Consider the following 60,948-nt stretch of genomic DNA (forward strand, 5'->3'; position numbering starts at 1 on the left):
TAAAAATGTGTGTTGGTGGGGCAGAGAATTCTTCTCATTCTACAAGCTCATTTACGATACTGTTTGTTACTACTATCCCTTCTAAATTACCATCAAAGTGACTAAATAAAAATACAAAATTTTGGGGAGAAATCTATAGATTCACCAGAAATCGGCAAAGTACTCTGCTGGTTATTATCTATTTGCCCCATACTCTCATCCTCTGACTTTATTTCCCTTAATCTGCACCCAAAAGTTTATATCCCAAGGATAACATGACAAGACTTTCCGATCAGCTGGCTTCTAGAAGTTCAAGCAGTGGGATATACCTGCAGGTTATGGGAGGTACAGAGAAGAGAGAGATTTTTTAAAAAATTTCGTTTGTATATGGGTTTTTCTTTTTTGTTCCCTTCCTATTTGCACACAGCGTCTAAAGCAATTACTGCTTCCCGCCTAGACTGCAGCTCCTCCTCCACAGTTCCGGATCTCACTCATCTCCAGTAACCCTAGTTCTTCCTTGTGTCCATTCAACCTTGGGATAATTTTGGATTTTGCTATTGTTAATTATTTATTACCTCACAATCCCTTGCTTATTTCTTTGTCTGCCTATGCCTGTGAAAGGGATGCCTGTATTAGAATCTTTTTGTTTGAATCACTTGAAGTGAATTATGGTTTCTCCTGGGATTCAGAACATCCCTTGTTTATGTATATGAATATTTGTTGATTTTTATGGTTATAATGTAAGCACTTTTTTTTTTTTGAGGTACGCGGGCCTCTCACTGCTGTAGCCTCTCCCGTTGAGGAGCACAGGCTCCGGATGCGCAGGCTCAGAGGCCATGGCTCACCCAGCCACTCCGCGGCATGTGGTATCTTCCTGGACCAGGGCACGAACCCGTGTCCCCTGTATCGGCAGGCGGACTCTCAACCACTGCGCCACCAGGGAAGCCCGAATAAACTACTTTTTAAGCTTCACTTAAGTTAAAAAAGTTTATACATAACAAATCTCTTTCTAAAAATAATAACCAAATATGTCACTAATTCAAAAGCCAAAAAATAACAGAATTTACACTGACTTTCAAAGTGTTCTTTTATTTGCCTGAGAAATCTTGAGTCAAAGTAGTTTTAATTTCCTAGATAGGAACAGAGTTGGCTAGTGATTATAATCCATATTATTTTCTTAAAGAATTCTAATCTGCTTTATATGTTCAAATCTAGACAAATTCTAAAATTAACTGTCTATAATTGTAAGATGGTAACAGTGATTTATTACGCATTTACCATTGCTTCTGAAAATTTTTGTAACTTTATTACTTGGTAATGATTCATAAGAAAAACCACTATGGTGATTCAGGCTAGAGAAACAAAGACACTAGATGCTAAAAATCATACAATTTCTTACACCATTTAAAATTAAAAACACACCAAAGAAAACAACTTGCAGACTCTTACATTCTTATTGGATTAAATATTTTTATCCAACTTAAATTCCTTATTGGATAGGTCTTAAAATCCAATTCAGTGAAAGGTATTCACCAAATTTGATATTCACTGAGTGGAAATCATAGAGCACCTCATTGATATTAAACAGGAACCCAAGAATAGTTATTCCTTTATTATCATTTCTGTTTAAATAATAATATTTTAAATGATGGAAAAATTAAAACATGCAAAGGAGTACAACCATTAGATAGTTCAAAACAGGAAAATGGTAAAATGAAGTTTTGGGGAAGACAATAATGGATAAGTTTTAAAAGAGGTGAGAATCTTATTCAAGAGTATGAAATGTGGAAGAGAGTAGTATGATGTATTGATCTGCCTCCCAGTAAAAATCAGAATCCAATTCAGATGACTTTAAAAAGTTTAATAAAGGAATCCTTTGATGAGGTATATGATTTTTCTTCCCAGGGGATATTTTTCAATGAGTACATACATTTTTGTCTGTCCTGATGGAGTACAGGGGTGCTACTGACATCTAGTGAGAGGTCAGGCATGTGGCTACACATCTTACAAGGCATAAAACAGCTCCACACAAAAATTAACCACCTGGCATAAAAGGCTAATAGTGCTGATATTGATATACCCTGGATTAAGGGAGCAAACTACAGGATACTGAGAATCCAGAGAAAGGCAACAGTGAAACGTCCTTACCACTCAGACCTCAGAGGGCAATGGGAAGAATAAGTGTTACCAGAGCCCAGGAGCTGCAGCCCAGAAAGAAATAACCAAGGCCAGGAAATGTTCCCCTAATCAGGGAGGCAACCACTCTTTCATTCTGCCCTCCAGTCTTCTATCATTATATCTCACTGCCAAACCCAGACAGAAGCCAACTGGCAAAGAATGTGGTCCTGGAAAGTCAGGGTCCTAGGGCACAGAGGAGGACAAAAAGTGGAAACTAGATTATGGGTGAGGTGGGGAGAAAAATCATTTTATAATCATTTTATAATAGGCAATGTTACTCTCTGTAGCTCGATTTTAAGGAAACAGGAGTTGATGGGTAAAAGTGGAAACAAACAATAGAAGGCTATTTCCAACCAAAGACTCCATTAATAAACACAGCCCAGCTTGGTTATATATTGTGCCCTATTATCCCCTTTTATTACACATCCATTCATTTTATCTTTTATAAACTATAGTTTGAGCCCCTTTTTGATTAGAAGAGTTCCTAGCATACTGAATTTACCATACCAATATTAATTATTTATCATTATTATTATCATGATTGTGGTATATTATTGTTTAGCTGAATTAGGACCTATTCCATCTAGTTTTATGAATTGGGGGCTAGTTTTTATTTCAGAGGGCACATATGTGAATTAAAAAATAGTGTCACAAATTCATATTTATGTATTTGTTTACTATAAAAACAATACCAAATTATTCTTGTATATAATCAATATTCATATAAGTAATCAATTATATTTTAGTTGGGCCTCTATGAGAAATATTTACTGATTCATTTAGAATGCATAACTCGTTAAATAATTTCACTGAAATATAAAAGTAGTTTCATTGAAATATAAAGTAATTAGGAAAATTTGACCAGATTTCAAATCTGATGAATATACAACCACAAATTTCATGTTGTGCAAACTTCTGCCAAGTGGAATAACTAAATTGAAATTATGGAATTTCTAATATGATTGATTCCTTACTAACATTTCCTTTAATAACAAAAAGAATATGTTTTAAAAAATCTCTGTTACATTACAAGTATTTGCCAGATAATATAGCTATATAAATTCATAAATTCTATGAAAAGCTTTATGGGAATCTCTGTAACTTATTATAACTCATAAGACATTGCCTGTTTCTTCATTTTCAGAAGATCAGATAGAGGTAACAGTCTGAGTTTGTCTTTAGTTGAGGTCAGCAGTGGACATCTTTACATTGATGGAGCCAGAGATCAGAGAAGTGAGTTGAGGGTGAGTGCTGACAGGAAATCTTGGGATAGCAGAGGCCAGGAAGAGGTGAAATGGAAAAAAAATAGAAGCAACTGAGGCCAGCAATTACCCAGACAGAAGCCAAGTTTCTTAAGATCATATTAGACTCTCTTTAAGCATTCCCAGTTATGTATTGAAGAATTCTTAGTAGGGGTTAACACTGGAGCTCAGATGTCATTTGATTTAAGTTTTATCCACACACTGATGAGAAATTCGGGTATTTTCAATATTGAAATGTTTAATTATCATTCTTGTCTGGTTGCCTAAGGTATAAGAATTAAAATATAGGTATTTGTATCTAAAATTTTCTCCAAGTATTAGAATTTATAAACATCAACCTTGATGGAATTTTGTAAATGGTGTAGAGACACAAAAACTGGGCTCTATATGCTTCTATTTCACCAGCAAATTTCTATGATGTGTATCAAATATTTTACATAGATGTATATCAGATATTTTATTATCAGTTAATAACAAATATTCCTTTCATAAAAGAGAAGCACTCCTTTTACTTTTAAACTGAGTAACCGCTGATATTTTCATCATCTGAAAATGAAAATTCTTACCAAAAAACAGTAACTATGTTCTATTTTTTGAAAAACTGATAGGTGATTAACTATGGTTTATATGACTCAGAGAAAATTATGAATTTAAGAAGTAGCACAATTTTAAATTTTATTTTACAGATCATTTAAGATATGCATAATAAAGTCTCTGCTATATTATGCTTAGCCTCTCAGATTATTTTTTTATTTATATTTTGTTCTTTGAACAAAAATGATATTTTTCTTTACCTCTCCCTCTAATCAATGAAAACTGTGTACCTCTCTTATCATGTTTATCTAAACATTATATAAATCATCTTTACCTAATAAATATTAGCAAAATTCTATTTGATGATAATTTCAGTGTTTAAAAAAAGATCATCTTTACATAACACAGGGAAGTAACTGCATATGTGTTACTCCATACATTTCTCATTGGAATCAAAATAGAAATTTATTGACACTAATAAAAGAGATAACTTGGGGATTGAAATTCAGGACGTAGAAGTAGAATCAGAGATTTTATTGGCTGTGGTGGCTTTTTAATGTGTCAATTTGGCTATGCAAATCTACATTTCCCAGCTTTCCTCTCTCTGAGTGATTCCTTTTAAGATGGGCCACATAAGAGGTTCTTGTGCAAGTTTTGGAGGGCTAACATGAAGCAGCAGCTATGTGGTAGTTCACACATGCTGTCGCTTATCTGCTGGCTCATCTCCCTAGCATGAGGCTACAGTCAGGACTGCAAATGCTTCACTGGCCCCTGAATAGTCCTTCAGTTTTTTCATCTTCTGGGCCAGGCATTTAGCTCCCTGCGGAATGGTATCAGCTTCTCCCGCAGGACAAACCATACCATCAATATCAGAAGCAACAAAAGCTGACACAGGCTTCAGCCCATTCTCACGGGGTCCTGTTTGTCTTTGTTCTCCACGCTCCCACAATTGTGTAAGGTTAAACCCCTGCAACAAATTCCATTTTACATCTATAAATACCTCCAAGTGATTTAGCTCCACTGATTGAACTCTAATGCACTGGTTCTTAAAGTAAGCCCTCAGAATGTTTACGTATTTTAAAGATTCAGTGATAAAACATTTATTATTTGTGAATAATTTCAAATTAAATTATTTGAAATAATTTAATTTCAAGTAAATATATTGGAATATATTACTTGACTATGTATTGAAATTGTATGTGTGAATGAACTGTAAAAGCCACTTTAAGTCAGATGTTGCACGTAAAACTCCATGAAAATAAGTTTCCCTTCTGCTGACCTTACTTCCAGATCTATTCCTGATACATTTAGCTAAGAATCCAGTTTTAATTTTCAATATGTAATTTGCTTTTTGCTATGTAACGATAAGTTCTAGAATTATATTTTCTTGATTTTAAAGGTCTTTAAAGTTACTTGAATTATAGATACGTTTTCTCTGTTGAGAGCTTTGAGTGCATAATTAGTGGACTAAGCCAAAGCAGAAAAGTGACATAGCTTTGTTTTAAAGGAATACATGTTGGATAAATTAAGCCAAAAGGTACAGTTATTCACAAAATGACCTTGATACGGTTTTATTTTGAGTTATTCATAAAATATTAAATTTACAGAAATTTTAAGCCGTTGTCAAAGATATATGTGAGAAACCTAAAGAGAATCAGATATCTCTTTTTCACCCATTTTAAAGACTGTGGATTATAATCAGTAGGTGGAGCTACATGTGTGGATTTGGAAATCCATCAACCTAGTGGGGGAATTTTAGAGAACAAAATAGTTCAAGAAACAAGTTTCATGAACTAAAAAGAATCATTTAACTTTTTATTCTTTCTGAACTTCCAAGTTTCAAATGCTAATTAGAAAATGTGGGAGGAAAACGTTCCTGCCTTGTTGTGATAGCGGTAATTCCTTAGAGAATAAATATTTTTTTTCTGTATTCAAAGTTTGTATTAGAATCCTGGACAAGCAATGTAATTGCACTCTAAAATCAAAAGAAAAATTGGGACTAAGTTCAGCAATATCAATATAAACACAGCATCTATTTCCCAAATGTCTGTTTGGTACATATAGGCAGACGCAACTCCAAAGACCCAGCTCATTTCCTTCAGTGTGGTCAAGTTCGCATTTTACCCATTTCCCTGGCCCTCAGACAATTTGTTATATCACTCATCCCTTATGAAAAAATATAAAGATATATCCTTACTAGTCACATTCATTCAGTAATTATTTCACTTCTCTTGTTTACCTTGCTAGGACAGAGTAACAGAGATAAGATTTCTGTGATGAATTGATGAAGATCAAAGTTCTGAATAAACAAACATTGCTAACCATGATTTTGTTAACAAACTTTTGTCCTTAGATGATTGTCTATGAGTTAAAGACTCTTCATCTTGTCAAAGGCTTTCAGATACTGCAGGTGTCCTGCTTACACCCTCTGAAGTCCTTATATGTAGAAGAACTCTGATCACAGAGACATCAGAGCATACTGGAATTTGATGGCAAGAATATGCACGTGAGTAATAGCTTTGAAAAATAAATTAAATATAGACATAGAGAAGGAATGTGATTATTCAAAGAGAACATTTTGACAAAATACAAATTTAAATACACTTTAAAAATTGCAATATGCAATTAGAAGAGCCTTATTTATTTTAATAGATCTTTATTGGAGTATAATTTCTTCACAATACTGTGTTAGTTTCTGTTGTACACAAAAGTGAATCAGCCATATGCATACATGTTTCCCCATATCCCTTCCCTCTTGAGCCTCCCTCCAATCCTCCCTATCCCACCCCTCTAGATCATCACAAAGCACTGAGCTGACCTCCCTGTGCTATGCTGCTGCTTCCCACCAGCCAACTATTTTACATTCGGTAGTGTATATATATATATATATATATGTTGATGCTACTCTCACTTCGCCTCAGCTTCCCCCTCCCACCCCGTGTCCTCAAGTCCATTCTCTATGTCTACATCTTTATCCCTGCCCTGCAACTAGGTTCATCAGTACCATTTTGGGGTTTTTTATATTCCATATATATGAGTTAGCATACAGTATTTGTTTTTCTCTTTCTGACTTACTTTACTCTGTATAACAGACTCTAGGTCCATCCACCTCACTACAAATAACTCAATTTTGTTTCTTTTCATGGCTGAGTAACATTCCATTGTGTATATGTGTCACATCTTCTTTATCCATTCATCTGTCGATGGACATTTAGGTTGGTTCCATGTCCTGGCTATTGTAAATAGTGCTGCAATGAACATTGTGGTACATGTCTCTTTCTGAATTATGGCTTTCTCAGGGTATATGTCCAGTAGTGGGATTACTGGGTTATATGGTAGTTTTATTTTTAGTTTTTTAAGGAACTCCATACTGTTTTCCATAGTGGTTGTATCAACTTACACTCCCACCAACAGTGCAGGAGGGTTCCCTTTCACCACACCCTTTCCAGCATGTATAGTTTCTAGAGTTTTTGATAATGGCCATTCTGATCGGCGAGAAGTGATACCTCATTGTAGTTTTGACTTGCATTTCTCTAATAATTAGTGACGTTGAGCATCTTTTCATGTGCCTCTTGGCCATCTGTATGTCTTCCTTGGTGAAATGTCTATTTAGGTCTTCCACCCACTTTCTACTTGGATTATTTGTTTTTTTGATATTGAGCCCATTGGTTGTTTGTATATTTTGGAGATTAATCCTTTGTCTGTTGGTTCATTTGCAAATATTTTCTCCCATTCTGAGGGTTGTCTTTTGGTCTTATTTATGGCTTCCTTTGCTGTGCAAAAGCTTTTTAAGTTCAGTTAGGTCCCATTTCTTTATTTTTGTTTTCATTTCCATTATTCTAGGAGGTGGGTCAAAAAAGATCTTGCTGTCGTTTATGTCAAAGTGTTTTTCCTATGTTTTCCTCTAAGAGTTTTATAGTCTCTGGCCTTACATTTAGGTCTTTTTTCCACTTGGAGTTTATTTATGTGTATGTTGTTAGGTAGTGTTCTAATTTCATTCTTTTACATGTAGCTCTCCAGTTTTCCCAGCACCACTTATTGAAAAGACTGTTTTTTCTCCATTGTATATGCTTGTCTCCTTTGTTGTAAATTAGGTGACCATACGTGTGTGGGTTTATCGCTGAGCATTCTATCCTGTTCCATTGATCTATATTTCTGTTTTTGTGCCAGTACCATAGTGTCCTCCTTACTATAGCTTTGTGGTATAGTTTAAAGTCAGGAAGCCTGATTCCTCCAGCTCCCTTTTTCTTTCTCAAGATTGCTTTGCTATTTGGGGTCTTTTGTGTTTCCATAAAAATTGTAAGTTTTTTTGTTCTAATTCTGTAAAGGATGTAATTGGTAGTTTGATAGGGATTGCATTGAATCTGTAGACTGCTTTGGGTAGTATAGTCATTTTCACAATGTTGATTCTTCCAATCCAAGAACATGTTATATTTCTTCATCTGTTTATGTCAGCCTTGATTTCTTTAATCAGTGTTTTATAGTTTTCTGAGTACAAGTCTTTCACCTCCTTAGGCAGGTTTATTCCTAGGTATTTTACTCTTTTTGTTGCGATGGTAAATGGGATTGTTCCCTTAATTTCTCTTTCTGATTTTTCATTGTTGGTGTATAGGAATGCCAGAGATTTCTGTGCATTAATTTTGTATCCTGAAACATTACCAAATTCATTGATAAGTTCTATTAGTTTTCTGGTGGCATCTTTAGGATTGTCTATGTATAGTATCATGTCATCTGCAAACAGTGACAGTTTTACTTCTTCTTTTCCAATTTGCATTCCTTTTATTTCTCTTTCTTCTTTGATTACTGTGGCTAGGACTTCCAAAACTATGTTGAATAAGAGTGGTGAGAGTTCACATCCTTGTCTTGTTCCTGATCTTGGTGGAAATGCTTTCAGTTTTCACCACTGAGTATGACACTTGCTGTGGGCTTGTTATATATGGCTTTTAATATGTTGAGATAGGTTGCCTCTATGCACATTTTCTAGACAGTTTTTATCATAAATCGGTGTTGAATTTTGTCAAAAGTTTTTTCTGCATCTATTGAGATGATCATTGGGTTTTATTCCTTAATTTGTTAATGTGGTGTATCATATTGATTGATTTGCATATATTGAAGAATACTTGCAACCCTGGGATAAATCCCACTTGATCACAGTGTATGATCCTTTTAATGTGTTGTTGGATTCTGTTTGCTAGTATTTTGTTCAGGACTTTTGCATCTATGTTCATCAGTGATATTGGTCTGTAATTTTCTTTTTTGTGTGATATATTTTTCTGGTTTTGGATCAGGGTAATGGTGACTTCATAGAATGAATTTGGGAGTGTTTCTCCTTCTTCAATTTTTTGGAAGAGTTTGAGAAGGGTCACTGTTAGCTCTTCTCTAAATGTTTGATATAATTCACCCGTGCAACCATCTGGTCTTGGACTTCTGTGTGTTGGAAGATTTTTAATTATGGTTTCAATTTCATTACTTGTGATAAGTCTGTTTATAATTTCTAATTCTTCCTAGTTCAGTTTTGGAAAATTGTACCATTCCAAGAATTTGTCCATTTCTTTGTGGTTGTCCATTTTATTGGCATATAGTTGTTTTTGTAGTCTCTCATATTCCTTTGTATTTCTGCTGTGTCAGTTGTGATTTCTCCTTTGTCATTTCTAATTTTATTGATTTGCATCCTCTCCTCTTTTTTCTTGATGAGTCTGGCTAGGGGTTTTTCAATTTTATCTTCTTAAAGAACCAGCTTTTAGTTTTATTGATCTTTGTAATTGTTTTCTTCATTTCTATTTCATTTATTTCTGCTCTGATCTTTATGATTTCTTTCCTTCTACTGACTTTGGGTTTTCTTTGTTCTTCTTTCTCTAGTTGTTTTAAGTATAGGGTTAGATTATTTATCTGAGATTTTTTCTTGTTTCTTGAGGTGAGATTGAATTGCTATAAACTTCCCTCTTAGAACTGCTCTGGTCTATTGTGTCATTTAAAGCTTTTATTTCCTTATTTGTTTTCTGTTTGGATGATCTGTCCATTGGTGAAAGTGGGGTTTTAAAGTCTCCTACTATTATTGTGTTACTGTTGATTTCTCCTTTCATGCATGTTAACATTGGCCTTACGCATTGAGGTGCTCCTATGCTGGGTGCATAAACATTCATAAGTGTTATATCTTCTTCCTGAATTGATCCTTTGATCATTAGGTAGTATCCCTCCTTATCTCTTGTAACAGTCTTTATTTTAAGGTCTATTTTATCTGATATGAGTATTGCTACTCCAGCTTTATTTTGACTTCCATTTTCAAAGAATATCTTTTTCCATCCCTTCACTTTCAGTCTGTATGTGTCCCTAGGTCTGAAGTGAGTCTCTTGTAGACAGCATATATATGGGTCTTCTTTTTGTATCCATTCAGCCAGTCTTTGTCTTTTGGCTGGGGCATTTAATCCATTTACATTCAAGGTAATTATTGATATGTATGTTCCTAATACCATTCTCTTAATTGTTCTGAGTTTGTTTTTGTGGGCCTCTTTCTTCTCTTGTGTTTCCCACCTAGAGAAGTTTCTTTAACATTTGTTGTAAAGCTGGTTTGGTGGTGCTGAATTCTCTTAGCTTTTGCTTGTCTGAAAAGCTTTTGATTTCTCTATCGAATCTGAATGAGATCCTTGCTGGGTAGAGTAACCTTGGTTGTAGGTTTTTCTCTTTCATCACTTTAAGTATATCCTGCCACTCTCTTCTGGCCTGCAGTGTTCTGCTGAAAAATCAGCTGATGACCTTATGGGGATTCTTTTGTATGCTTTTTTTATTTTCCCTTGATGCTTTTAATATTTTTTCTTTGAATTTAATTTTTGTTAGTTTAATTAATATATGTCTTGGTGTATTTTTCCTAGGGTTTATCTTCTATGTGACTCTTGTGCTTCCTGGACTTGGGTGACTATTTCTTTTCCCATGTTAGGGAAGTTTTCAACTGTAATCTCTTCAAATATTTTCTCAGACCGTTTCTTTTTCTCTTCTTCTTCTGGGACCCCTAAAATTTGAATGCTGGTGCATTTTGTGTTGTCCCAGAGGTCTCTGATATTGTCTTCAATTCTTTTCATTCTTTTTTCTTTATTCTGCTCCTCAGCAGTAATTTCCACCATTTTGTCTTCCAGCTCACTTATTTGCTCTTCTGCCTCTGTTATTCTGTTATTGACTCCTCCTAGTATATTTTTCATTTCCGTTATTGTGTTGTTCATCTCTGTTTGTTTGTTCTTAGTTCTTCTAGATCTTTGTTAAACATTTCTTGTATTTTCTCACTCCATGCCTCCATTCTATTTCTGAGATTCTGGATCATCTTTACTATCATTACTCTGAATTCTTTTTCATGTAGATTGCCTATTTCCTCTTCATTTATTTGGTCTTGTAGGTTTTTACCTTGCCTCCTTCCTATGTCCCCAGGAACAATGCAGCCAGGCAGAGTGGGGTGTCTTGGAGGTCAGGGGACCAGCCTGGGAGCTCAGCAGGCTCCCCTGGTTGAGTGTGTGGGTTAAATGCCCTCTGCTCTTCTCCTGCTCCTCCTGGATGGCTCCTCCAAACTGCCTCCCCTTATCTCCCTGGCCTCCTTCCTATGCCCTCAAGGACCCACACAGCCTGGAGGGGCTTTGGAGGGAAGGTACCAGCCTGGGAGCTCAGCAGCCTCCCTGGGCAGGAGTGGGCGAGGTGATGGTACTCTGCTCCTCTTCCTCTCCTCCTGGAGGACCCCTCCCACTTGCCTTTTCTGATCTTCCTGGCTTCAGGGGTGCCAATCCTGTCTGACCTCCACTTCTCCTCTCTCCTCAGTCCCCCCATGTCCTACCATTTCACTTGTGTTTCTTCCCATCTCCTTGGGCCTCAGGGTCTCCCACTAGCAGCTGGCAGGCTCCCTAGTTGTGGGGAGACACTAACTCAGTGTCTTCCCACACTGCCATTTTGACTCCACCCCTCATCTCTTATTTTAGCATTTAATCCTTCACTCATTAAAATAACTGCTTGAAGATGGTATTTCTTTTTGGAAAGTTATAGATATGCTAAGTGTATTGTGACAAATGAATTCTATAATTTGAAAACTGACTAGCTATCAGGTGGTAAGCAATGACTCTTGCTGGTTTTATTGACTATTAAGGAGACATTTTATAGCACATGCTGCATCAAATACTCTATTTCCTAGTTAAAGCTTGATGTGGTAAATTCTATGTTGTGTCCTTTAATACTATCATTCGAGAGCCAGGTCTTACATAAGTGGATAAAATAAAAGGATTTCTCCAGGAAAGAACACACTTCCTATTGTTAAATTATATACATCAGTACCAAATCAGGGTATTGTAGAGATACCAATCTTGTTAGAATTTTTAAATTAGAGAATATAAACATAAATATGTGTTACAATTTATTTTCATAACTTGGTAAACTTGTATTTATTTTTCAATCTGTAAGCAGTGAGGTAGTTTCTCTCCAAGTTTGCTGATGAATTTCTCTTTAAAGCAGTTCCCATATTGCAATCCAGTTCTTTACATAGAGTTATGTGAAGCCTAATAACAAGTCTCAAAAAAAAATTGATAATTTGAGAATACATTATACAAAGGCCTTGGAGCTGGCAATTTAAAAGACTTTGTTATTTGCTAATTTTGTGTTCTCCATCTCAAAGTCTCAAATTTCTCACAAGTAATTTGTATGGTTGTGGTGAAAGTCACATTACATAAAGTACATCATTTATTTATTTATTTTTTTCTTTGTGATTCACAGGCCTCTCACTGTTGTGGCCTTTCCCATTGCAGAGCACAGGCTCTGGCCGCACAGGCCCAGTGGCCATGGCCCATGGGCCCAGCCACTCCGTGGCACGTGGGATCCTCCTGGACCAGGGCACGAACCCGCATCCCCTGCATTGGCAGGTGGACTCTCAACCACTTGCACCTCCAGTGAAGCCCTACACTGTATATTTTGAATGGTGTCTGACATATAATGATCCTTTCATAAAAATAATCACTTTCTACAAGTCCTTATATATCCAGATTTCTCAACCACACTTTAAAATGTGTCATCAAGGAACTAAGTACCTATTTTTATTTCAAATCCCTTTCTCTTACAATCTTTCCAAGAGATGTACTTACTCATAACATATTTTTTAAAATTATAACATGGCTGATTTAAATGCAAAAAGCTCTAAAATTATTTTTAAAGAATTATTGGTAAATGTTTAATTTCTTAATAGAATGTGATACTAGCATTAGTGTGAAATTTAGTTATGTCTTTCCCCCTCAAAATTATAAGTATATACTATCTGCTTTTCTCTTTTTCAGTTAAAGTATGAGACTTATTTTCAAGTTGTTATCTTTTAATTGCATTTAATGTAAATTATAGCTCTAATTACATGGCTTTCTTTTTGAATAAATAGCCAATATTTTAAAAATCATACTTGCACTTTTGAGGGAAAATTATAGTCACTATAATAATGTCAAGTGGATTCATCTAGTTATATTTAAAATGAAAATGAGCCAACAGCATTCATTAAGGCACATTAATTTTATAATATTTTCCAATAATTGTCGATTAGTACTAGTCATCTCATTAGAGACTCTTGTCATGTAAGACTTTCTAAGAAAAGAGATTGTGTAAAAGTTTATTGTCACCAAATAAAATTCCCCCTTAAACCCATGATATTCCTATGAGCATGATCAATGTATAGTATAGGACTGGAAAATATGGTAGAGTGTGGGAGTGAAAGAGGGAGTGTGATGTTTATATATAACCAAAAAGACTATTCCTGTCTCTACTGATAACTTTGAGTTGTTGAAAAAATAAATAGCATTTACAATGAAAGCATTTTCTTTAATAAAATTTTTTATAGCATTGGAAGTTCCATTTAGAATTACATTATTTCAAAGAGATCTTACTTAATCTACCTTATTTTTTAAAACAACTAGCACAATATTAATTTTAAATAATACATTTATTAATAACCTACCAGGAAATGATTAGTTCTAAATTTCAAAAAAACTACACAGTGATGTCAAAGTTTTTTATAGATATTTTTATCTTTCACTTCAGAGCACATGAATATCATTTCAAAAAAATATATTTATGCATATATATTCTGTCCAATAAACATTTAATCTAGTCTCTCAAAATTAAATTTGATAGCTTAAAAATAAAAATAAAACAATACTCAATTAAAACATACAAAACTATACTAAACAAGTATCTTGGAATTTATAAATATTTAGTTTTACCCATGTAGTTATATTTTTAAAATACAAACTTATTTACCAAATTCTCTGGTTCTCTGTAAAGAAATATACTTCCAGTGTGCCTCTCCTTATTTAGTAAGAGAATAGAAAAATCTCACAATGACTTATTAATTATAATTAATGTAATTACTTTTGCCATTTTGACAGTTATTTCCAGCTGAATTCCAAAGATATTTTTCCCTTGTAGGTATGCAGCCAATTCCTTTGAATGAATTTGAGTAAAATAATGAAAAATAAAAAATTCTGAAAGAGCCTGTTTATGAAATATAATGTGGATAAAATATTCTTAAGGTGCTATAAAAGAGTTCTAGGGCTTCCCTGGTGGCGCAGTGGTTGAGAGTACGCCCGCCGATGCAGGGGACGCAGGTTCGTGCCCCGGGCTGGGCAGATCCCACATGCCGCGGAGCGGCTGGGCCTGTGAGCCATGGCCGCTGGGCCTGCGCATCCAGAGCCTGTGCTCTGCAACAGGAGAGGCCACAACAGTGAGAGGCCCGCGTACCGCCAAAAAAAAAGAGTTCTAATGACTTAGACCTAAGTAGTTGAGTTCTTGACTCAGTAGTTGAGTTCTTAACGTTTGACTTAGAACTCAGCAGGCTCAGTAGTTGTGGCGCACAGGCTTATTTGCTCCGGGGCATGTGGGATCTTCACAGACCAGGGCTCGAACCCACGTCCACTGCATTGGCAGGCAGATTCTCAACCACTGCACCACCAGGGAAGCCCTGTATTTTTAATTTAATCCCCACACATTTATGTAGTGGATCCTATTACTGGGTGGGCCAAAATGTTCATTCTTTTTTTCCGTAAGATGGCTCTAGTAGCACTTAGTTGTCTTTAACTTCATTTGAAACAATTTTTTTAGATTGTATGTGACAGCTGTCATATCATCGTGCATTTAAAAAATGACTTATCAAAATTGGTGAATTTTTGTGTAGCCATTTTAATATTGAAGGCGGAAGAAAAAAAGGAACATTTTTGGAATATTATGTTTTATTTTTTCAAAAAAGGTAAAAACGTGGGCTTCCCTGGTGGCACAGTGGTTGAGAGTCCACCTGCCGATGCAGGGGACACGGGTTCGTGCCCCGGTCCAGGAGGATCCCACATGCCGTGGCGCCACTGGGCCCATGAGCCATGGCTGCTGAGCCTGCACGTCCAGAGCCTGTGCTCCTCAATGGGAGAAGCCACAACAGTGAGGGGCCCACATACCTCAAAAAAAAAAAAATAAGGTAAAAACGCAACTGAAACACACAAAAGGATTGTGTATGGAGAAGGTTCTATGACTGATGAAACATGTCAAAAGTGGTTTGTGAAGTTTCATGCTGAAGATTTCTTGCTGGACAATTTGTCCTTATGCTCATTGAGAAACACTTTACAGTAACATGCAAGGAAGCTGTGAATATTAGTGTCCATCACTCATGTCAACGTATGGGAGCTTCTTTAGGGCATATATCTGAGTGGAGCTAAGTCATAATTTGGGGGTATCTTCTACTCTATTGGATGATTCCCAATTAGTTATCAGTTACCTTACAAAAACTTACATTCTTAAAAAACTATATTATTTGGAGTCTAAAAAAAAAATGGTTCTGAAGAACCTGGATCAGGACAGGAATAAAGACACAGATGTAGAGAATGAGCTTGAGGACACGGGGAGGGGGAAGGGTAAGCTGGGACGAAATGAGATAGTGGCATGAACATATATACATTACCAAATGTAAAATAGATAGCTAGTGGGAAGCAGCCACATAGAACAGAGAGATCAGCTCGGTGCTTTGTGACCACCTAGAGGGGTGGTATAGGGAGGTTGGGAGGGAGACGCTAGAGGGAGGAGATATGGGGACATATGTGTATGTATAGCCGATTCACTTTGTTATGAAGCAGAAACTAACACACCATTGTAAAGCAATTATACTCCAATAAAGATGTTAAAAATAAATAAAAATCAAAAACACAAAAAACTATATTCTATTTCCTATTTCTCAACATTCCTACTAGCACTTAAGATTATAAATATTAATTTTTGGCAATTTTCTTGGTCTTAAATGGTATATAATTGTTTCTATAATTTGTATATCCTTGATAAGTAGTGATATTGAACATCTTTTCCTATATGTGTAGATCATACATGCCTCCTCTTTGAATTTCGTTTCTTATTTTTTAGTTCATTATTTTTTATTGATTACATATTGTTTTTCTTATATATAAGTAGCATTATTTTTCACATTTCATCTTGTATTTGATAAAGTTTTATGTGATATATCCATCTTATATTTATGTTATGTAATTTTTTGTCTCATTGCCATGGACTGTGAATATTATATTATCTGTTATGTTATAGCAACTTTTTTCACAATAACACACATGTAGTACAAGTTTGCAATATTTATTTGAAAATCTTTTCTATCTGAAATAAGAAAGTCAGTTTTTCATATAATCTATAAACTTAAGAATGCTTTTCACATCTAGGTTTTAACTAATATGAAATAATTTTTGTGTATATTGTTCAGTAGCTATCAACATTTTTCCTCAGAGAGTAACTAGTTATCTTAGCATTATTTATTACATAGCTATGCTCTACTCACTTCTCTGCAGTGCCTTTGCATCATGTACTATTACTATGTGTGGGTCTGCTCGACTCCATGCACTCTTTCACTAATCTGTTTATGTAATCTGGTGCTAATGGCATAGAGTTAATTACTACTGTTAATATACTGTAGTATATGGTAGGGCAGTTTTCCAGGCTTTTCATTTATCAGGAAATTCTTTCCTGCACTTAGACTTTTGCTTTTCTATGTAGATTTTAAATCAGCATTTTAGCTTGCATGTAAAATTTCTGTTGGGGTTTTTAATTGAAGTTGCATGGTTTTTATAGATGGGTTTTGGAAAAATCTACGTATTTATTGCATGGAATCTTCCTATCTATTAATATGTTTTAGCTGTTCATGTCTGTTTTCTTGAATGCCAGTCATTATTTTTTAGTAATTTTCTTCATGAGGTAAAGTAGATTTTAAAAAGTAAACATTTTTACCCATTGCTCTCAATATTATTTATGTTGTAGTCAGAAAACATCATGAGATGGTACTTATTCTTTGAAAATTTTGAAAACATGATTTGTATCCATAGCTTTTTTTAAAAAAATAAATCAACACTTTTTCCAAATGTTCCATGTGTTCTTGAGAGGGATACATGCTCTCTAAATGTTCTTAGTAAATTTTATATGTATATAACTAGATTTGTATGCACTTGATCTTATTATTATGTTCAAATTTACACTACCTTTGTTAATATTTTAACTAACATTCAAATATCAACAAATATCATATCTCCCACTGTGACAGTGAATTTGTCAATCTATCTTCATAATCCTCTTAATATATGCTTTATCTCTATCTTGATGTTGTATTATTAGGTGCATGCATATTTTAATCATTATTTATAATAGTTGACTTAAGCATTTCATATTATTTACGTACCCATTTTTTCTTAATAATGCTTTTCATTATATTTTTCATGTTAACATAACTTAACATATTTTCTTAATTTTTAGTATTTCCCTTCCATATTGTTTTATCAGCCTTATATTATTTTCAACCTATCTATATCCTTATTTTTCAGGTGATTTTTTTCTCAAATAGTACTTACTTAGATTTAATTATCTAATTTCACTTCTACATTTTATATTTCTTGTGATTATTGATTGATTTAAATCTATACTTTAATTCTTAATTTTCTTAAATCTACTCTGTTGTTTTAGACATTCATCAAATTACTAATTGTGAAATATGTAAGTATAATGCCTAGAAATTCTACTTTGTTCTTTACAAAGTAATCTATTAACTTTTAAGTTCTCTTGTTTCATTGTTCATATTTTAAGATGATCCTTTATTTTTATAGTTATCTCTTTTCAACTTGTTTTATGTGTTAATTGTGGTATTTGAATATGTGGTAAGTGAATATCTACATCTTCTATTATCTATTTCTGATCTTTGCTGTTTCTGCTGACTCTTATGGTGCTTATTAGCCCATGCATTATCTTTTTTAATCTGAACACTTTGAGTTCATACTTATTTGCTGTTAATCTATATAAATCAGGATAGTCAAGTATGGAGACTTTATTCTATTAGAAAGAAGTTAGTTTTCTTCTGCTGTGATGTTATTATGAGATGTTACAGCAAGTAGTGTTACCTTAAGTAATGAGATGCTACATTTATATGTTTTGCCTTTGTTATTATCTAATGTTCTTAATTGCCCTATAAAATTCCAGCAATCTTATATTATAACTTAGTGGCCTAGGGAGTTAATTAGGAGTAACAGGGTAAGGTATAAGATTGTCATTGTATGTTATATTAACATTTTTAAAGATAACACATGTGTAGTATAAGTTCTTAATACTTATTTGAAGAAAAAATAAACAGTAACGTTTCCTTTCACCTGTCATTGTATAAAGGCAACTTGAATTTAGTAAATCTGGGTGTCATACTTTTTTCATTCACAATTGGTAGACATTTGTCCATTTACTTTATAAATATTTTCAGGAAAAAATAGAAGGCTAGCATGAACCTATCTAAATAATTTCCTTATTGATGGCCTCTCTTTACTCTAATCATCATTTATTAGTTTTTTATAATATAAACATTACATAAAATTGCCAATATATACACTTTTATTCTCTTATTGCCAAAATGTCTATGATAATCCATTAACAGAAACTTTATTCATAGCTATGATAGTTCAAATCAAAGCAGGAATTTTAAAATATCATTAAAATAGTCAAAGATGTGGTTTGATTGATGATGACGTTAAAGCTGATATTTAGAAAGCAATATATTATAAATTAAAATTAATATCAAATCATTGAAAAAATATAAAAGAAATTGAGGTTATATTAGGGTTTGTTAAGTTGCATACGATCTCAGAATTGATGACATAAACAGATAATTTAAATAAATATGAAAAGTTGGACTCTTGTGTCACTTACTTTCCATTCCTTTAGACATTTTTTGTCTGTTCTCTAAATATTTTCCAAATTCTTTAAATGATATAGTCTGATCTTTGACTATCACATGATTGTTTTAAGTAACATCTGGGCAGCTGTAACATCCATTACTTTTATCTCCTCTTTTAATGTCCTTTGAGAGACACATGTTGAGTTTCTTTCATGCTTTCTCAATTTTTGCTGTAGCCTGATACTGATACTTCTTTCCTGAAAGACATTCATTTTGACTGCATTTCTAATAGTAATAAAATTTTCCCCCCTTTTTTCTTATTAATTCCTTATGATATAGACACATCTCCACCCTTAGAAGCATTTCCTTCTGCTAAAATGACAAATAGTAATGGTCATTGTGGTCATCATTTATTAACAACCACAATTTAAACTGATTGCACTGTTTATTTCAAAATCAATTCTGAAAGGTTTTAAACTTTACCACTGATCTTTTGAGTGTGCACACCTCACACTTGAAAATAAACCCATATAGTGGGTTTTTCTTAATTTAAATATTTTACTAAAACCATAATCTCATTTTTTGTAATTAGCAGGTAGGTGGGGCCAAGTGTCAATCCCCCTGATGGGATGAATTAATTTGCTTATCACCCTAGCAGAAGTATATGTGTTTCTGTGTGTGTGTTTGTGTGAAGGTTAGATCACATATCTAAATGTCTTAAGAGCCATACATGGTCACCAGGGTGACTTCTGAAGCCACATTTTGAAAATGTACCTTTGAAAAAAGGGAAAGAAGGCAGCCTGGCTGGCACATAGGTATCAATGTCAGTACAACACACAATCAAGCTACTGAGAGAGCAAGGAACAGATTAGGGTCTTTTAGGCCATTTAAGGATTTTTGCCACTAATTTTAGAAAAAGTTTTTAAGAATGAAAATTATCTAGTGTAATATAGCTACATATTAACACAGACAAGTTTTATTGGCTGTAATTTAAAACAAAGTATTTTTTTTCTTTTATTGTCCCATTAAATGTGTTCATTGAACAAGGTTCCTTCCTGATTCTGTATGAAAATTCATAGTCTTACAAAATTTCTGACTCCTGTTAGTTTAAAAAAAGAAGGCTACTGTCAATTAATATCACCAAATATACCCTGAATTCAAATATTCTGCTTATTAAATAACAATACTTAAATCTTCATGCACAGGTGAATTTCTCTACTTTTCTTAATCAAGGATGATAAGCAGATAAATGCAGGGCTGCTCTGACTAAAGCAGTTGGCTGGCTGTCTAGAGTTCTGCTCAGTTGACCCTGGCCTTTCTCCCAGAGGTGACACAGAGTCACCATAAAGGCAGTCATATGAGATAGGATTTGGAAACTACTAATATGGAGGCAGGTATAAAGGGAAATACTAAGATGAATACAGATTGTCTCATAATGTCCTTACTTTATGAGTAATGAAATACAGGATGAAAAATATTTGTTACTGTAGCTAATCTTGGAAAATAAACTGGGAAGGAATATTCAGAGGAGTAGATTTGACCCCAGCATCCTACATGGTCCATTATGTCTTTAAAATTCTGGATGAAATTCTTTTTGACATATTTTTTAAATGATTCTTCTCTTCTCACTGAAGGTTAATGGTATGTTTCTTATGATCTATTTCTTATACCTACTAGTTTTTTTCTGATTTATGTTCTACTTTTCCTTGACAATAGAGCCTTGCCCTGAACCCCAGCCTTCTTTATTTGATCCTGGAAGCCTACTTGGCTCTCCCTGTCTTTCTCCCCATGCCCATAGTCTCAAACTACTTTAATTTTAAGTTGGAGCCTTATCTCAGTTATGTTTTTTATCACCACAATGAATTGTGCTGCCATCTGCCTTACTTCTCATATTGCCTGCTAGCCATAATGTCCGTTATTCTCTACTGTATTAAACCTATTGGATATAAATCAAGCACAAAAAAATCAATCAAAAGTACAAAATCAAAAGGTGACAAAATGGAATTAAGACTTATACAGCATAAAAGTCAGTCCAAGAGTTGGTCCAGTTCCTAAAACCTCAATTCTTTCTATTTTTGAATGTTTCCTCTTCTTTGCTTGTCTAAATGAGAAGTCCCAGGATGCTTTTTAGTCAAGAACTGTTCAGATCTCTTTTTTGTTATATTTATGTTTGAGAATATTAATGCCAGAGCCCCTATCCACAGTCCTAATAGTCCTTCAGTGACTTTCAAATACATGACACAAAATTTTCTTATTATTTCTTTTTATATTTTGTATAGCCCACCTGTAATACAAGAAAATTCTTATGGTAAATCTGTTGCATATATCAACTTCAACATGTTAACTTGAGTGGTCTTTTTTAAACAAATAATAGAAGTGGTTTATGGATAAAATCTGTTTTCCAACATTTACAAATGTATCCTATACATATTTTATTAGCTCCCACAACTATTAACAGGAAAAAATAGCAGGTATAAAATAATATGATTTTGGAATTTTATTATACATTAATATATGAGAAAATAAATCTGGAAGCTTTCATCCATTCACTTTTTTTTTTTTTTTTTGCGGTATGCGGGCCTCTCACTGTTGTGGCCTCCCCCGTTGCGGAGCACAGGCTCCGGACGCGCAGGCTCAGCGGCCATGGCTCACGGGCCCAGCCGCTCCGCGGCATATGGGATCCTTCCAGACCGGGGCACGAACCCGTATCCCCTGCATCGGCAGGCGGACTCTCAACCACTTGCGCCACCAGGGAGGCCCCATCCATTCACTTTTGAAACATATTTATTTAGGGTCTGTTATTTGGTAGTGTCGATCAGGCATAAAATAAATCCAGAGTCCCATTGTTCCAATTTTTAATTTAGATCTCTAACCTCAGAACATCTACTGCTGTACTTATAGCCGTAATTTGCTTTAATCTTTTGGCTAGTCTTGTGATTCAGTTTTGTTACAAATAAGTATTCATCCTTTGGCATCATCATCCTTTTAAATATAGCCCCAAGTTGCTTTATAATTTCTACACATATTAATGCATATAGGTGTAGGTCATGCAACCTGGAAAATATTAAAAATAAAAAAGTAGGTTTGATTCATTCTCAAGAACATCAAGCATCACCAGATTTTGGTTTTGTTTGTTGGGTACATTTCATTAATAGAAATATTTATTATAAATATATATTTACTATTAATATTTCAAAAAGACAGTATTTTAAAAAATTTTCCACTTAAAGATTCATCTTAATCTTGACAAATGATTTTCAACTGTGTCTAGCCAAGTAACCCTAGAATACTGGTAATTATAACATAGAATATGTATACTAACTATAGATCTGTAGTACATATATATTTTTTCTTCCAGTTTTATTAAGATATAATTGACATACAGAACTGTATACGTTTAAGGTGTACAGCATAGTGATGTGATTTACATACATCATGAAATGAGTACCTAAGCAAGTTTAGTGAACATCCATCATCTCATATAGATACAAAATGAAAGAAAAAGAAAGAAAATTATTCTTTCCTTGTATTGAGAACTCAGGATTTACTCTCTTAACAACTTTCATATATAATATACAGCAGTAATTATATTTATTATATTGTACATTACATCCCTAATACTTATTTGTCTTATAACTGGAAACTTGACCTTTTGACCACCTTCATCCAATTCCTCCTCCCCCTTCCCCCACGCTTCTGATAACCACAAATCTGATCTCTTTTCCCATGAGTTTGTGTGTTTGTTTTTGAAGTATAATTGACCTACAATACTATGTTATATCTTGTGTGTATATTTAATATGAGAAACTGACAAAGTATAATAAATGAGTATAATAAAATACATTTATACACAGGCCCCAGGTATATCTTTTAATGGAAAATGATTAAATATAAGAAATTATTAAGTATTATCTAGTTGATTTTCTATGGAGCCTCCTCAACAAATATTTTTATAAAGTGTCCTTTATAAATTAAATCAGCAAATACTTACCATATATTGTAACAGCAATTTTCTATCAACACTTCATCAACAAAGTTTTCAAGAAAATATTTTAGATTAAAATGCTGTATATAATTCTATTACATGAAAGAAAATAGTCAGAATATTTCTGTATTATAATATTTCTAAATGAATCTAACATAAGTCAATTTTATTGATCTGCTCTTAGATCTTTGTATTAAAATGAATATATAATATCACCTTTATTTTCTCTAAGTTATAAAAATTGCAGTGTTTCTAATGCACACCAGATGTGTGCAAAATCCCTTTCTTTTCTGTTATAAAATCTGTCTTGTAGCATTAGAGAGACCAGTTTCATTTACATGTTAATTGAAAAGAAAATATGGGAAAATGTTAGCAAGATGATAAAAAGAAGCCTATTTATCCCACCTAAATTTCGGTGTCACTTACTCATTCCTGTTAGGTAGAAAAATAACAAGACTATCCAATTAATTAGTCACATAGATTGCAATTTTGCAGCTATCTCCTGGCAAAAATGAGAAATCTATTAATCAATGAAAATGGAATGAATCATAAGCTTCCCTTCCCCCTACACACAACTTTAATTTTTGTCTGATATGGGCTGGGGTTTTTGTGTAGATTTGAAGATGAAGAAGCTCATTTATTTAGACAGATTTCATTACTAAAATGTTCCATTAGTCTCTGCTGTTATGAAATCAAACTACTCTGTATAAAATCTTGTTTAGTTTTCAAGATGACAGCCTTGTTATCCCTAAAGAATGGCTAGAATTGTGTGATATGTTTATAACTCCCTTGTTTTCAGTATAATTGAGAAAATACTATTTATAAAACAGAGGGAGCTGTATTACTTCATATATTTAATCATACTGAAAAATATCTGGTGAAAATTATAGTAATATTTCCTATTCAATCAACTACATGTATGTGAGTAAAATAGCTAACTGTTTAGCTAAACAAACAAAAAAAACTACCTATCCATCTTATTTTTGTGGGAAAATATAATATTTGTAAGGACATATATATTTCAGGTTGATTGTCTTCTAAACTCCTGCATATTTTTTTCTTTATCTTTGGGATAGCTTGATCTAATGTCTCCCATTCAAACCTGCAGAGGATTCTGTGCTTGATAATAATTATAATTTCAATTCTCTATCAAAATAACTAAATGACATATATATGACTAATTCTAAGTTTATTACAAAAAATAATCACTGGATTTAGAAAGGGGACAAACAAGGAAATACTAAATCATTCCCTAGTATAAAAGGTAATATTTTTAACTTAAGCAATCTCTATCAAAAAGCAAATTGAGGGCTTCCCTGGTGGCGCAGTGGTTGAGAGTCCTCTTGCCAATGCAGGGGACACAGGTTTGTGTCCCGGTCTGGGAAGATCCCACATGCTGTGGAGTGGCTAGGCCCATGAGCCATGGCCGCTGAGCCTGCATGTCTGGAGCCTGTGCTCCACAACGGGAGAGGCCACAGCAGTGAGAGGCCCACGTACCACAAAAAAAAAAAAAAAGCAAATTGAGCAATAGATAAATACTAGTTGTCATGAGATAAAATGTAAACAGTAGTTTTAAATGGATATCTTTATACTTTCATAAAATCTATTAACCCTACATCTATAAACAGATTTTTAAGGCTTCCATTAAGCCAATTAGAAACATCCTCACAGGGCCTCCCTGGTGGCGCAGTGGTTGAGAGTCCGCCTGCCGATGCAGGGGATACGGGTTCGTGCCCCGGTCTGGGAGGATCCCATATGCCGCGGAGTGGCTGGGCCCGTGAGCCATGGCCGCTGGGCCTGCGCATCCGGAGCCTGTGCTCCGCAACGGGAGAGGCCACAACAGTGAGAGGCCCGCATACCGCAAAAAGAAAAAAAAAAAAAGAAACATCCTCACAAACCATGCCTCTGAACTCTGAAGAGTTTTGAAATTTAACAGTAAGAAAAGGAAGAAAATGTAAAGTCAGTCACCACTCATTTCATCCTATATCTTGGAAAAAATTGTTTTATTGTGCCAAAACTGGAAGAACAAGTGTCTCAGCTCTTCTTAATACTATTAACTCCTGAAGAGATTCTCTGAGAAATCCATCACCTCATGCCCCCAACTCCTTCACCTCCATCATCTATCCATGAAGATCTCAATGGAATTTCCCTTACTGCAAGCCCTCTGCCCACTTCAGTCCCACTAACTCTCTTTGCTATTTCTATGCTACCTCAAAGCTTAAAATAATTTTTCTCCTGACCCAACACTGGTAAGCCTGTGAGGCTAAGATCTGTATGTATAAAGGCATAGTAAACCAACTTTTATCTGGAATCTTGCTTTATCCTTGAGTTTTATCCTGTAATTGGAATAATATCCTCTGTTTCAAATGCACAAATGTTTTTAGAAGAAATTACTCCTTCATGTTTGGTCTGTGGAACAGTATAAAGTTTCTAATCTCTGATACCACAATATAACCATAATTTGTCCATTAATTCATCCATCTATCCATTATTTTGACAATATTTATTGAACATCTACTGAGTGTTAGGTAATATTCCTGGTGCAGGGACTAAGTCATTCCACAAAACAGATAAAGTTCTTGACATCCTGGGTCTCACATTCAGGTGGAGTAAGAAATAACCAAACAAATCATGTGTACTCTATAGTTATGTGATGCCTGGTAAGAGGGACAGGACATCTTGGGTAAGTCTGACTATTTTATAGAGAGTGATCAGGCAGAGCCTCTGTGACAAAGTCACAATAGTTCAGATAACAGAAAGAAGTGTCAGAGTGAGCATCTCCCACATGGAGGCATGGGGAGGTTTCAGGGAGAGGAAAAAGCAAGTGCAGAGGACTTGAAATAAGAACATCCTTGGTGTGTTTGGTGCCCATAAAGGAAGTAAAGAGTACTGGAAGAGAATAAACTACAGAGATGAAGGTTGAAAATGAAGTTAGAGAACCATATATGTGGTGGGGAGATCACATGTAGCTCTATAGACCACTGGAGATGTTACCTGTTTGGCGTGTGTTGTATCAAATAGCTCTGATCCAGGAGGTCAACAGAAGATGCGGACCAGCAATCTCAGTCCTTGTGATAGCAAGCAAAGAATTGCAGACTACCACTTCGGGCTTAAGTGCAAAGTAAAGTTTATTAAAGCATGGTTACACTCTCAGAGGGAGAGCGGGTTGTTTCTGTTAAGTGAAACTAGCCCTCCTGTACAGGCTTAAGGGCATTTATAAGAAATATTCATTGAGGAGGTGGGGTGCAATCATGGGTGAGTGACAGGGGATCGTTATTCGATTGACAGTCCAGAGTTATGTAACAAGTTCATTATTGTGCATGCCCTTACCCTTGATTCACTAAGAAAAGGCCACGGGTGGGGGAAGGGGCAAAACCACATGCAGATTTTATTATAGTGATGGTATAATGAGTTTGGGTTTACTATAGGTTATACACCTATGTAGTCTGGGCATGCACAGCCTGGGGAAGTTTCCTCATGTCACTCTACTCCCTCTTTATCAGGATAAGTTGCCTATCACCCGACCATAGTTTCTCCTGTTCTGAATGGGGTCAGGTGAGGGTCCCCAGATAGTTGGGGTGTAACTTGACTACTACCCTCTTGTCTTTCCACCACTGTCACCTCCTTGCTGTTAATGTCCGACTACCTAACAGAAAGACTTTGACTTACACTTTGAATAAGACGGGAAGCCATCACAATGCTTTATGAATACTGTTGATATGATCTAATTTTGTTTAAAAAAAATCTCTGGCTGCTATATGGAGACTGCATGTTGGAAGCAGGGAGAACGCTTAAGAGAATACTGAAATAGTCCAAGTGACATAGATTAGATTGTGCTACAGTGTAGGGCATGATTTGATTGTGTATGTGTTTATGTGCGTGTGTGTGTGTAAATTTTAAGGAAAAAACTTATGGGCTATTAACATGACTTCTTGGATGTGGGGTGAAAGAAAAAGAGAGAGTCAAAAATTGTTCTACTTGTGACCTTGATAAAAGGTTCTTTGAACTGGTAGGTATGAAAGTCTGATTAGAGTGAATTTAGGAAATAATTGGAGGTAAAGAAATGGAGTCAGTGAGTAAGGCAATGTTTATTTAGGAGTTTGGTTTCAAGAAAGAAGGAAAAATGAGATAGTTACTGAAGGGGAATATGAGGTCAAGACAATATTTTTTTTTGTAAATAAGAGATGTTATAGAATCTTTTGCTATTATATCTATAGAATTTATTCTAAGAATGATACACTAGAGAAACAAAATGATGGATGAGGAAGGGCAAACTAACTGGAGCACTGTCTTTGTTAAGCAAGAAGGGATGAGATCTAGTTTACAAAGGAGGTTGGTTTTGGAAAGGAGTATAAGAGCTTACCCCATCCTAACAGTAGTTAAAACAATTTAGATGAAAGCAAAATTTACTTATTCATGGGTAGAAGGAATGTGTGGAATATCTCTTTTGATTGATTCTATTTTCACTAAGAAATGTCAGCATGTTCATCTATTGATACCTTGTGGATGGAAGAAGTAGTTCTTGAGTCTGAAAAGATGAAGAATTTGGAGAAACAAAACTAGGAAACTAGGAGAGTAGAGTAAAAAATATAAAATGGTTAAATTGGTTCTCAGGACTTGTAATTGACTGTTTTTTAGGTTCATCAGAATGGAATTTAGATTGAATATGAGACTATTTTTCCTGAAGAAGATAGAGTCTATTTTTCCCTAATTTGTATCAGTAATAGCCGAGAGAGGGAGGGATTTTTCTTCACTTTGCTACCATTCTTATGTTGTATTATCTTAAGACTTGATTTAAGCAAAATAATTATTTCCCCCAACAGATTTTGCATATAGAGCTAATTTTTCTAACCTCATTGATGCAAGGTTAATCCCATGACTTTTCTTTTTACTTTTATATAGTAAAATTATCTAATTATCTTTAGTTCAAAATAAATTTATTTTAATGATTAAAATATCTGCCTATATGTAATGATTAATTTTATGTGTCAACTTGGCTAGGCCATGATACATAGATATTTGGTCAAATGCCAGTCTAGATTTTTCTTTGAATGTATTATTTTTAGATAAGATTAACATTTAAGCCAGTAGACTTTGAGTAGAGCAGACTACCCTTCATCATGTGTGTGGGTCTTGTAAAACAAAGAATGTTGCTTGCCATCAAGTCATTAGCCATTGTAGTTCCTGCCATACAGTATACCCTGAAAGGAATTCAAGATGAAGTGTTCTGTGTTTTGCATATAGGGACCCCTAAATAGTTCAGATAGTTCAGATTCAAATTCTAAAAAAGAATTTCAATGATCTCAGATTCTTGTATCTTCCAATACACAAAAAAGCACTAAAATGATTAACTTGAGGTATCTGTTCATTGTGATTAGAAGTAATATTTTTATGCTTGACTACATGAATGACCCAGCCAAAAAATTCATATGTATATACTAGCCCCTCCCCTATCTCTTCAGAGCAGTTCCTCAGAGCTATCTGAGAGGCTTCTCCCAGGCTATAGTCCTCAGTAAGGTCCCCAAATAAAACTGAAGCTCACAGTTCATGTGGTGCATTGTTTTTTGTTGACAGCCTCATCCAATCAGTTGAAGGCTTTAATGAAAAAGAGACTGAGCTCTCTAAAGGAAAAGGGAATTCTACCAGCAGACTGCCTTTGGACTCAAACTGCAAGTCTTCCCTGGATCTCTAGTCTTCTAGCTTGGCCTGAAGATTTTGGACTTGACAGCCTCTACAATCACATGGGCCAATTTCTTAAAATCTCTCTCTATATATCTATCTCAGTATCTATCAATCTATCTGTATCTATCTATCCAACTATCTACATATACACACATACACACACATGCATATCCTATTGTTCTGTTTCTCTGGAGAAACCTGACTAATAATATACTATATAACAGGCAAACTCTGACTCATGTTTCTGAATCATATTTCAAGTTCAATTTGTATTCTCCTTCTGACCTAACCTGCTATAAAAGGACACCTGAAGTGAGTACAATTGATTTTCTTTCTAATTTTCCCTAGTCTTATGCTTCTTTTCCTCACAATCTCTCCAACTTGCTAAACATGGTGTGTGAGCATTCCAGTATTGTAGCAGTAGCCATATCAGGTCTAGTTGACTAGTATTATCATGATCTATCACTGACATCCTCTAAGTTTAGTGGGTAATCAAACTCTATCTCTTGTGGAAAGCTCTGTGGACTTTTCAGAGACTGTTCTCTACTGGGGATTCCTCATCTGTATTTCACTTAAGAGAAGTCATACTTGCACCATATGGTCACTTAAAATCCCTCCTGTAACTCTTCTGAGAGGGTCCACGCCTCCTCAAGGCAGTCAGTTGAGAAAGATTTTTAAATAACTGGTCTCCATCCCCATTTTTAGTCCCTGAGAGAAAGCTCTCATAATTTTGTGCCCCAACAAACTCTGGGAGGATTCCTCCTGAGGATACCTCTCCTGGTTCAGTCCTTCACAAAGTCTTCATGAAACTACCCCTTCTGGCCCTGTAAGCAGACTGCAGGGGACAAATATCAAAATTTGTTTGGTGTTTCATAAACCCACTTGACTGAACCTGACTTGACAAAGGAAATAATTCACTCCCTTTCTTCATTGTGAGACAAGTGAATATATTACAGAGCTGTGATATTTACCAAAGAAATTCTAATCCCCAATTTCTTGAGATCTTAATTTAAATCATTTTATATCCACAATCTGAATCAGCCACTAGTGTTACAAAATATAATTGTTAAACCTAAGTAAAGCAAAATGTTTTTGTTCGATAGTTTCTGTTTTCCTCTGTTTCTCAGAACAATAAATTCTAATTCTAATATAATATGTAATTCTAAACATAAATATTTACATGATCTTTTCTATTCCAAAAAAGGATATAATTATAAGGCATTGTTGTTGGGATTGTTTTGTTTTTGTGTTGATTTCTTTTTTAAAGTTTGCTCATTTCTGGTATAGAATTAATCTCCTTTATTCTTTTAAGATTTAATCATATATTTCTATCAAACAGTTGGAACAAAAGTACATGAACACATAATGAATAAACTTACATAATTTAACAATTGTGTGAGGATCCTGGAAGTTTATGTTAATAACCTGAAGTTTGGCTGAACCCAAATGAGTGAGTTCCTGGTCACTCAAATAAGAGAATAAAATGTGAAGAGGTTCACAGGTGAATTCTATCAAACATTTAGAGAAGAGCTAACACCTATCCTTCTCAAACTCTTCCAAAATATAGCAGAGGGAGAAACACTCCCAAACTCATTCTACGAGGCCACCATCACCCTGATACCAAAACCAGACAAAGATGTCACAAGGAAAGAAAACTACAGGCCAATATCACTGATGAAAATAGATGCAAAAATCCTCAACAAAATACTAGCAAACAGAATCCAACAGCACATTAAAAGGATCATACACTATGATCAAGTGGGGTTTATCCCAGGAACACAAGGATTCTTCAATATATGCAGGTCAATCAATGTGATACATGATATTAATAAATTGAAGGAGAAAAACCATATGCTCATCTCCAGAGATGCAGAAAAAGATTTTGACAAAATTCAACACCCATTTATGATAAAAACCCAGCAGAAAGTAGGCATAGAGGGAACTTTCCTCAACATAATAAAGGTCATATATGACAAACCCACAGCCAACATTGTCCTCAGTGGTGAAAAACTGAAAATATTTCCTCTAAGATAAGGAACAATACAAGGCTGCCCACTCTCACCACTATTATTCTACATAGTTTTGGAAGTTTTAGCCACAGCAATCAGAGAAGAAAAAGAAATAAAAGGAATCCAAACTGGAGAAGAAGAAGTAAAGCTGTGACTCTTTGCAGATGACATGATACTATATGTAGAGAATCCTAAAGATTCTTCCAGAAAACTACTAGAGTTAATCAATGAATTTGGTAAAGTAGCAGGATGCAAAATTAATGGATAAAAATCTCTTGCATTCCTGTACACTAATGATGAAAAATCTGAAAGTGAAATTAAGAAAACACTCAAATTTACCATCGCAACAGAAGGCAAAAAAAATCTAGGAATAAACCTACCCAAGCAGACAAAAGACCTATATGTAGAAAATTATAAGATACTGATGAAAGAGATTAAAGATGATATAAATAGATGGAGAGATATACCATGTTCTTGGATTGGAAGAATCAACATGGTGAAAATGACTCTACTACCCAAAGCAATCTACAGATTCAATGCAATCCCTATCAAACTATCACTGGCATTTTTCACAGAACTAGCACAAAAATTTTCATAATTTGTATGGAAACACAAAAGACCGTGAATCGCCAAAGCAATCTTGAGAAAGAAAAACAGAGCTGGAGGAATCAGGTTGCCGGACCTCAGACTATACTGCAAAGCTACAGTAATCAAGACACTGGAACAGAAACAGAAATATAGATCAATGGAACAGGATAGAAAGCCCAGAGATAAACCCACACACATATGGTCACCTTATCTTTGATAAAGGAGGCAAGAATATACAATGGAGAAAAGACAGCCTCTTCAATAAGTGGTGCTGGGAAAACTGGACAGCTACATGTAAAAGAATGAAATTAGAACACTCCTTAACACCATACACAAAAAGAAACTCAAAATGGATTAAAGACCTAAGTGTAAGGCCAGATACCATCAAACTCTTAGAGGAAAACATAGGCAGAACACACTATGACATAAATCACAGCAAGATCCTTTTTTTTTTTTTTTTTTTTGCGGTACGTGGACCTCTCACTGTTGTGGCCTCTCCCATTGCGGAGCACACGCTCTGGATGCACAGGCTCAGTGGCCATGGCTCACGGGCCCAGCCGCTCCGTGGCATATGGGATCCTCCCGGACCAGGGCACGAACCCATATCCCCTGCATCGGCAGGTGGACTCTCAACCACTGTGCCACCAGGGAGGCCCACAGCAAGATCCTTTTTGACCCACCTCTTTGAGAAATGGAAATAGAAACAAAAATAAACAAATAGGACCTAATGAACCTCAAAAGCTTTTGCACAGCAAAGGAAACCATAAACAAGACAAAAAGACAACCCTCAGAATGGGAGAAAATATTTGGAAATGAAGCAACTGACAAAGGATTAATCTTCAAAATTTATAAGCAACTCATGCAGCTCAATATCAATAAAACAAACAACCCAGTCCAAAAATGGACAGAAGACCTAAATAGACATTTCTCCAAAGAAGATATACAGATTGCCAACAAACACATGAACGAATGCTCAACATCATTAATCATTAGAGAAATGCAAATCTAAACTACAATGAGGTACCATCTCACACCAGTCAGAATGGACATCATCAAAAAATCTACAAACAGTAAATGCTGGAGAGGGTGTGAAGAAAAGGGATCCCTCTTGCACTGTTGTTGGGAATGTAAATTGATGCAGCCACTATGAAGAACAGTATGGAGGTTCCTTAAAAATCTAAAAATAGAACTACCATACGACCTAGCAATCCCACTACTGGGCACATACTCTGAGAAAACCATAATTCAAAAAGAGTCATGTACCACCATGTCCATTGCAGCTCTATTTACAATAGCCAGGACATGGAAGCAACCTAAGTGTCCATCAACAGATGAATGGATAAAGAAGATGTGGCACATATATACAATGGAATATTACTCAGCCATAAAAAGGAATGAAACTGAGTTATTTGTAGTGAGGTGGATGGACCTAGAGACTGTCATTCAGAGTGAAGTAAGTCAGAAAGAGAAAAACAAATACCGTATGCTAACACATATATATGGAATCTAAAAAAAAAAAAAAGTCATGAAGAACCTAGGGGCAATACGGGAATAAAGATGCCAACCTACTAGAGAATGGACTTGAGGATACGGGGAGGGGGAAGGGTAACCTGGGACAAAGTGAGAGAGTGGCATGGACATATATAGACTACCAAACGTAAAATAGATAGCTAGTGGGAAGCAGCCCCATAGCACAGGGAGATCAGCTCTGTGCTTTGTGACCACCTAGAACAGTGGGATAGGGAGGGTGGGAAGGAGACACAAGAAGGAGGAGATATGGGGATATACGTATATGTATAGATGATTCACTTTGTTATAAAGCAGAAACTAACATACCATTGTAAAGCAATTATGCTCCAATAAACACGTTAAAAAATGTGAAGAAGTTTACATACACAGATGGTTTTACTCATTAACTAAAACATATGGATGCCTTTCTGTTGAAATCTAAAATGAGTATTTCTTTTGTTGAGTATTAGAATATATTTTTCCTTTCTATGTTCAACTAATCTACAACAAAGGAGGCAAGAATATACAATGGAGAAAAGAGAGTATCTTCAGTAAGCGGTGCTGGGAAAACTGGACAGCTCCATGTAACAAATTAAAATTAGAACACTCTCTAACACCATGCACAAAAATAAACTTGAAATGGACCAAAGACCTAAATATAAGGTCAGACATTATAAACTCTTAGAGAAAAACTCAGGCAGAGTACTCTTTGACATAAATCACAGCATTATCTTTTTTGATCCACCTCCTAGAGTAATGAAAGTGAAAACAAAAATGAACAAATGGGACCTAAATAAATTTAAAAGCTTCTGCATAGCAAAGGAAATCATAAACAAAATGAAAAGACAACCCACAGAATGGGAGAAAATATTTGCAAACCAAGTGACCAACAAGGGATAAATTTCCAAAATATACAAACAGCTCATGCAGCTGTATGTCAAAAAAACCAAGCAACCCAACCCAAAAATTGACAGAAGATCTAAATAGACATTTCTCCAAAGAAGACATACAGATAACTAAAAAGCACATGAAAAATGCTCAGCATCACTAATTATCTGAGAAATGCAAATCAAAACTACAATGAGGTATCACCTCACACCGGTCAGAATGGCCATCATCAAAAAATCTACAAAGAATGAATACTGGAGAGGGTGTGGAGAAAAGGGAACCCTCCTACACTGTTGGTGGGAATGTAAATTGGTACAACCATCAGGGAGAACAGTATGGAGGTTCCTTAAAAATCTAAAAATAGAACTGCCATATGATCCAGAAATCCTACTCCTGGGAATATATCCAGAGAAAACCATAATTTGAAAAGATATATGCACCTCAGTATTCATAGCATCACTATTTAAAAGAGCCAAGACACCGTCCTCGGGCTGACCGTAGTGGACGTTTTGAGAGCAGTTGATCTGTAGCCTGTGTGCCCCACACCACTTCCTGTGGAAGCTTGAGCCGGCCATGTAGCTTTCTCTCTTTTTCTCATAATGATGTCCACAATGAGAATGCTAATTCACCATCTGCCCACCTTAACAGATTCAAGAACAAGGGGAAAGACAGTACAGAAATGAGGTGGCACCAAATAGAAGTTAATGTGGAGCTCAGGAAAGCTAAGAATGGCGACCAGATGCTGAAAAGGAGAAATGTCAGCTCTTTTCCAGATGATGCTGCTTCTCCACTGCAGGAAAACCACAACAACCAGGGCACTGTAAATCGGTCTGTTGATGACATTGTCAAAGGCATAAATAGCAACAATTTGGAAAGCCAGCTCCAAGCTACTCAAGCTGCTAGGAAACTGCTTTCTAGGGAAAAACACCCCCATATAGTCAACATAATCCGGGCTGGCTTGATTCCAAACTTTGTGTCCTTATTGGGCAGAACTGATTGTAGTCCCATTCAGTTTGAATCTGCTTGGGCCCTCACTAACATTGCTTCTGGGACATCAGAACAGACCAAGGCTGTGGTAGATGGAGGTGTTATCCCAGCATTCATTTCCCTGTTGGCATCTCCCCATGCTCACATCAGTGAACAAGCCGTATGGGCTCTAGGAAACGTTGCAGGTGATGGCTCGGTTTTCCGAGACTTGGTTATCAAGCATGGTGCAGTTGACCCACTGTTGGCACTTTTGGTGGTTCCTGATTTGTCATCTTTAGCATGTGGTTACTTACATAATCTTACCTGGACACTTTCAAATCTTTGTCGCAACAAGAATCCTGCACTGCCCCCCCTTAGATGTTGTTGAGCGAATTTTTCCTACTTTAGTTCGTCTCCTGCATCACCATGATCCAGAAGTTTTAGCTGATGCCTGCTGGGCTATTTCCTACCTTACCAATAGTCCAAATGAATGGATTGAAATGGTTGTGAAAACTGGGGTTGTACCCCAACTTGTGAAGCTTTTAGGAGCTACTGAATTGCCAATTGTGACTCTCACACTAAGAGCCATAGAGAATATTGTCATTGGGACAGATGAACAGACTCAGGTTGTAATAGATGCAGGAGTACTTGCCACATTTCTCAGCCTGCTAACAAACTCCAAAACTAATATTCAGAAGGAAGCTACATGGACAATGTCAAACATCATGGCTGGCCGCCAGGACCAGATACAACAAGATGTAAATCATGGATTAGTCCCATTCCTTGTTGGCGTTCTCTCCAAGGCTGACTTTAGGACACAAAAGGAAGCTGTATGGGCTGTGACCAACTACACAAGTGGTGGAACAGTTGAGCAGATAGTATACAATTTTCATTGTGGCATAATAGAACTGTTGATGAACCTTCTAACTGCAAAAGACACAAATTATTCTGGTTATTCTGGATGCCATCTCAAATATCTTTCAGATTGCTGAGAAGATAGGTGAAACTGAGAAACTTAGTATAAAGATTGAAGAATGTGGAGGTTTGGACAAAATTGAAGCTCTAAAAAACATGAAAATGAGTCTGTGTACAAAGCTTCATTAAACTTGATTGAGAAGTATTTCTCTGTGGAGGAAGAGGAAGATCAAAATGTTGTTCCAGAAACTACCTCTGAAGGGTATACATTCCAAGTTCAGGATGGCACTGCTGGGACCTTCAACTTTTAGATTGTACATCTGAGGCATAAAGTTGTTTGTTGTGTACTATGTCTGGTAGAAGTCTGTCTTACTGTTTCTCTACTAAGAACTCTTTACACGTGGTTTGTTATTGTAGCACTTTTTACAAAGAAACTATACTTGAACAGTTCCAAACTGTACATACTGTATGAAGCTTCTCCTCTCAATGGGTTTCTTATTTCTATGTCGAATTTCATATCTTGCAGTGTCCTGTGAATAAAGATTAAATTCCACTCTTTTCTTTAAAGAAAATAAAAAATAAAATAGCCAAGACATGGAAGCAACATAAATGTCCATCGACAGATGAAAGGATTAAGAGGATGCGGTACATATATACAATGGAAATTACTCAGCCATATAAAAAATGAAATAATGTCATTTGCAGCAACATGGACAGACCTAGAGATTATCATACTATGTGAAGTAAGTCAGACAGAGAAAGACAAATATCATATGATATCGCTTATATGTGGAATCTAAAAAAATGATACAAATGCACTTATTTACAAAACAGAAATAGAGTCACAAATGTAGAAAACAAACTTATGGTTACTAGGGTGGGAAGAAGGGGAGGGATAAACTGGGAGATTGGGATTGACATATACACACTACTGTATATAGCACAGGGAACTCTACTCAGTACTCTGTAATGACCTATATGGGAAAAGAGTCTAAAAATGAATGGATATATGTATATGTTTAACTGATTCACTTTGCTGTATAGCACAAATACACACAACATCAGAAATCAACTATATTCCAATAGAATTAAAAATTTAAGAAAAATTTGAAAGGAATTTGTAATGGGATTTTTGGTATCTCCATTCACTGAAACATTTTCTTATTTCTGTGCTGAATTTTTTTTTTTTTCCTTCGGTACGTGGGCCTCTCACTGTTGTGGCTTCTCCCGTTGCGGAGCACAGGCTCCGGACGTGCAGGCTCAGCGGCCATGGCTCAAGGGCCCACCCGCTCCACGGCATGTGGGATCCTCCCGGACTGGGGCACGAACCAGCGTCCCCTGCATTGGCAGGTGGACTCTCAACCACTGCACCACCAGGGAAGCCCTGTGCTGAATTTTTAATGGAAAAGAATTCTCAGTTGGAAAAAATCACTAATATATGTATTATAAACATGATCTTTTTAAAAATATGCAGTTAGTTCCTCTCACAGCCAGTAGTTAAAGAGAAAGTAGCCAGGGAATTTATCTTGTGAATTTCCCCAGAAGATAGCTTGTTTGTCAAGCAGAGGAAGAACACAATTAAATTTGTATTAGTACCATTGTACAAGCTTTTTCTTTTTATATATACAGTAGTTTCTTATTAGTTTTCTCTTTTATACATATTAGTGTATATATGTCAACCCCAATCTCCCAATTCATCCCACCACCACCCCACCACCACTTTCCCCCCTTGGTGTCCATACATTTCTTCTCTACATCTGTGTCTCTATTTCTGTCTTGCATACTGGCTCATCTGTACCATTTTTCTAGATTCCACATATATGCATTAATATATCATATCTGTTTTTCTCTTTCTGACATACATCACTCTGTATGACAGTCTCTAGATCCATCCACATCTCTACAAATGACCCAATTCCATTCCTTTTTATGGTTGAGTAATATTCCATTGTATATATGTACCACACCTTCTTTATCCCCTCGTCTGTCGATGGGCATTTAGGTTGATTCCATGACCTGACTATTGTAAATAGTACTGCAATTAACATTGGGGTGTGTGTGTCTTTTTGAATTATGGTTTTCTCTGAGTATATGCCCAGTAGTGGGATTGCTGGGTCATATGTTAATTCTATTTTTAGTTTTTTAAGGAACCTCTATACTGCTCTCCATAGTGGCTGTATCAATTTACATTCCCACCAACAGTGCAGGAAGGTTCTGTTTTCTCCGCACTGTCTCCAGCATTTGTTGTTTGTGGATTTTCTGATGATGCCCATTCTAACTAGTGTGAGGTGATACCTCATTGTAGTTTTGATTTGCATTTCTCTAATAATTAGTAATGTTGAGCAGCTTTTCATGTGCCTCTTGGCCATCTGTATGTCTTCTTTGGAGAGATGTCTATTTAGGTCTTCTGCCCAATTTTTGATTGATTTCTTTGGTTTTGTAATATTGAGCTGCATGAACTGTTCATATATTTTGGAGATTAATCCTTTGTCTTTTGATTCATTTGCAAATATTTTCTCTCATTCTGAGGGTTGTGTTTTCATTTTGTTTAGTTTACTTTGCTGTGCAAAAGATTTTAAGTTTAATTAGTTCCCATTTGTTTATTTTTATTTTTATTTCCATTACTCTAGGAGGTGGATCAAAAAAGATCTCGCTATGATTTATGTCAAAGAGTGTTCTTCCTATGTTTTCCTCTAAGAGTTTTATAGTGTCTGGGCTTACATTTAGGTCTTTAATGTATTTTGAGTTTATTTTTGTGCATGCTGTTAGGGAGTTTTCTAATTTCATTCTTTTACCTGTAGCTGTCCAGTTATCCCAGCACCACTTACTGAAGAGACTGTCTTTTCTCCATTGTATATCCTTGTCTCCTTTGTCATAGATTAGTTGACCATAGATGTGTGGGTTTATCTCTGGGTTTTCTATCCTGCTCCCTTGATCTATATTTCTGTTTTTGTCCCAGTACCATATTGTCTTGATTACTGTAGCTTTGTAGTATAATCTGAAGTTAGGGAGTCTGATTCTTCCAGCTCCATGTTTTTCCCTCAAGACTGCTTTTGATACCATTGTACAAGCTTATATGAAAAACATATATATAATACATGTGCATTGATTTATTTTGCTTAAATTGAAAGCAAAATGTACATTTTTAAGATATGTAAAAATTTAGTTTATTGTTTTATTTCCCTATAACTTTTTTGAATGTTTAATTTTATGCTGCTGAACTAGATATTTAGAATTAAAAAAATATGGCATTTTGTTTCATTAATAATATTTAGTTAAAAGGGGAGTTTCAATAGAAGATATATTAAAATTTGAGGTAAGTTTTGATAGTTAAAATATTTAGCTAAACTTATGACTAATTTCAAGACAATTTATTTAAACAGCTTTTTATACAAGTACTTATTTGTGATAATGATTTACTATGCACATTTAACAGTTATCAACTCTATTACACATATATCAAAGCTGGAAATAGATTAAATGATTCAATTTGGAGGAAGTAAAATCAATGGTGTAATCTTAGTTAAGTTGCTAACTACACGATTTTTTTTCCGAGATGAATCTTTCTAGTGATACTCAAATGCAGCACACAGAAAAACAGCTGAACTTTAAATAAACTCTAACCAGTTTATATTTAGTATTATTAAATTAAGTCTTATCTGGATTGTTGTTTTTTAGTAAAACATATTATTCAGTATTTTATACAGTTTTATTAAAAATTCTCTGTGCTAGACACTGCATTAAGCCTTTGTAAGATTTAAAACATAAAATGGACAGTATTTGTTTGTGAATAACCTATTGGAGAATCCACACTAAGTAACTGGGAACTGCCTAGGACACACAGCATATGTGATACCCTACCGAGTTAGAGACACTGTACATTAATAATGATTGCAGTGTAATAACAGTTACCAGGTTTACAAAGTTATAGACAATTTCTGAATTCAAAATATATTTTATATGCATATGGTGTCTTTTACCCATTAGTAAAATGTGATCCTTCTTCAGGATTTTTGAACTTGGGGACCAAGAGATAGTAGGTTTTATAGGTTTCTTAAACTGTCTAAATCTCTAAATATCACCAGCTATAGTTTAGCTCAATTTTCTTCACATATAGGAAGCTAATGTATAGAAATAAAGTAAAATTAAACAGATCTGCAGCAAGGAGTAGAGATCACAGGTCAATGGAAAAACCCAAAACCCAAACAAAGGCTTTCTAGCCCTAATTCTGGCTATCACATTCCCTGTTGCAGGGTTGCTGGACCAGAGGCTTCTTGCTTAACTCTCCCTTATTCATGAAATATTCTAGTATCCCAACCATAAATCTCCTTTTCCTCCCTTTTCCTTTTGTTTTGTTTTTCACAGTTAAAGTTGGTTTCAGTCACTTGCAATTGAAGTAGTACTTATCAATACAAAATTTGATATTTTTATACTGGGAGGAAATATTTTTTGAAAACAGAATGCTGTACTCTGATCCATAGGGATTATACCACCCAATTCCAATTTTTAACCAAACTTTTATCCATAGGCATATGCCGTATATCTCTCAAAGTAAGAATTCAAAATGAGTAAATTATAATTGAAAAGATAGTGGAATGCACACAAGGAATCTAAACAAAATAACCTACCAAAAGAAAAGACTTAATTCTGATATGCTTCAGTTATTGTTATGGTAACAAAAAGTATAAGTGGCTAAACAAAAATCTTGAAAAGTCATATATAATACATTATGGGTTCATAATTTATTTTAGGATTACTTGTGTATTTATTAATAATATGCTTATAAGTCTACATCTGAATAATCATCTTGAGTCATTATATAATCACATTGCTATGATAGGTACCAACTCCTACTTGCCCTGTATTTCCAATTTTGATAGTAATATTAATATTTAATTTTTCTTTTGTTTTGTTTTTAATAAGAAAAGATTAAATTGTTTATCTCCATAGCCTTATGCCATCTCACTGGCAGCAATCTCTCCCTCTGTCTCATATTTTCTTTCTTAGGAGTAACAAAATTTTTGTTTTATCTTATGTTAATCATTTAGTGAGGGTCTTAGTCTCAGTTCCAAGTGGCTTAACAAAAATATTGCATAACGGTTCATGCAATGCTCTCAGCAAGAGGATTTCTAATGAATAAAAATAGCTGTGCCCCATTAAATTACCAAACAACAGCAATATGCAAGAACCATTTTGAGCCTAAAGGGATACTGTAGTCAGTTCCCGTCAGGGTTCTAGCTTACAAGCAACAGAATTCAGCTCTGGCAGAAGTAAGAAAAATGTGGAATTATTTTAAAGGTACAGAGGATGAGAAAGGGTCACTAAAGCCTGCAGAAATAGATTTTATATAAGACCACATCTAGCATGTCTGTGGAAATTAATAATTAAGAACAGTCAGTCAAGGCACTTCCCCACTCCTGTGCATCACCACTACCAATGGATGTCGTTGCCCTTGCTAGACACCTTTGAATATTACAGTTTCCTCTCTCTTTTCAATGGAGTCATTCAATCAAGGAACTAAGTTGTTGGCAAGAAAGACTACTTACATAAGCCTAGGCTACCAATATCTTGTCGGGCATAAAATGAAAATAAGAAGGACATTCCCTTTTCAGATTACCATGTCCAAGGGGCATAATGAGAATTACCAAAACTTGTAAGAGGATTCAAATGTCCTAACAGCAAGAAATTACAAATGTCAGTACCCCTATTTATTAAACAGACTAAAAATATGGGCAGTGAATAATAAAAAAAGAATAAAAGAGGAAGTAGGAGGAAGTCAAATCTTGTGGTATTTTGACTCAAGTATTTTAAATTAAGTTTGTTCTACTTAAAAGCACTTTAAATCAATATTGAGATGCACTTTTGCTCATAAAATTTACAGCAATTAAAAATAGCAATATTAGTAGTTTAGAGTGTGAAGGCAAATATTACATGCACTGCTTAAATGCATAAATTAGTAAAAACCACACTGGAAAATTATTTGACAGTAGATAGAAAAATATTTAAAATGTACACATATTTTTATATACATTTTATGTTCAGGGACTTATAAATAAAAGAGTAGAAATATTCACAATATTTACCTATAAATACGACCTCCTGATAGTCTCTGCCCCTCTCCTAACATATCTCCTTCTGCAGTCTTAGTTGTTTATAACAAATCTACCAGCAACTCCCGTTTGTGTCTTGTTCCAGATTTTGATCTGGGGACCAAATTATCCCCACTACTGCCTCTCCAGTGTATGTCCATCATCTTTGGCCTAGAACATTAAAGCAACCTCCTAACTGGTCTCACTGCTTCTGTTGTCCACTCTTTAGTCTATCCTCAACAAAGTAGTCAAAATGATACTCTTAATTCAGGTCATACCACTTCTCTCCTCAGAATCCCCAAAGACCTCTCATTTCTTTCCCAGTAAAAGGTAGATCCTCACCACGACCCCTAAAATCCAGCATGACCTGACCCTCTGGTACCATCTGATGTCATCCCATGCTCTCCAATGTCTCTTTCAATCCAGCATTCTGGCTCCCTACTCATGGCATGTTGCCACATTGAGACTTTGTACTTGCTGTTTTCTCTTCCTAGCATGATCTTCCAGATATCTGTATGACTGGTTTCTTATTCATATGTTAATCAAAACACTTTCTCAGAGAAACCTTTCCTGGACATGCTAATATTTCACACAGCCAGCCCTAATAATCTGTATCCACCTTTCCCACTTCATATGTTTTTTTCCTCAACATTCATCACATTTTAAAAAAATATTATATACTTACTACTATGTTATTTAATGCTTGTTTTCACCAAGTAGATTGCAAGGTTTCTGCAGACAAAGATTTTTCTACATTTATTTCACTATCATATCCTAATAACTGAGCATAAGAATGGAGAGATGGGAACAACTTAAATATTTGAAAGCTAGATGATTGTTTAAATTGGTTTATATATATAATACCATAGAGTCACCAAACTTATGTTGTAGAAGAATATTAATTATCTTGAGAAATAGTCTATGAAACTCATTTATATTAAATTTTCTATGTATATTTTTTATATTTTAGTAAAACAAAATCAAAATAGTTGCTTATACTAAGATGTTATCATTTCTTGGAGTTGTGTTTAAAAGTGTTTTTTTGTAACTTTTCATATACCACAAATTTGCTAAAATGAACCTGAACTATAATTGTAAATAAAAATTCACACTATTTTCAAAAAAGCTAAACCAGGGCTTCCCTGGTGGCGCAGTGGTTGAGAATCTGCCTGCCAATGCAGGGGACATGGGTTCGAGCCCTGGTCTGGGAGGATCCCACATGCCGCGGAGCAACTAGGCCCGTGAGCCACAGCTACTGAGCCTGCGCGTCTGGAGCCTGTGCTCCGCAACAAGAGAGGCCGCGATAGTGAGAGGCCCGTGCACCACGATGAAGAGTGGCCCCCGCTTGCCACAACCAGAGAAAGCCCTTGCACAGAAACGAAGACCCAACACAGCAAAAATAAATCAATAAAGGATTTCATTTCTAAAAAACCTAAAGTGAATTATTGAAGACAAAATGACCAAGACATACATAATTGAATGACACCAATTCTCACACTCTGTTAACCTAGTGACTCCAAAGGATGATAAGTAAAAAGAAATTCCCAGACAGATATATTTTAGTGAAATCAGAACCAAAGATAAAGAGGGTATCTTTAGAGCATCCTGAAAGGGAAAAAGAGAAGTTGGATGGGATAGAGAGATTACTTAGAAAAAAATGAAAATAGAGGTCCAGTTGATATCTTAGTAGTAACAATGGTTGCATAAACAACAAAATAATATCTTCAAACAACTGATATTAATTGCACACTTAATGAAACTCTCTCTTGAGAAGAAAAGGGGGAAATATTTCCAGATATACAGTATCATACTGGGTTAGTTCCAACAGAGCATGTCTGTAGAATACTGAAGGATGAGATTCAAGGAAAAAGAAAAATCATCTAAGAAATCTGAGGGAAAAAAATGGTAATCAAAGGAAATAGTAAATGTTTGGAAAATCTAGACAATCATTATTTACAGCAATACTGCATAATAATACCAAATATATGGGATAAATAAATCAATATAAAATAAACATGCTGAATAACAATAGCATGTGTTAATCACACAAAATAATCTAAAGTTCATTATTTCACTTCAGAACTGAGAAAATCTATCAAATAGGATTCACATTCTTAAGTTGAATGTGAGTACCAAAATTTTCAGATAAACCATTAACGAATATAAATATGTGTAAAATTCCCCCCAAAAACAGAATAGGAAAAAATAGTATAACAAAAAGGAAAACAAAGAATGCATTAGAAAACAATCTAAGAAAGTGGTTAAAGACAGAATAGGCAAGAAACATATAAAAAAATAGAAATGAATCCATATTCATCATATTGCATATGAGAAATATATGATAAATGTAAATGGTCTTAATAATCCAGTTAAAGAAAACTATTATCAGAGTTGATTTTGAAAATCAGATTTCAGTTTCCTTGTTCAAAATAGGATACAACAGTCTGTGGCAGGCTAATCCTTACACTGAGAACAATCACTAAAACAATTTAAAATATACAAGTGATTTGTTGAGTCCAGGCAGAGGACTACTGCTGGTGGAAAAAGAAAACAACAGAGCTTTTGGTGGTTGCATGGGGCTGCAGTGACAAATTTGGACACTTGAGAGTCCTGAACAAACAATGGGTCAAAGAAGACATCAAAAGAGAAATCAAAGAGTGTCTCGAGACAAGCAAAAATAGAAATGCCACAGCCCAAAACTTATAGGATGCAGTAACAGCAGTTCTATGAGTGAAGCTTATGGCAATAAATGTCTATGTTAAGAAAAAAAGAAAGATTTCCAATAAACAAGCTAACTAAGAACTAGAAAAAGGAACAAACTAAGGAAACAGAAAAAGAACAAACTAAGCCCAAAGTTAGTAGAATGAAGAAATAACAAAGATGAGCAAAAATAAATGAAATTGAAAGTAGAAAGGGAATAGAAAAACATCAACAAACTGAGTTTCTTTTTTTGAAAAGTTAAACAAAATTGTCAAGATTTTAGCTAGACTAAGAAAACCAATGAGCAAACACTGAAATAAATAAATCAGAAATGAAAGAGGAGACATTATAACTGATACAACAGATATATGAAGAATCACAAGAGATTACTATGAATAATTATATACCAACTAACCTAGAAGAAAGAAATTCCTGGAAACATATAACCCTCCAATAATGAGTCATGATAAAATAGAAAATCTGAACAGACAAGTAAAGAGGTCGAAGTAGCACTAGAAAATTTTCCAAAAAAGAAAAGTCCAGAAACAAATAGCTTCACTGGAAAATTCTACCAAACTTTTAAAGAAAAATTAATGTCAATCCTTCTCAAATTCTTCCAAAGAATTAAATAGAGAAGAACTTTTCTCAACTTATTTTACAAGGCCAGCATTTCCTTGATATCAAAGTCAGATGAGGACACTACAAGAAAAGAAAACTATAGGCCAATATTTCTGATGAATATAGATGGAAAAGTCCTCAATCTGGTCTGAGATTCTGGCCCCTCTAAAGTCTTTGTGTTTTTCCAAATCCCTACCTCTCTTCTTAGCAGCCCCCAGGAGATTAGAATATGTCAAGTCCAGTCAGTGACCCAAAGGTGGGGAAATTTCCACATTCCCAGAGGACTTCTAATAGCCTGCACTGTCAGCTCCCAGATAGGGGCTGATTGGAAGCCTTTCAGGCAGCAGCTGTGAAAGCTGGGATGTTCTATAGGCAGTCTAGCTCTTCTCAGGCAGAAACTGGGAACTGGTTATTCTGTCTACTAGCTGTTTGCTGAGCCAGAGGGAATAACCACTGGGGTGCTTGTGCATCCATATAAAACTGCCCTTTGCCTTTGTCTTCTGGTGGACTTGAAATTGTAGAACTCCATCAGCTCCTAGAACTAGGTGATTTAGGAGCCAGTCTCTTGAGTGGCAGCCTTAGAAATTGGGGCACAAGATGGTGGACACTTTCTTCTGGGAAGAAACTGGAGACTCTTTTATTGTTGGAGCAAGCTGGGAGGAGAAGACAGGGCAAGTGCCAAAAGCCCTTTCAAGCTCCCAGAGGATCCCAGTCAGCTCCCAGATACAAGCTGATTAGAAGTTTGACCCTCAGCTGGGAAAGTATGCAGTGAAACCCCATTCAGGGAAAAACTGGGAGCCTTGAGTTTTCACCCGCTCCTTCTGAGCTGGTCAGGGTTGGGTTGGGGGTGAAACAAAGCTGCCTCTTTGTTTCACATGGTCCGGGAGACTTGCAAATGCTGAGCCTCATTAGCTCTCAGAGGTGGGTAATTTGGGAGCCAGTTTCTCAAATAGCAGCCTTAAAAGTTGGGGTGCTATATGTGCATCTCTGGGAGAAGCTGAGAGTTGAGGGTTCCATCCTGAATAGAAAACTCTGTACCAGGGGCTGTGTTGTATGGTATGAGTGTTTCTCAGATTTTCCTACTCTTTTCAGTGTGGGTATTTTCTCAGTCACTGAATGTATAGGAGTCAGTCAATTAATTTTTGTATTTCTCTCAGAGGGAATTTATCCCTGTGTAGTAGTGTATTCAGTGTACCTCTAAGAGGAGAGAAAATCAGAAGTCTCTTATTTCATCATTCTTGCTGACATCTTGTCATCATTTCTTTTTAAAAATGAGTTACAAGTCCTAACCAGCAGAATAAGAAAAAAAAGACAATGTAAAGATTCAAAATATTGTTATTTGCAGACAATTCAGAGAAAAAATATAAATCATACAAAATTATTAAAGGTAATAAAATATTAGTTTCTCCAAATTGTAATCACAGTCAAAATCTACACAATTTTCCAAGGAATGTGATAACATATATCTAAAATTAATATAAAAGAGAAAGAATCCAAACATATACAAGATACACCAGCTGAACAACCAAATGGGAGGATTTGTCCTAGTTCATATTATGGCTCCTTACAGTAATAAAAATACTGTAGTAATGGTACAGGAATGGGCAATTTCACCAGTTGCACCAAATAGAGACCCTGGAATCAGATTTATACGGAAACTTCATATAGAGAGAGCTGGTGTTGCAAATTAGCAAGGCAATAGTGGCCCATTAAATCAATGGTGCTGTGTCCGTTTGTTATTCATGTGGGAAAAAATATGAACCCTTCATTATAACAAAAATTTTCAGTTCTAATGAATTATGTAGTTATATTTGGAAGGAAAATTTTGAAAACCTTTAGAAGAAAATATAGAGGAAAACTTTACCATTTTAGTAAATAGAAAGTTTTCTTAAAGATCCAAAAGCAGTTAGGCAAAGAGAAAAACCAACAAATTATACTACCTTGAAATTAAGAATTTGTGTTTATTAAATACACTACAGAGAGGGAGAAATAACAATTCAAAAATTTGTATATTAAAAATATACATAAGCAATAAAATTTAAATACAGGAACTGTAAAAAGCCTATACAAATTATTTGAATGAGCAAACAATTTAATATATAAATAAATATATAAACAAAAATCTTGAGTTGGCTGTATTGAGCAAGGAAAAGCATATCATCCAAAAATCTACAATGGCATGTTTAACCATATGAGTAATCTAGAAAATGGAAATTAAAATTGCAGTCAAAAAACATTTTACACATATTGTGTTTGAAAAAAATGAGGTCGGTGATAATATCAAGTGCAGAAAAGCTTGTAGGGTAATGGAAATTTTATGCACTCTACTGAAAGTTTATGCAACAACTTTGGAAAACAATTTTTATTTCCCAATACAATGGAACATGTATGCACATGTACTTCTGGGGGTACAGCACAGCTAATGTGTGTACCAAAGTCACGTTCTTACATTTTTGTTGCAGAATTGTTTGCAAAATAAAAAATTGCAAACAAAAACCCTGACAAACATATAATAAAAATATTATGTACAATCACAATTAAATAAATTTTACTATATGCCAAAACATGGAACGATATGATCTGACCATGTCATGTCTAATGATTGGTGACTATATTCTTCTATTAGAATCCCCTCTCACTGCATGCATGAATATATCTAAGTTTCAAAGAAAGTATATTTGGGAGAAAATGCGAATCACAGAAGAATGAGCACTGCTTATAGAGATATCAAAAATTTGTTCTCAAAACCCCAAACAATACTATGCTTTTTAGGAATAAATAATCCAAAATTAAGGAAAGGGTTAACTGAAAGAGAAACCAAGACGCTTTTGTGGAGGGGCATAAAAAGAACTTTAAATATTATTTTTTAATTCTATGCCATGACACTTCAGTTTTGTTTTATTAATAGACTTTAAACTTTAAAGCTATATTATGTGGAGCATTTTGTATTCACAATACATTTCAGAAATAAAATGATTGAAACTCAAATGTACAATCACGTTTATGTATATTTTCTTTTATATAGACACAGTACCCACTACACTTATATAAACATGCACAAACACAAAGCTTGGAGCCTGTTAGGGTTAAAGTTTTAATATATGTCTCCGTCATACAAGGAAACCTCCATTTTGCTTATAAATATTTTCACTTCTCTTCATATTTTCTCCTGAACAAACTTTTGGGTTGAAATACTTTGTATCAGACAGTCATTTAAATTTTCCTCAGAAGACTTGGAGTCAAGCCCAGATGTGCCCTTTTTATAAATTTGTCAAATTGCTTAACCACCAGTTAAGGCTTTGCTACCCAGTTCTATTTAATGAAGACTAAAAAACCTTTAAAAACACACACACAAAAAAAAAACCCTATCACACATGATTGTTTTGAGGAGCAGCTAAGATTATTAGAAAGTGTATGAGTGGCATTACACAAAATGTGATAATTTATTTGTTGTTTGTTTTCCAAAATCAACCTGTATGCTTTTCTGAAGTACAAACTGAAATAGTATTAATGTAATTTGAATCAAGAATATAGTTAGTTCTTCTCTGTCCTTCTATAATAAAAGCAAACATTATCTCACAGCAAATTACTTATTTGCTAAACTAATGATGACACAATTCAAATAACTCAGTGTGCCAGGAGCTATTCCACACAATGGAGTTTTCAACATCCAACATGACCTGCCACAAACAGTATAAGATTATGACTAATGATAGTGCCAGAGAACTATTAAAAATGTCAATTTATTTGTTTCATGTTGGCATTGGATCTTCAATTAAAGTATGTAATTGTTAAGTAGAAAATCAAACAAAATTATTTTTCAGTTTTTCAAAAATATACATTCAGTGAAATGAATGTACAATCAAATATAATGATTAAACTGTATTTTAAAATGAGCTTAGTTTTTTCTTAATCAGATTTGAACTAGAAGAGTAAGATCCTATAACTTTGAAGTGTCTTTCCTTAAATCTCTTCAGACATAGAATTTACAAATTTATTACAAACAGTATAAATGGATATTAATTGCTTTAGTAACCTAAAGAGCATATCTTAAAAATTAGCCAGACTTTATAACAAGTTGAAATGAAAAGTGGTATAGAATGAATATGTGAGTCTGAGCAGCATGCATGTGTGATAAATATGTTGTTTTACTGATGTAAAACTTTAACACTTTATGTAATGTAACACTAGTATGGACCATAATCCCATTACAGGCTGAGCACATAAGGGAAAGCAACATTTAAGAGAAAACCCCAAATCTGAATCTACTGAAGCAGCCATCAGTACACATTAGTTTTTACCCTAAAAATATATTGTCGCTCTGCAAAAGGTAAGCCGTCTTCTTTTTAGTGCTGTGGGAAAAGCATATCCCCATGTGTTCCTTATTATGCCAGGTAGTGTATTTATTTTCTGTTCTCTATTGATTCTAAATTTTCAAGTCAATATTCTATTCAATATTATTCTTTATCAGAGTAACTGGATTAATAGATCATTTAGTTTTGCCAAACTAGTAAGCATCGATGTGGACAATATGAAATACTGAATGACACAGGTTGATTTTTATGAGAAAAATGTATATTTAGAAATTTGACAAAAAATACTTTGTATAATTATGATGTGGATTGGGGGAAATGAGAGGCTGTGAGATAATGCATTAAATAAAATATACATAACTTTGTTTAAAGAACAATTTCATGATTACTAAAAACATTTTTTAAAGAATTGTGACATATAAGCACTTTTAAAAGATTTAAACTGTTGCTGAACACATTAGTTAGCCAGTGTTTGTGTCTGTTCTCAAAACTGGGATGGTCTACATCCACACTTTTTCTCAATTACTACATGGAAAATTCAAGATTTCTATTTAGATTGGCAGCTAAGAAATATTACTTATTCTATAGTATACTTGCATAATGTAGTCTACCTGAAGAAACAAGAAAAGAAATCCTGGAAATTCTTTTAAGAAAAGCTTCTGGTGTAAACATTTTTCTAAATGCAGAAGCAAATACATGTATATTTACATATACATACATTATTGTGTATCTTGTCCATTTTGGTTTTGAGAGCTACAAAACTACTAAATCTTAAGACTACTTTCAGTTACAATGATCTACAGTACATTTAGACTGTCTGCTTTGTTTCATGTTTAACTTATTCAAGATACATTTAATAAATATTTTTCTTATACCTACTATATGCCTGACAATTATTCTTGGTGTTGAATATACAATGGTAAACAAACAGATTACTTCCTACTCTGTGGAGCTTATATTCTAGTGGAAGTAGGAGGAGGATGTTTAAAATACATTCTTAATGTGTCAAATGATGATATGTGCTCAGAAGAAATGTAGGAGGATAAGGACCCAGGCTTGTGGCCAATAGAGACAGAATGGTTAAGAACATCCTCTTTAAAATGATGATATTTAAGCAGAGACCTGGAAAAAGATTTTAAGTGGTCTTGAAAATTCTCTGAGTAATTGGACTCCAAGGAGAGTGAAGACAAGTTGCAAATCTCAGGGGAGAGATGTTTGATGTTTTCCAGAAACAGCTGAACCAGAGTGATGGAGCAGAGTGAGCAAAGAGAACAGTGGGAAAAGACAAGAGATTGGGGCTCCAGCAGTACAAGACTCTGCAGTGTACATTATCTTTGTGTTTACTTTTTAAGGAGATGATAAGATAGATTTGGGTTACTCAGGGCTTGGCTTTTGAGAAACAAGATTAGAAGAAGGAATAGGAGCTTGAAGGCTATTGCCATATTCAAAATGAGAGATGATGATGTCTTGAGCGATATGACATCTTCACAGCATTTTCTGTGAAGGTTGTGAAAATGCTCAGACTCCAGTTATTTTTAAACAATAAACTCAACAGCATTTGCTGTTGGACTGGCTATGGGCTGTGAGAAAGGAGAGAGAGAAGATTGATACATGAATGCTAGTCAGAAGAATTAGAATTGACATTTACTGAAATGTAAATGACTGCAGGGAGAATGTTTCTTGGAGGAAATCAAGATTTTCAAATTTTGTTTTGTTTTTAGACATGCCACACTTGAGATGTCTCTTAGGTTATTTATCCACATGAGATATAAGTAAGTAATTGGACATGGGAGTGTGGTGTTTATGGTACAGACCAGAGCTGGAGCTGTGATTTTTTCCCCCATGCATAGGCTGCATTTAAAAGTATATGACTTCCTGAGAATCCATTGCTCACTATTCCACTTTCTTCATGCCTTTGCTCAAATACCACCTACCCAACTTTTCTTAACACTGATTTATTTTTCTCCTTAATATTTACCACCTTCTACTACACTGTATAATTTGCTGTATATTACAGGTCTCTCTACCCAACAGAATGTGCACTCCAGGAGGCACGCTGCTTGTTTAGTTTGTTCATTGATATATCTCTACCAGTTGAAGCAGGCCATCAAAAAGATGTGACCACCAATTGACCTGTGAGCTGGACCTGAGCAATTGGAGGCTCCCCACCCCCTCCCTGTCCTTTGAATATGCTTTCAGCTTGCCTTCCCTGCTCCCAGAAGCTGCTCCAAGCATGCAGCCTTGAAATAGAAATGTGAAGCTATCCGTACTGGTATGTGACTGTGACTGAACCCAGTTAGGCTCTAAATAAACTTTTAAGGTTCTGGTGGGCAGGTGAAGAAATCTACTTGTCTTTTGGTTGCCCAAGACAAACCTCATAAGTAAATTCCCTTGCTCTTTAAAAGTTACCCCTGCCAATCTGGAGTGGCTACCTTTTTCTTAGGATTCTCCCTACCCTCTGTGTAAGGGGGCCAGTTTCAGACAATACCCAGAAAGATCTGAGGAGTTTTTGAAGTAACACTATCACCTAGCATAGTGTCTGGAACATAGCAGGTGTTAAGTGAATATTTTGTTGATTAAAGAAAAAGCCATAAAACAGGATAGTATTATTTAGAGAGTGATTGTTATGTGGAGAAAGCAAGAGTTTTTGGACTAACTCAAGGGAAGAACAGCAGTATTTAGGGGTTCAGGAGGAATTCTAGAAAGAAATCCTTGGGAGACCATGCAAGTGATAAAGAAAGAATGAGGGGAGATGGAGTCTCAGAGGTCAAAGAATGAAAATGTTTTAGAGATTGTGACTTACTCGGTTAAATACTGCAGACTGGTTTGAAAATTGAAGACAGAATTGAAAATTTGATTTGTAAGAAGAGGAAAGGAAATGGGACAAGGATTTCAGATAAAATTTGTAAGGGTTTCTATATAGAGAGGAACATAGAAATAAAGGGGAGCTAGATGGAAGAAGACATGGGGTAAAGAGAAGTTGCTTATTTTTTAATATCAGTGATATTATGACATTTATAAGCTAATATTAATGATACTGTAAGAAGAATTAAAAATGATGATACAGAAAACAAAGGACTAATTGCTGGAACAATGTTCTTAACCAGCAAAAGGAAATGGGAATTTGTGTACAATTGGAGGCTCTGTCCTTAGGTGGAAGAAGGTCAGTCTTGCAATATGAGTGTAAAGAAATAGGAATATATGGGCACAGAGGCAGGTTTATTGACAGATGTGGAATTTGTCTTACCACTGCTTATATTTTCTTATTGGTATGTGAAGAAAATTCAACAGCTGAGAGAGAGAAGAGTGGGGTAAAAATATTAGAAGAATAAGAAAAACGAGAAAGTTCCATACACTCAGATATGTCCAGTTAAATACAGATGGGTCGGGAGTGGGTGGCAAAATGTACGGATTAGTCCTTTCCAAACAAAGTCTTACTATACATATTGGGCAGATGAGAAATGATTTTATAACACATAATCTTCTGTTAACTTTTATTATTAAGAACTCATTTTATACATAGTTTGATATATATGAATATTATCACATTTACATATATACACATATGCATTTTCCTTTTTCATTAGCATTTAACATTCAAAAATTTTAGTTTAATTTTCAGTAATTTATTCAGTTTAAGTGCTTTTAAGGTCGACAGGCATAATAATAAGATTTATTAACAAGAAAGTTAATAGACATAATACTTGTTTGTTACATAAACTTGAATAGATGTAAAATAATGTTAACAGACACATACTTGTTTATAGAAAGATTTTAAATTGTGTTATATCAATCAGGAATGAAATAATAAGCACATTAATATTCATCACTTAGCTGATGACCTATGTGATATTTAGAGCCAACTTTAGAGTGTTTATAAAATCATCCTGCAGATTTACTATTTACAGACAGAAGAAAAGAGTCAAGAGAAATAACTCTAAATTAGAAGAAAAACAATTTATGGCATTTTTCACAGTTCCTGGTATAAGGTATTGGTGCAATGTAAATTTCATAGTCATTTTATGGTAATTATTCATTTCTATAATTTATTCTAAAGTGCCCTTTATGTGTAGACTCCACTAAAATATAAATGATGTAATGTCATAACAGTGAAACTCATTGCTCTGAAAACAAGTCAGGATACAAAGTTACTAATACACTTACTAGGAGGTTAAAAATTGCAAGATGCCATGGATACCTGGAGGAAAACTCCAGATCCCTACTATTTTTTTCCATTTAATCTCATTGCAAATGAGAAATACATTTTAAATTAAAAGTTTATATAGCCTTATATATTTATTCTTCATCTCTTTTGAGTCATATAGTTTGAGCCTTTTTCATTTATACCAGAAGTACTTCTTATTTTTAAGTAGTTACAAGGTTAAAGAGTAACAATAATAATATAAAGAACATCCTTAACCAAGATTTACCATTTTTTGACTTGTATAAATACATTTTATTTTCCTAAAACTATTTGAGATTTAGTTCCAAACATCAAGGTGCTTTCTTTCTAAATAATTCAGCATTTATTTCCCAAGTACACTTTTTTACATAATTATGTTAAAAATTATTCAACTTAGAACATTAACTATTTTTACAAAGATACTATTTAATATACAGTTCAATGTGTCTTCATTTATCTCAGATTCATCCTTTATAGCATTACACTAATTTCTACCTTATCCTGCATCCAATTGAGAAGTAAATATTAATTATTTTTCATGTTTCTTTAGTCTTTCTTCATCTGAAACAGCTATTTAGTAATTATTTTACATTGTAATTTTGAGGAATTTAGTTCAGATGTCTTATTTATTTTTATCTGATATTTCCTTATGATTAAAGTGAACAATTATTTATGGAAAGGGTACTGCAGAATTAATATAGTCTTCTCAGTATGTCATATCAGGAGATACAAGATATCAGTTTATGGTATTTTGTTGATGTTAATATAGATCACTTATGGTGATGGCTCCCAGATTTCTTCAATGAAACATTACCACTTTCCCTCTTCAATCTGTGATTATTTGATAGACACGTTGAAACTATGTAAATATCATGTTTTATTGTCCATTGAATATTCTTGCCAGAAAAATTTTAATATGATGATAGCAAAATGGTGTTTTTGTGGTTCTCTTATTACTTGATATTCTACTGTAAAGAATTGCCATTCTTCACTATTTATGTAATTGCATAGATGAATAAGAGAGGAGATACAATAAAAATCCTGAATTTTATATCTTTCTGATATATGATATTTCTTAATTCATCTATTGTCAGTACATTCTACCAGGAGACAGAAATGGCAGAGTTTGAGTATGACTCTTCTGTTTTCTTTTCTTTCTTTCTTTATTTTATTTTTTTTACTGGAGTATAGTTGCTTTACAATATTGTGTTAGTTTCTGCTGTACAGCAAAGTAAATCAGCTATACATATACATATATCCCCTTTTTTTGGATTTCCTTCCTACTTAGGTCACCACAGAGCATTGAGTAGAGTTCCCTGTGCTATACAGTTAGTTCTCATTAGTTATCTATTTTATAAATAGTAGTGTATATATGTCAATCCCAATCTCCCAATCCATCCCACCTCCTCCTTCCCCCCTTGGTATCCATACATTTGTTCTCTACAGAGTATGACTATTCTTGACTAGATGTTTCTTTGCTAATATAATCAAAGGAATATTCTGGTCCCACATATAATCTAACCCAATATTGATATTCACTGTACTTATTAACATAAAACTATATCTTACCCATTGTTTTATACCATCTTAAGCATAATTTTTATATTGCCATTCATTTGTACATTCATTAATTTTTTAGCACCTTCCATACTACACACTAGGTATTGTGCTGTATTCTTTCAAAAAAGGGTTAAGATAAATACTGATATTTAAAGAAAATACAATTCCTTTAGAGAAACTGCATAATATACCAAATCAAAAGACAAAATAACATGGCTCTGAGTATAGTGCAGTTTAATTTCCTTATACAGTAAACAGAAGGATCCTGTGATGGCCTATTTTAGTCCTTAAGAAAATTGTGTAACTCTAGGTATCACTATGGCCCAAGTAAATTCCAGAATGGCTAGCATGTAGGAATGGCAGGAAAATTGACTCATGGGGCAAATTTAGAGTGAACGGAAGTCAGAGAAGCATAAGCCTATATATATGTCAAGGGACATTATGTTTGTTATTTTGTTAAGAGCAAGCTCCCCAAAGAGCAGCACCAATTGTTCTAAGATATCACACACAAACACACACACACACACATGCATTTGTAAGCACAGATATACTCACACATAGATGATATTGTGTGTTTGCCCTTGCAAAATGTGTGTTTATCATTTTGCAGCCACATTTATATTTTGATAGTGTATACATGTAGCTTGTTGAATGACTTTAACTATGCAATGACAAATAATAGATCCCTACATATGTATTTAGCTCTGTATGTGTATGTATGTGGCCATAAAAGGTGATGCTGAAAAGTGATTAAGAACTTGGACTGGTTTGTGACTATGACATTTTTTGACCATTCACTTTGGTGAAGTTACTTAAATTCTCTGTGCCTCTTTCTGCATCTATAATAAAAACTATATTATACAGTTGCTATGTGGATAAGCACTGAGTATATTGCCTGAACCATAATAAGCCTCACATGGTCACTGACTATTATTCTGTGAATACCAAATACTTCACTACAAGCATAACTTCTGCTGTTTTCTAAATAGATTAAACTATGCAAATCTTGTGGCATAAAATGTATAAAAATGAAAACAACATTACAACCCCAGAGAATCACCAGACAAGATAATGTTTCAAATAGTGCTATTCAACCTCTCTCCTTCAAGGTGAAAATGCACCTCAAACATCTCAGGTCATGCTACTTAAATTATTTGAAATGTGCATGAAAAACTTAAATAAAAATAATATTACTGACTTTTAAATTATGAGGATGAAGAGTTAATACCTCACTCTGTTTGTACTGTCTCATTCTTATCTTTCTGATGTTTTTTAAGTTTTCTTGAATATCTATGAAACCAAAAAATGTGCTGGCCTCAATCCCCCAAGGCCAATGAAGAAAGAAGCTGTACATAATAAAAAATGAACACAGTGAGTTCTTATTCTCAAATGGAAAACTTTTTGTTTGACCATGATTTCCTCACAACTTACCAAAGTAGAGATAAAACTGCCTAGAAAGTGTATGCATTTGTTTCTAAATATATAGACCCCGAGTATTTGGATTTTTTTTCAAGTTTTTCTTTCAACATTGAGAAAGGAACTCTATAGTCCACACAGTTCATGGCAACAAGTCCCTTACAGAGGAGGAACAGGCATGGCCTCAGCTCCCAAAATAAAGGGCAGCACTTGCCAACACACATCAGAGAACAACTGCAATCGCGTGGCAGACTCTGGGAAGGGCAAGCCTGAATGTCTGGAAACTCTCCAGGGATGAATCAGAGAACACAGGAGAGGGCATATCCAACTGCCTTAATGAAAACATAATGTGCAATCAAGGAAAAATGAAGAAGGCAGAGCTGAACTAAAGACTGAGATTAAATCGTTTGTGGTGAGTTTGTAATTTATGTAAATGGCCCAAAGAAAACATTTTGGTAAATACTGAACTCAAAATTTAAAAAAAAATAGAGACAAGTTAAATAGAAATACATGGTCTGCTTGAAACTGAATATGAAGTACGTTCCACCTCCTTTTTACTTTTACTTTTCTACAGATATTTTAATTTTACAAGAAATTTGAACCTTGTACACACAAGATGAGACTATGTTTCACTCAATTTAAAAAAATGATTAAATCTCCGTTCAATTGCTTCACTTTTCAGGAAACCATTTAGTTTCACCATAGTCTTAGTGAAATACAGAGACTTCCATTCCAGTCTAATTTATTAATTACTAATAATGTATAGGATTTCATGGTTCATTTTCACAAACATTATTTTAATGGTACAATAACCTTGTGAGGGAAAGACTACTAAGCAGATCTTATTTCTATTTGTTTTTTTTATTACAGCTGATTTTAAACAGGAAACAAACTTTTAAATATTACTTGGATATTATAGTTAGAAGGATCATTAGATATCATTCTGAGCATGCGTTCATTTTATGAATGATACAACCAGTATTAAGAGAGGTTTCCCAGTTTATCCAGAATCACACAGCAGACATTGGCAGAGTTAGACCAAGAATCTACAGCTCTGAATTTAACTCGAGTTCTTTCCCCTATGTTTCAGCTACAGTCTTTTTTAGTAGAACAACTATTATTTATCTACAATCTGAATTAATTTATTCATCATTATTTCTTATTGATTACTGTTTTAGATCAACTATCCTAATCTGTTGGTCAAAAATGTAAAACTGAAACTTTGTCATGGTAAGAACACCTGTTTTTCTCTCTTAATCCTTTCCTTTATTACAAGTAATTTATTTCATATAACCAAAATAAATACTCAATTATTATATAAAATGTTTCAATCATTATCTATTAGTTCAAATGTTAACATCAGTGGTTTTAACCACTTAGTAGTTTCAGGACTTTAATAAGTTTGTGCAATAAATCAGGATATAAAATATTATTTTGGGAAAACTCATATCTTCTGGAGACTCAGAAAATAATTTATTTTCATATTACTGAAGTTCTTTCTATCTGCCTTTAGCCTGCCTATTCAGAGCCCATTTCATAGTTCATTGGTATCACTAAAATGGAGAAAATTAGAGAAAAAATAAGACTATATAAACTTTATAGAGGAAGAGGATGATAAATATATTTTCAGATATTTTAAGGAGTCAATTGAACTAGGTTAGAAATCTGTCGGCCCATCAGTGTGGTAATTATGAGTAAATTTCACTTTCCAGTGACTGTAACCATTTAGATTTAGAAAAGTAGAGAAGAGGAATAATCTGAATGCTTGAGTAGGGTGATTGGAAAGAAAAGCATAGATCTGATTTTGGGAGGTATAAATCTGATTTTGGAGACCAAAACTGAGAATGCATGTTGTATGTGTATATTGAATGCCCTCCATTTTTCAGAAACTTCTCTATTTACTTTATATGCATTGTCTGACTATATATCATAAGAGTCTTGTGAAATGCATAATGTTATCAAAATGTGACTGATAATGGAAAGCTTGATATCACATAGTTATTTAACTATTACAAGGAACTTCTTGAACCCATACTATTTCCACTAAAAATGTTATTTGCTAGACACATATTACTTGCTTATATATTTGCCTAAGTCCAAGTATAATATGACTTGATGTTTATTTTAATATTCTGCTCCCACCTTAACTTCCTAAAATCTAATTCTTTGTACCTTATATATAAAATTTTCTTACAAACATTGACCAAAAAATATCCATGACAAGTGTTTGGTCTTTTGCTTCCTATTTCTTTCTCTTTCACCCAGCTAACTCCAGGTTTAGTGTCTTTGAGGATTTACTCAGGAGACAGTACAGATTAAAGACATAGGTCTTATCATGAAGTTCTTTCTATTATCAAAGGAGTCCAGTGACTACCTTATTGTGATGTCATTGATTAGTAGCTCAACTTAAAGGGGAAAATTTATTCACATGATGATTTATTCATTCAACAAACAATGTTGAGTACTTAGTATATGCCAGGAATTATACTATGCCTTGAAGATAGAGTGATGGACAAAATTAGATCTGATTTTTGCCTCATGAATTTTATGCTGTGGTGGTTAAATATCACAAATATGTTTGGATAATTACAATTTCCATTACTTGACTAAAGTATCAACAAAAAATGTAAATACAGAGAAATGAACTACTCTCTAGAAAAATGGCTGAGAACAATTTATCCAATGATGGGCATAATGTCCTTTCTTTTTACATCTTTGCCATTGATTCAGAACAAAAGTGTATCAATTCTGTAAATTCCCAATATTATAATTTTATAAGAATATTCATTGTTAACATGGAGATGTTCAAATTTATGAGACTATGAGTTAGAAAATCCACAATGCAATTTTGGAAATACATGGAGTATCTATCATAAAAACTGAACTAAGAAACAGAAGACCCTCAATATTGAAGAAGAACAAAGTCAGATGGCCAACATTACCAGACATTAAGACTTATTATGAAGTTACCATAATAAGGATGATGTGGTGTTGGCAAAAGAATAGACAGATAGATCAGTGGAACAGAATAGACAGCCTAGAAATAGACCCACACAAGTATAATCAAGCAATTATAGGCAGGCCAATGGAGAAAGGATAGTCTTTCCAACAAATGGTACTGGAACAGCTCGAAACCCACATGCAAAAAGAAAATGAATCTATTCACAGACCTTATATCTTTCACATACATTAACTCAAAATGGATCATAGACATAAATGTAAAATGCAAAACAATAGAATTTATAGAAAACAACACACCAAAAGCCCAGTCCATGAATGAGAAAAAGTGGTAAGTTGGACTTCATTAAAATTTAAAACCCTTGCTCTGCAAAAGATACTCTTAAGAGAATTAGAAAACAAGACAAACAGGTAGAATGTATGTGGAAAACAATATATGATAAAGGACTTATATCCAAAATACAAAGAAACTCTCAAAAATCAACAGTAGGGAAAAAAAAAAAGCAATTACAATATGGACAAGATATCTGGACAGACACCTCACCAAAGTTGTACAGATGGCAAATAAACATAAGAAAAGATGCTCTACATCATTTGTCATTAGAGAATTGAATATTTAAACAATGAAATACCACAACACACCTATTAGAATGGCCAAATTCCAGCAACAGTGATAATACCAAACACTGTAGAGGATGTGGTGCAACAGGAACTCTCATTCACTCCTGGTAGGTATGCAAAATGGTACAACCATTTTGGAAGGCAGTCTGACAGTTTCATACAAAGCTAAACATAGGCCTACCATTCAATTAAGCAATCACACTCTTACTTCTTTACCCAAATAAATTGAAATTATACTCATACATAAACCTGAACACAAATGTTCATGGCAACAACGAAGATGTTCTTCAATAGATGAATGAATAAGTAAACTGTGGTACATTCATATAATGGGGTATTATTCAGTGATTTTTTAAAAAGCTCTAATTTTAAATGCATATTGTTAAGTGAAAGAAGCCAGTCTGAAAACCTTACATACTGTATGATTCCAACTAACGATATTCTGGAAAAGGCAAAACTACAAAGACAGTAAAAATATCAGTGTTTGCCATGAATTCAGGAGGAGTGCAGAGAGGGATGGAAAGGTAGAGCACAGGACATTCTCAGGTCAGTGAAACTATTCTGTATGATGTTATCATGGTGGATACATGAATTTATCCATTTGTCAAAAGTCATAGAACTTTAGTTTAGTTTAGTCCTAAAACACCAAGACTAAACTCTAAAATAAAGTATGGACTTTAATTCATAAATATCTATCAATACTGGTTCATCAATTGTAACGAATATTTCACACTAATGCAAGGTATTAATAATAGGATGCATAGTGTATTGGGAGGGAAGAGAATAAATATATGGGAACTCTGCACTTTTTTTT

The 60,948-nt window shown here is 34.5% G+C and overlaps 1 pseudogene; it reads left to right on the plus strand.

Moving 5' to 3' along the window:
• The first annotated feature begins 26,370 nt into the window (after positions 1-26,370).
• Positions 26,371-36,019, plus strand: LOC132488586 (importin subunit alpha-1-like; annotated as a pseudogene).
• Positions 36,020-60,948: the final 24,929 nt, after the last annotated feature.

Source organism: Mesoplodon densirostris, chromosome 1 (assembly GCF_025265405.1).
Source record: "Mesoplodon densirostris isolate mMesDen1 chromosome 1, mMesDen1 primary haplotype, whole genome shotgun sequence".
NCBI lineage: Eukaryota > Metazoa > Chordata > Mammalia > Artiodactyla > Ziphiidae > Mesoplodon > Mesoplodon densirostris.